We start from the raw sequence: 72,089 nt of genomic DNA on the forward strand, positions 1-72,089 counted from the left end.
TAACTTGGTTTCTGTACTTGCCATCTGTGATTTGAATGACTGTACTATCTGTTTATTCTGTTTGAGACAAGGGTGTACTTTATCACACTCGTTCTCTTGTCTGTCTGTATGCCTATTTACTGTGTGAATTTGAATCTGTTATCTGTATCTGTATCTTTTCTGACGTCGTTTGGAGGCTTGTATCCAACGACCTTTCTGTGACCTCGGAGCTCAAATCCTGTGGCTAAGTTACTCGAGTCGAGCCAACAAGGGACAGGTCGATTAGATAACGAACCACGGTAGTTTGTTTCTAGGAATCTTTGGGTATTGAGACCCTTGATTCCGGTATATTCGAGTATTACCACTTCTGTTTCTGTTGAGGTGTTCGGGCCCGGTAAGGGGTATGTCTAGTGGACGGAATTTGGTGTAAAGTGGGGTCTACGGACATGTTGGTTCTATATACGTTGACGGAGAGTCAACGGGTTTGGATCAAGTTCTGCCATGGAAATCTAGCTCCTGAGAGCCACCGGTATCCTTCCTATTTGAATCATTGTGTCTAACTGCTTTACTTTATATCTGGCATGTATACTTGATTGGTTAAACGTGAAATGCCAAGATTTGACTGCTATTATTTTGGTACCTCATTGAGCGTAAGCTCACCCCCTTCCCGTTATCTTTGTTTTCCTTTCAGGGGCAAACTTTGAATCCTTGATTTTTGGAAGAAAGTGGTCGAGCTAGTGTAAATATAATTTTGGTAAGCTCTTTTGTAACCGAAACCCGAATTGTATTTTTAATTGTATGAATACTTTGGTTTGTACTTTAGTTTAGTTAATTTGTTAAAGACTCTGATGTAAATATTTGTATAAGTGTTTCATCTTGTCTATTAAGTGTATTCTTTTGAGATATTATGATTGTATGGTTTGGTAAGCATGTTCTCATCTTAGTAGTCTCCCATTGTTCGTTTTCTTTGGGACCTATCGCTCGTACTATATTTGGCTTGTGTGATTCGACTCCGTAGTCCTGGCGAGAGCTGGGCAGGCGGTCCGCCGAACCCTTTTGTTCGCCTTAGGGGGAGGAGGGGCTGTCACAGGTTGTATCAGAGCCATTTCGCGTGGTCTCTGCGCGGAGTGAGATTGGGCCAAGTGGTGTTATGGTCCCGATTGTGTGAATAAGTGTAAAGGAATTAGTGCTTTTGTTTTTGGGCATAGGCTATGAATCGTGTCCGTTATAAGTGTAAATCCCTTATTGTGGTACTTGCAAAAGATAGATATGTATGGCGGGTAAGAATCGTTAATAGGGATGATTTATGCTTGGGACCGGCCGGCTCGAGTTGTGAATTATCTTCTTTGGGATTCTTGTACCCGGCAACAAAAAAGATGAGAGCCTAGGTTAGAAAGGACTTGGGCGAACTAGAAATGTGATTCAATGGAACTTTGTGTGATTTGTTCTGGTGACATTAAGTATGAGTAACCCTGTCTAAGATATGAATTGTGTTATTCTCATAGAGTATGGACGGAACCCTAGGGGGGGAAAGCTTTTCATTAGTTGCTTTTGTACCATTGGCTTAGTTGGTATATAGGACTTTAGATGACCTTGATACTTTCGTGAAATATCCTTTTGCTTGTATCTGACTGATTACTACCATATGATTTGGTTGACAGAGTTGTGTTAGATAGATCTATGCCTTTTGATTTGTGTGTATTTCCAGATACTTGTTCATGTATATATTTATCGTTAATATTATTTTCACGCTTCGACCCTAGATTGGTTAGACCAATGGAGGGTACTCGTAGTGGATGAGGTCGTGGGCGCGGACGTAAGCAACCCTAAAATGAAAGGGGTAACCGAGAACCAAGATCTGAACCAAACCCTGTGCCTAGAATTGACCCTAATGCCCAAGTAGCCACTGCTATCCAGTGTATGACCGATCTGCTAGCCCATGTAGTTGAACACCATGGCCAAAACCCTAATCCTCAACCTGGAAACCCTGGTAACAATGTAGAGGGCGAGGATAGAGCCCTTGAAAGATTTAAAAAGATCTCTCCACCAAAACTCCTTGGAGGACCCGATCCAGATGTGGTTGAAGGGTGGTTGGAGAAGATGATAGACATATTTGCGGCTTTACACTATACCGAGGAGAGACAGGTCACGTTTGCTGTTTTCCAACTGGAGGGAGCCGCCCGTTCTTGGTGGAATATAATTCGAACGAAATGGGAAAGAGAACAAACCCCAAGGACATGGGCGAACTTCATGAGGGAATTCAACACCAAGTTTTTCCCTCCTCTAATCCAAGAAAAGAAGGAAGACGAATTCATTCGGCTTCGTTAAGGAACTCAGACTGTAGCCGAGTATGAGAGTCAATTTACTCGGTTATCTAAGTTTGCGCCCGAATTGATTGTAACCGAGCAAAGGCGAATAAGGCGTTTTGTCCAGGGACCCAACGTTGAGATTCAGAATAACCTGGCGGTAGCCCAACTTAGTGCCTTTAGTGATGCTGTGGAGAAAGCCTAGCAGGTTGAAAATGCGAGGTTACAGGTAAGAAACTTCCAAGCCAAGAAAGGGGGCTTTCCTGGAAGTAACTCCGAGCAAGCGGGTACAAGTACACCCCCTAAGATTGGAAAGGGAAACGGGGGAGTACGACAACCGGGGATGTCAAGTGGTGTCTCACAGGGAGGATCGGTCTCTACTACTTGTGGCCCCTGTGGATATTGCGGCGGGCCAAATCATACGGAGGTTAATTGTTGGAAGAAAGAGGGAAAATGCCTGCGATGTGGAAGCACTGATCATCGGATTGCTAACTATCCAGCTCGACTGCGCGAAGGGAAAAGGACCCGGAACCAACTAAAACGAACCCTGGCCAATCGAAAGGGGAAGAGACTGGATCAAAGGTACCGGCTCAGGTGTACTCTTTAAAGCACCATCAGGTTCCTAACTCGCCTGATGACGTAGAAGGTACGATCTGTTGGTTACCTTAGATTTTGATAGATTCCATTGATAAGAAAATTTTGAGAACGAAATTTCTTTAAGGGGGAGAGAGTATGAGGACCCGTAAATTTTCTTTATTTCATAATATTTTATTTTATTTTTCTCGCGTGCATTTTCTTCATTAAACCCTATTATGTTGATTTTCCTGAGATTTTTATAAGTGAGTATAGGTTTTAAATCATTTTCATAAAATAAGTTAGTTCATGATAAGTTTGAAATGCGTTATAGATGTGGGACCCGCTAGTACGCTAAGTGCGATAAATTTTTGACGATTAATTGAAGTTTTATATTAGGAGATAATTGGAGGTTAGCTAGATTAATTTGTATTAGGAGACAAGAGGATGAGAATAACATTAAAAGGTGCTAGGTGTCGCGACCCGATTGGAGTTGGACTTCGACCTAACTTTCTTACCTTTACTAAATACCAAAAATTTGACCAAAAATATCCCATTTCTTCTTCCTTCTTGGCCGAACACTTGAGAGAAAGAAAGAGTGGAAAAGTTTCATCTTCAACTTCAAATCCAAGCCAAATCTGAAGTTCCAACCATTGGAAACTCAAATTACTCAATAGAAACGTCTTGCTAGGGAGGATTAAGGAGATTGGTGGAGTTGTTTGGGAAAGGGAAGACCTAAGTTGCTAGCTTTCTTGAGTTTTTGTGGTAAGTTGCTAAGAAAGTTCCTTCTTTGCTTTCATAATGGTTGATTAGTGGGTTGTAGTGGCTAAATAGATTATTTTGTGGAAGATTTTAGGGTTTAAAGTAGAGTTTGACAAATGTTAGAATTTTTAGTGATTTTCTGATTTTATATGATGATTGTTGTTGAGACATGGAATGATAGCATAAAATGGTGTGAAATGAAGCTTTGGTATGTTAGTTTTGATTGCCTAAAAGAAATTTCAGCTAGAGTGCATAAATTCCAGTTTAGGTTTCATCTTACCCTGTTCTGCCCGGTTCTGTTTGACCATGCTAGAGGCCGAATTAGGCTTAGCACAAAGCATGAAAGTTGTAAAAAATGATGCTATCTATCTGTTTACAAAATTTTTGCTCAATTGGAGCACTGTAACCCATGAAATGACCCCAATACCCTTGACTGCCCATAAGCCCTGTTTCGCGGACAGTTTTCTATCTTCGTGGAGATTTCAATTTTTTACTCTGAAAATGCATGATTTAGCTTTGGAGGCCTTCATAATAAATGTAGGTATATGTCTTGTCTTCGAAACACCATAAGATACACCTCAATCGGACTTCGGTAGCCTGAGTTATTGTCATTTAATCATAGTGCGGTTAACTAGTCTGATTGTGAGATGCTGGTTCTGTAATTTGAAATTTTGACCTAGATACACGGCGAACTGGACTGAGTGGTCTTCATCAAAGTTGTGACCATTATCTTAGCTTCGAATCAGTACAAATTGCATCCCAATCTGATAAGCGTAGCCTTGGTTGTGTCCGTTATGCAAAACAACGTCAAATCTGTCTTTTGTTTCTTGACTCAAACTTCATTTCCGCACATGTTCCTGGCTTGATTTTATACTTGTATGACTTTGAGCCTATTGAATGGCTATTGAAATGAGATTATTTTGTGTGTGACTTTGGGATTGATTGAGGAAAACAATGAAGCCATAAATGGGTGGAAAATTAGTAAATACAGAGGGCATGCTGCCCAAAATTTTAGGGCTACGTGATTCCTTCAAGTTGAGTTGATCTTGGTAAAAATGAAGGGTGTTGGGAGATATTTGTAACTCTAGGACCAACTGTTATGTTTTTTCTCAAGAGTCATATGTTATTCTTTTGTACTAGTACTTAACCTGGGACGGCATACGACTTGTAGTCGAGCCTCATTTATGCATTCCATTTACTGGGTTTGTGGATGTGCGAACTGTAATTATTTTATCTTGATTATTTTAGGGTTTCTTGGTGATTAAATCCACTTTGGGTAAAAACTTTTGAAGTATCTGTACTGGAACCGGTGAGTGTACCACTCCCTTCATTGTTGCTTAACTTGGTTTCTGTACTTGCCATCTGTGATTTGAATGACTGTACTATCTGTTTATTCTGTTTGAGACAAGGGTGTACTTTATCACACTCGTTCTCTTGTCTGTCTGTATGCCTATTTCCTGTGCGAATTTGAATCTGTTATCTGTATCTGTATCTGTTCTGACGTCGTTTGGAGGCTTGTATCCAACGACCTTTCTGTGACCTCGGAGCTCAAATCCTGTGGCTAAGTTACTCGAGTCGAGCCGACAAGGGCCAGGTCGATTAGATAACGAACCACGGTAGTTTGTTTCTTGGAATCTTTGGGTATTGAGACCCTTGATTCCGGTATACTCGAGTATTACCACTTCTGTTTCTGTTGAGGTGTTCGGGCCAGGTAAGGGGTATGTCTAGTGGACGGAATTTGGTGTAAAGTGGGGTCTATGGACATGTTGGTTCTATATACGTTGACGGAGAGTCAACGGGTTTGGATCAAGTTCTGCCATGGAAATCTAGCTCCTAAGAGCCACCTCTCCGTAGTCCTGGCGAGAGCTGGGCAGGCGGTCCGCCGAACCTATTTGGTTCGCCTTAGGGAGAGGTGGGGCTGTCACATTTTTCGAGGCAATATTCAATTTGAGAGTACAATAATCTTGGAGAATTAAGAATGATCAATAGTAGACTAAGAAAAGTTACTTGAGGGATTAGATGTGAGTGAGTTCAAATTTTTGCTTTATCACGCGCGCGTCAATAGTTTCTCAAAAGTCGCACAGCACGACTAATTGAAGATTTGAGGAATTAATTCTAGACTCGTAAGAGTGAGTTATTACAGTGCTAAAGGAATTACATTGGAGGATTAGTGCATTCGTGTATCAAACCCGAGAGAAAACGGTGGTACGAAACCCTCGTGCGACCACTAGTGAGAGTTGACTTTTTGCACACAACCTAAAGCTACTTTTTCTCATTCTTTATCCCCAAGTTTCATCACTCAAACCCTTCTCTTTCTCTCCCCATGGCCGACTAAAACTCAAAGGAAAAGGAAGAAGAAAGCCCTATTGTTTTAGCTTCAATTCACCTACAAAACTTCCACCAAATCGCAAACTAGTCGGAGTAACACTTTATCTTGGAGCAAGGAGCAATCGTGTGATTTTTCTTGGAGGATTTTAGTGGAAAAATTTTTGGTTTCTTCATGGGTTCAAGAGGTAACCCTTCACTTTCTTCAATCTTTCTAATTTCTTCAAGAATCATGGTTGGTTTGCATGGGTTTACAACCCTAAGCAAGGAATAGGCTAGTGGACTTGAGGTGTTTCATTTCTTGCTTTAATCACTATGATAGCAATCTTGAGGTGGATTATAGGTAGCTGCCTTGAGGATTAAAGTGCTTGATTGTTGTGTTTATGCGTTATATGAGAGAATTACGGTTAGAAAGTGGAGGGAAATTGAAGGAAAAATGGAAGTGCAAGTTGGCTGAAACTGTCCTGTTGTTATCTTGTATGTAACTCAAACTTTTGTTGGTTATTTGACTATAAAATTGATGGTTATATGTGGTATATTGTGTGTACAAAGTGCCTACCAAAAATCATTTCATTTGGTTGAATAAAACCTGAGTTTTGGCTAGAACCAAATCTGGAAAACATATAAAAGAGGTCAGATAGTGCTACTTTGTTTGGACATAACTTGTTGTACAAAAATCAAAATTGAGTGCTGTTAGCGGCATTCAAAACTAAACATTCATAGCTTTCCAACAGTATAAAAATATCCTACTGGTTCATTTTGAGTGAACCGCAGTGAGTCGGCAAAATTAGCTGTTATGTTTTGATTGTTCATACGAATGAAACTGGAAGCTGCGTTTTGTGGCTTGATTTTGTCCCATTTGTGAAAGAATTTTCAAAATGATGTCTTCTGATAAATTATAGACTTTGGAACTAGTTTCCAATGCAACCAAGCATTCTCAATTTGAACTTGTATTGAGTGAGACGTGGTCAGATTTCGAAAGTGCAACAAAGCTGGAAACTGGAAAGTTTTCCCCTTCTTGCTAACCGAATGGTCAGGTTTGTTTTGGGATGTTTTGTTTTGGGATGTTTTCCCCTTCATTCGTACTAGTGGGTCCCACGTCCGGTATACGTTCTTAATTTCTCAAAATCTATTCGATATTAGAAAAATCATCTAAAAACTATATCTGCTCCTTAAAATTATATAAAAAAATTTTCTAATCACGAAAATGCAGAAAACAAGCCATGAAAAATTCTAAAACCTAGAAAATGAAAATTACGGGTTCTCACATTATCTCATGGTTCACTAAGCTTCTCGACCAAGCCCATGCTGGCTCGAGTCGCAAGGTCGGCCAGTTGAGATTTGGGCGTCTCCCAGTTCAGTCATAGGTCGAGAAGATTCACTCCAAACGACATACAGTCAATCGATTACAATTCAGTCAATCAATTACAATTGAGTCATGAGATTCGCTCCAATCGACAAACACTGTTATAGGCCGATGAGATTCACTCCAATCGGCATATGCAACCATAGCATAATTCATTATTGTAGTACTTCACTTATTTCACTTAGCAAATTCATTTCATACAATTCAAATATAATTCGCTTAAAAGAGAATGAGTATGATAAAGTACACACTCGACTCGACAATTGTAAATCACTTAATCAATAAGAAGCAATTCACATAATTGGCAACTATTCGTGCACTTGACACTCACCAATTCAAAATAAGTGAGTAAGTACAAATAAGATCTTTAGTGGTCGGCTCTGAGATTCTCTTCAAGATATTCTTAAGCGCCTGAAGACATAACAATTAACCATCACCCATAAATACTTACAAACTTCTTGCCAAACAAGGAAGAATGTACGTTCGTTTTAAGCTAAGACAATGACTCAAAAAACCTCAATATATCGAAAATCATGATTTAAAAGTGAGGGTTTCATAACACAAGAGAAACTGATTTCCTCCATGAAATCGAGTTTAAAACGATCATTCAATATCAAAAGATAGGGAAAAGTTTCCAAAATCTCATTTCCCAACAAGTCATGAAATTTCAGCTTTATGTGACAAATTTGGAAAAAATCAAATCTTGAGTTTGGCATGTCCAAAAATGGAAAACTCTATACCGTCAGAAACTAGGTTCGAAGTACTAAAAGTTCCAGATACTTTTCCCAGATTCTAAACAGAAAGTATTCATAATTCAGCTCAAAGTTTCAATTCCAAGAAGACAGGTTTGAACCAGTCTTGGTTTTTCAGCAATATTTGAAAATTCAAAAAAATTCACAGAAAATGAATCAACCCTTGAAATTCATAACACAATAAGATTTCCAAACAAGGTTTCAAACATGACAAACGAAACTAAATTCGGAGTTTTGAGCGTCAAGATATAGTAGCTTAAGTTCGGATGACTTTTGTACACTGATAAAAAATTTCCAGATTTGAAGAGCCACCTTTGGGGCATTATTTGGGTATCGAAATAGTATTGAAATTACACCAAATTTGGCACACTTAAACTTCCATATGTGGACTACTTCTCTACCAAATTTTACACAAAACTCACGTGGGAAGGTAGCTAACAAAACTACCAAAGTTTGGAAAATTCTCAAGGCTAATCTGCCAACTTGGCCCTTTCTTTCCTTTTAAAAGTTTGGTACAATGAAATCAGCCCCAAATCGATCCATTTTTGAAACCAAGGTTCTAGAAATATTTAATAAGAAATTGATGGTTAGTTGACAACAAAATTTTTGAAACAAAACATCCCAAAATTAATATTAGAAGCTTATCATGAGAAGCAAAAGGATCAGGGTCATCTAAAGTCTTATATACCAAAAATGTGGCTGGCATCGGAGGGCTCTAAGATGCCCAGTAAAACCCCCACTCTCATCCTCACCTTTCAGGTGAGGGTTTGAGAGCAGGTTTCTGGTATAAATAGAACAAGAAACGCAGCTTTTAGGGGGGATTGGAACGGCTAAAAAAAAATCTAAAGGGGAGCAACTGAGGGAGAAGATAGAGGTGACGTTTGAAGAGATAAAGGGGCGGCTAGGTTTGGAGGGTAGAAAGAAATCAGATAGAGGCTATTGACGGCATGGATAGCTAGAGAGAAAAGAGCCGAGAGTGGGAGAGAGGAACGGCTAGGGTATGAACAAAGAAACCAGAAAGAGAGGAAGAAGAGTTTCGGTCTGAGAGGAAGAGAAACCCGTTGGAGGAAACCGGGAGGAAATAGGAAAAGGAAAAAAGATTTTTGTGGAGAGAAAGGAGACAGTCTTCAGAAATCAAACCTAAAGCTCGGAGCTTCAAAGCCCTCTGTCAAAGTTTGCAACCTGGTTTCGGCTAATCCAAGCATACCCACGGTGATTTAACTCCAAAGGCAGCAAAAGAGGTAGCTTCAAAACCCTGCTCCCGTCTATTTCTTCTAAAAAACTGGAACGTGGTTTTCTTGTTTAGTATTTGGGTCACTAGAATGCATTGTTTTTCGGTTGGTCAGAACTTATGAGATAGATCATAACTCCAGTAGCTGTATTCCGAATGTGTTTGATTGGAAATTCATGAGCTAAAAACGAAAAGCATCAGTTTTTGCGTTTTCTTTCCTTCATAAAAATGGAATGGGTGTCATCTGTGGTTGATTTCTGCTGGTTTCAAAGATTTGATTTTTTGATGGCTTGGGTAAAAGAGTTACAAAGATGGTTAGGTGTTGACGGGAGATGGACACAAAGATGGACAGATGAAAGGAGAAGGGACGGGATCAAAATCTATTTATATGGAACGATGCCTCTTTTATACTTTTAAAGCGTTTTGTTGAAAAAAAATTCACCTTTCATCTCCTTTCAAAGGCATCTGTCCATCTCCTTTCATCTTTCCTTCATATGATCTTGATGGTGTGGTTGTTTTTGATGGTTGGTAATAAGGGGCTTTGACTCTAGTGGGTGTGAATTGTTGATAAATGCAATCAATTTTGGGTTTGGAATGAAATGTGAAAAGTTAGGGTTCATGAACCCCTAATCTGTCCGAAATTTGAGGTCATAGATAGAGGCCGAATTGGACTTTACTCAAAACATGAAAGTTGTAGGTATTGATGAGTATGAAGTGCCTACAAAATTTCAGGGCATTTGGAGTAGTATAGAGTGAGTTATGCCGTTTTTACGGTTGCTGTTTTTGGTGAACAGAATGTCCGAACTGCGATAGTAATTGCCTGTTTTGACTGGAATTGGTTTGGATTTTGTTGTTGGTGTCTTCTGATAAAATGTAACTTGATGTCCTAGCTTTCATATGCCTTTGGAATCAATGCATTTGGACCTGTGTAGGCTGAGATAGACTGATTACAGTTTTGTATGATTTGGGAACCTGCAATTACGGTTCTGGGTTGGTTTTCTGCATTTTTGACCTAGTTGTGCTAGGATTTGGACAGAGAGGCCTTCTTAATTGTTGTATCCCTGTTTCATAGCTTCGAAACGGTGGGTCTTACACCCCCATCCGATAACCGTAGTGAATTTGACGCCATTACCGCATAATAAGGGCAAAACAGTTTTTCTATTCGGGGCCAAGGCTAGTGCTACTTCTAATTTCTGGTTTGCTTATGATGCTTGTTTATGTATATGAAACCCTATTGGGTTGTGATTAGTGTTGATTCATGACTCGTTATCGAGTCTTATGGTAATTGTTTACTTGTTCTAGGAGGAAACGGTGGTGCACGACGTTCGTTTAACGACGGTGCATGAAACATCATTTTATCGATTGGTGAGTATACTACTCACTTGGATTTATAATGTGGCTTTGCTCTATGTGATTGTGATGCCTTGAAGGCTTGTTTGACTATTGGAAATGATTAGGGTGAGGGTGTACTTAACCGCCCTCATTCCTTTTATTCTTGTGACCGATTGTTTACCGTTTTACTGTATTACTGTACTGCTATATGAATTCTTGGATTTCATTCATGGAAATTGTTTGGGTGTTGGTTGGACGAGTATCCAACGGCCCTACTGTACTGAGCTCGACCCCATTGGCATTCAATTGAATCGAGCCAGCGAGGGCTTGGTCGTGAAAATTGACTCGCCACGGGGACTGAAATGGGAATCTTGTGGTAATGAGACCCTTGGTTCCGGTGTACTCGAGTATCACCTAATGTTACTGCTTGGAGTGCGGGCCCGGTTGGGGAATGTTGGGTGGAAGGAATGGAAGTGAAGAGAGGTCGACGGTTTGGTACTTTTAATATTGACGGAGGGTCAATTGAGTTAGATCAAGCATGTAGCGTGGAAATGGGCTCTTGAGAGCCGACCGTATCCTTTTACTGAATTGTTTTACTTCTTATTTGAATATTTGCAATGAACGATTATGCTTAAGTGATCTGGGTTGATTGTGTGATAGTTGCTCACTGAGCTTTAGCTCACACCATTCCATTTGTTTTCCTTACAGGAAAATAAGCACTTTTGGAAGCTCATACTTGTTGGTTGCCAAATTGAGCCTTGTATATGTCTCTTTTGTAGCTCTTTGCATGAAACCCTAATGTGTATTGGGTTCATTGTTTGAATGGCAAACCGAATATGTGTATCCCTTATGTATCGCTTTTGACATGCCAATGTGGTTGTAAATGTTGAATTGCTATGTATTAAGGTTTGGTGGGATCTCGGATTCCACTATTCCAGGCATGATTCATCGTATTCATTTTCCTTCGTATTTTGTTATTTTGGTTCTTGTGGCTTGTTCGAGCGCGCTTTTATTTTCCCGAAACGTTCTGGATCACGTGTAACTACCCGTAGTCCTGGCGAGAGCTGGGCAGGCAGTCCGCTAACCCCTTTGGTTCGCCTTAGGAGAAGGTGGGGCTGTCACACATTTCGATTGACAATTTCTCGCACATAGTTGGAAACGTATTGACTGCTAAGCAAATCACTTTTTCTGAAGAAGAATTGCCTGCGGAAGGAATTGGTCATAACAAAGCCTTGTATGTCACCGTGAGGTGCAATGGGAAAATGTTGCCTAAAGTACTGATTGACAATGGATCTGCTCTCAATATTTGTCCTTGGAGCACGTTGGTGAAGTTAGGGCTACAAGATGTCAAATTGAAACTCTTAGAGACCGTAGTTAGAGGATTCGACGGAGCCCAAAGGGAGTCCATAGGAGAAGTAAATTTGGTGGTTGAAATAGGGCCCGCTCAATTTCAGATAGCCTGCCAAGTTATGCACTTTCCCAGTGTTTATAATGTTTTACTCGGACGGCCGTGGATTCATAGCTCTGGCGCTGTGCCCTCTTCCTTGCATCAAGTATTGAAATTCGTGGTGAACGACCAGCTGATAACCATTTTTGCTGAAGAAGATTGCATTGTAATTGCCGATTCTGAGCCTGAGAAGGATAGTGACCGAAATGCCTCTGTGTCTTCCTATCGTGCAGCTGATATTGTCTCCGTGAGTTGGGTGGTATAGACTAGCGTAGTCTAGTTGTTTTTGAATTTTGTAATTGTACTCGCACTAGTCGCTCGATTAGGGTTGAATGTATTGAGAAATTAAATCTTTTGATGTATTTGGGATTTTATGGGTGGTTGAGATAGAAATAAATGTAGTTGTATGTGCCAAATCTGGGAATTGTTATTTCGTTTATTATTGAGGTTGCGTCCTATTTTATTTGATGTGAGTGAGTGAGTCCTGGTGAGAGTTGGGCAGGCGGTCCGCTAAACCCTAGGGTACGCCCCAGGGGGAGGTGGGGCCGTCACATGCATGCTTCCAGTTCTCAGCCCAAAGATAAAGGAAAGGCTCCAATTACTGAAGAGGCAACTGAAGAAGATGATGAAGAAACTGATGAGGAAGATCAAGTGGATCCTGAGCAGTTTCGTCTGGCTAGGGGAAGGCCTGGATCATCCAAGATCACCATATAGGCACTACTAGGCTACTGCACTTCATGATTAGGATAATAGTTCATAGTAGGTTTTTGCATTTTTTGCACTTAAAGACAATTGGTGTGCTCTGTCTTATGGATTTAACTCCTCTACTGGTCTGTAAAACTGTTTAGTTATCCTTTATGTTGAATGTTGCTTCTGTGGAATTTTTCCCTTGTTCTGGATGGATGATGTTGCTGGTCTGCTGTGTTTTGTTTTACTGTTTTGCTAAATTCGGTTTGGATGGGTGTTGCTGTGTTTTATCTTGCTGATTATACCTGGTGATAATATAATTTTACTGGTTGATTCAATGATGTCAAAAAGGGGGAGATATGGATATGTAAATGGATATGTAATCTATATGTGAGGGGGAGCCATTTTAAGGGGTAGTAAACATTATTCTGAGGGGGAGTTGTGAATAATCATGAATGGACATTATTCTGAGGTGAAGTTGTGAATACTCCTTGGATGCATTAAGTAAGGGGGAGCTGTACCTAAAATTTTTTTTTACTCCATCCATTGTTTTGTCATCATCAAAAAGGGGGAGATTGTTTATCTCAGTCCGTGATTTTTGATGATTACAAAACAAATGAATGTTACTAATATTCTCTGATTAGACCATTTCAAAATTGAAACAAAACAGGTTCAAAGGCTAACATGTGCTGAAATAGCTGTCGGATGCACAAAAAGACTGTATCGGCCATCCGACAATCATTGAGTAACTTTGGACGCATGAAGAACCCACCCTCGGACGTCTGAAAATGATAAACCAAGTCCTCTAAGCTCACCGACCTCGATCGGATGCACAACACCTGTGTACCGGCCGTCCGGCAAATACTGCGACAATTCGGACGCAAAACATTGGAGGCACCGAACGTCCGAAAGAATTGAAGAAGAATTCACCAGTTTTACATCATACCTTCGGACGCACATTCTGGAGGTACCGGACGTCCTAAATATTTCAAGAAAACTTCTTGAACTCACTGCCTGCGTTCGGACGCAGAAAACTAGCCTACTGGACGTCCGACACCACCAACGGCTAGCTGACTCTTCAGCTGCCTTCTGTGACGCCCCGAAAAAAAATGAGTTTGAGAACCCGGAAATTTTCTACTTTTCTAGGGTTTATTTGTTTAACGCCCGCTTTTCTACATTTTCTTGATTAGAAAAATTCCCCAGATAAAGTTTATGAGCAAATATCGTTTTCAAATGATTTTTCTAGTATTGGAGAGTTTTTGAGAAATTAAGAGTTTATAACGGACGTGGGACCCACTAGTGCGAAAAGTTCGGAAAAATTCGGCCAATTAGGTTAAATTCCGGATACTGTGTAAAATTTATCGGGTGTTAATGGATAAGTAAAGGAGTGTGAGGTGATTGATGTGAGAGAGAAAAGAAAGGATTGAATTGCATTTAATGAGATGCCATGTGTCATTTTTCTATTGGGTGGACTTTATGATTTACTATTCATGGTTTTGACCTTTTGACTTATGGATTAAATATCTTCAAAATTCACAAAAAACTTACCATTTTTCACCCCTTGATGGCCGAACCTCTCTAGCAAGAAGAAAGACAAAACTCTTCAACATCTTGGCAAATTCCTAGCTCAAATCATCCAAACTACTTGCTTAAATTAGTTTTTACTCCATAAAATTCCTTCCTTGGGTGCTAGGAAGTAGTTTAGTGAAGTTTGTTTGAAGGCTTAAGGTGTCCAACATCTTCCTCTCTCTTGGTTACTTGGTAAGTGGTATATGAACACCCTCCTATATCTAATGATGTTGAATTTATGCCTAATGGTGGCTATGGTGTTAGAAATTGTGGTTTATTTCTTGGTTTGAAGTGATTTGGTTGAGTTTTTATTTTTTTTTGGGAATTTTCTGGTTTCATATGATCATGATGGTGTGGTTGTTTTTGATGGTTGGTAATAAGGGGTTATGACTCTAGTGGATGTAAATGATTGGCAATTGCAATCAATTTTGGATTTGGAAGGAATTCTGGAAAATTAGGGTTCTTGGTTCTTCATTCTGTCCGAAATTTTAGGTCATAGATAGAGGCCGAATTGGCCTTGGCTCAAAACATGAAAGTTGTAGGTATTGATGTTTTTGAGATGGCTGTAAAATTTCAGGGCATTTGGAGTAGTGTAGAGTGAGTTATGCCGTTTTTACTGTTGCTGTTCTGGGTGATCAGAATGTGCTAACTGCGATTGTAATTGTCTGTTTTGACTGGAATTGGTTTGGATTTTGTTGTTGGTGTCTTCTGATGAAATGTAGCTTGATGTCTTAGCTATCATATGCCTTTGGAATCAATGCATTTGGACCTGTATAGACTGAATTGGACGGATTACAGCATTGTGTGATTTGGGAACCTGCAATTACGGTTCTGGGTTGGTTTTCTGCATTTTTGACCTAGTTGTGCTAGGATTCGGACTGAGTGGCCTTCTACATTGTTGTAGCCCTGTCTTTTAGCTTCGAGATGGTGGGTCTTACACCCTAATCCGATAATCGTAGTGCAAGTTGTGCCATTACCGCAAAGTGATGTCCAAAACTATTTTTCTGGTTTGAGCTAAACCTTCATTTCCGGACCTTTTCCCTAGCTTGATTTGTACTAGTACTACTTGGAGCTTGCTGAATGGCTATTGGATGAACTCATTGTTGTGTGTGTACCTTTGGGACTGGCTGAGGATATAATGAAGCCGTGATGGCTGGGAAAAGTAAGGAAATTCAGGGGAAGTGCTGTCCGAACTTTTGAAGGAAGTTATTTGCATTGAGTTTGTGATTGAGGACTTGGATTTGAGCAAGGCAAAGGTATTTGATGGATAATTTCTGAGTCATGGAGGTGAGTGGCCTCAAACTGTTTCCAAATTTACTTTTGAACCGCTTTCCTGCATTATCTACTTTTGAACTGTTTTCAAAGTTACTTTTGGAACTGTTTTCTTACATATCATGCGTGCTTGCATATTAGTGTCTTGTTATTATTGATTTTGCTTTCAATGATTGTTAAAACGAGTTTTCTAGGCGAGTGTGTACTTTATCGCACTCGACCTAAATAAATATGAAATTTTCAATGAGTAATGATTAAATGCTACTTGCGCATGAATGTAAGCCTTTTGGGCTGAACTGGCCATTGCCCCTTGTTACCGGTCGTCTCGAGCCAGAAGCGGACTCGGTTGGGCGACTAGGAACTTGGGTGAACGTTTTGGTATACTCGAGTATTACCTTGTAGGTTGGTGGAGCCTGGCCAAAATCCAGGGACGGGGTGAATGAATGCACGAATGAAATGAAAAGAATGAAATGAAATGTCAGGAGAACGAACGTATCCTTTCATGAATGTTACTATCGCTTTCCATTGTAAATGTTTCTTGAATTATTGATACTCCATCATTGATCTATGACATCATTGAAATGAACGATTGTGAAATTGATTTGATAACTGATTTTACTGATTACTCGCTGAGCTTCTAGCTCACCCCAAAAATGTTTTTTCCCCTCCACAGGGCTCAAGGCGAAGGAAGGGCTTGTAGTGTTTAATCCTGGATTATTTCATGTATGGATTGAATTTGGTTTTCCTTTTGTGTAATCATTCATATTGGGATTGTATTGAACGTTTAGAATTGCTTGGATGTGTAATAGTCTAGTTTTGGACTTCCTCCTGTATAATCATTGTGACCAAGGATCAGAGTGGCGCAGTGGAAGCGTGGACGCTTCGCTTTTGATATGTAAAGTTTGGGAACCTTTGATGTATATTTGATATATTTTATCTTGTATTGGTTTGAGGACTGTAGTGATCGACTGAGTCCCGGCGAGAGTTGGGCAGGCAGCCCGCCGAACCCTCTGGTTCGCCTTAGGGGAAAATGGGGCCGTGACACCTTCTATCCGTTGGTAGCATTAATTGAGAAATTTTTTGGTCTCTTATAAATAGAACAAAGTTAACCACTTCAAAATAACTTTTGCACATTGAGACTACATCAGATCTTGAGTGATTCAAGTGTTAGAATACTCTTTAAAGAAAATTTGTACTCTTAGTTGTGTAATTTTCGATAAGCTTTTCAAGTGTGTTTCAATTTCTTCAATAGTGTAGCCTTGTGAGGGTTATCCAAGTGATAGTAAAACTTCTTTGCTTGACCAAGTGTGGCTTGGGACGAGGAGAAAGTGATCCTTTCTTTGTACACAAGAGATTGATTGTAAGTTGATTAACTTGCAGAAGCTTGCTATATACAGTGGTTTTCAAACTCAAGTGGAGTTTGAAACTTGGTTTGCTATTATATCCTTTTACTTACTGTCTCGCAATATAAACTATCTATCTCTTCTACTCCCAAGCACTTGTGTTTTCTCATCAAATTGCTCCACTGTGTGGTCCTTTAAAAAAAGAGGGCAAGTTCTCAAAAAGTGACTCTTATCTTGGCCAGTTTCTTTAAACCACCTAATTCACCCCCCTCTTAGGTTATTTTAGATCCTTACATCCACTCTTAGTAGTATAAAATAAATTTCTAAAGTCCATCCATTAGTCGCGTGCGTAAAAATGCGAACTTCCGACTTGTGCGCGATAAAACGTAATTTCAAATAAATTCTTGTGACGATGATATAACTAACTAATACTAGGGTAAATAATCATGAAAATAACTATTTTAGAAATAAAAACATAAGTCCTCACAGGAGTCTAGTATTAATTCCTCAAATCTCCAATTAATTTGTACCAGCGCGTCTTTCAGTAAACTTTCGACGCGCGCACGGCATAAGTTTAATTTTAACTTACTCACATCTAATTTCTCAATTAACTTTTTCTTAATCTACTATTGATCATTTTAATTCTCCAAGACTAATGTACTCTCGGATCAAACATAGCCTCGAAAAATGTGTAGTCCTTATTTCTCGCTAAACAATCCATAGAAAAATTAATTTTACTAATGAGACATGTTAAAAATATAATTGAGATATTATTCCATGTAAATAAGTTTAAAATATTTGAAATAAATTATTCAGAGAAAATGGGTGAGTAAATAATTAATTAAGCCAGAAAAATAAAATAAAAATAAGAAAATTCGGGTCCTCACAGCAGGTGCATTAGTCAATTCAAACGGCATTACTGCGAACTCGAAATGTCCGTACCTCGAGTTAAAGGCAGTTTTAGGTATATCTTTTTCCAAAATCTTCAATTGATAATAACCTTGCCTGAGATCCAACTTTGAGAATACTACCGCCCCTTGCAATTGGTCAAACAATTCATCAATGTGCGGCAAAGGGTACTTATTCTTAATAGTAACATCGTTCAAGTCTCGGTAATCTATACACAGTTTTAAACTCCCATCTTTCTTTTTAACAAACAAGATCGGGGCTCCCCACGGTGAATCACTTTCCTTTATAAAGCCTCGCTGTGGTAAATCCTGCAACTGCAATTTCAACTCTTTCAATTCAGCTGGAGCCATTCTATACGGCGTCTTAGAGATAGGTGCTACCCCCGAAGTCACGTCAATCTTAAAAGCTATTTCTTTTTCCGGGGGCAAAGATTCTAGTTCTTCAGGAAAAACATCCGGATACTCTTTTACTACAGGCATATCTTCCAATCTCACTTTATCACTAGGAGTATTTATAAGAAAAACCAAATATTCTTGTCCTCCCTTACTCAACATTTGTCTAGCTCGAATTCCTGAAATAAGAGCAGATGAGGTTAATCTACCCCTTACGTCCAATTTTAGAGTTGCCTCTCTTGGAATGCACAATTCTACCGTCTTTGTCTTACTATTCAACTGAGCATGGTAGCGAGCTAACCAATCCATTCCTAGGATGATATCATACGCCTTAATATCTAAGCCCATTAAATTTGCCAATAACTTCCGTTCTCCGACCCATATCTCGCAATCTCTATACACCAAGTTAGCAAGTAAACTTTGATCCCCAGTAGGTGTTCTAACCTCCAAGTCATAAGGTAGCTTAATTGGCTTCACATCTATTCCACTCATAAAGTTTGGGTTTACAAAAGAATGCGTCACACCCGGATCAATTAAAACGTTAGCTAAACGGTGAAAAATAGGGATCGTACCTTCGACCACCTCAATAGCATCGGGAATCTGCTGATAGTCCAATGCGTAAACCCTAACAGGTACCTTTGGTCGATTTCCTCTAGTACTAGTTTGCTTAGAGGCTGACTTTTCTGGCCTTTGAGTACTACCTCCTACCTTCGGCTTACTTGAACAACTCGCGAGTTGGTGCTCGAACAAGCACTTTCCCGACTTTCTCCAACAATCAGTATTCGAGTGATTTGACTTGCCATAGTAGCCACAACTAACTTGAGGAGTTACGACCGGACCACTAAAAGGTATTCCTCTCGATTGATCTTGCCCACTGCGACCTCCTCTTGATAAAGCCCCTTTTCGAGCTCCTGCGGTCCTTACTCCTCCCATTCCTCTTCCCATCTTGGAAGGTGGGACACTTTTACTTGCCTGTCTAGAAGTATAACTAGAAATGTTCCTTTTCTTAGTATGTAAGTCCCTAACTTGCAGCCTTGCGCTCTCAACTCTCTGTGCTTTCTCCAGAGCTTCAGTAAACGTATAGATTTGGGCTACTGCCAACCCTTCCTGGATCTCCACATTGAATCCTTGCACAAAGCGCCTTATTATTTTCCGCTCTTTAGTCACCAATTCTGGAGCGTACTTAGAAAGCTTAATGAACTTCCCCTCATACTCGGCCACGCTAAAGGTTCCTTGCCTCAACTTTATAAATTCGTCCTCCCGCTTCTCTTGAATCAGAGGCGGAAGAAACTTCTCATTGAACTCTCTCGTAAAGTTTTCCCAAGTCCAAGGAGTTAGCGCTCTTTCCCACTTTCCCCTTATCACGTCCCACCAAGTACGTGCAACGCCCTCAAACTGAAAGGTAGCAAAGTTCACTTTTCTCTCCTCGGTATAGTCTAGAGCAGCAAATATGTTGGTCATCCTCTCCAACCAGTTCTCCGCTAATTTAGGATCAGGTCCTCCAATAAACTTAGGCGGAGCAAATTTCAAATACCTCTCCAAAGTCCTATCATCACCTCTATCCTGGGCTCCGGGTTGGTTAATTGGCCCTGGACCCTAACACTCTGCTAATCGTTCTAGGATATTAGTCATCCGATTAATGGCAGTAGCCACTTGGTTACCCTCTACATTTTCTTGTCCCTGGGTCGGTCCAGTTGCCGATCCCTGATCATCCCCTTGAGGTTGGGTTTGTCTAGTCTCACGCACACAACCTCTACCACTCTTTCGTCCGTCCATAATCCTAGTTATGCCTAATGCAAGAAATAAAATAATTACGTGAGAAAATACTTAAAAAATAAGAGTCGACATGAAAACATTGAAAATAGCAATAATTAACATATATTAACACTTTAAGGTTCATACAATTAGCAAATCATGAGGCATTTACAAAATTATAGCACACAGGTGTCACAAAAGTACTTTTAGTCATGCATGACAAAAGTAGATTTAGGTGCCTCAAAAGTAGGCCACACAGTCAAGCAAAATACAATGGCCTTTGAACTAGCACCATCCCAGCTAATCCTAACTATACAAGTCAGAAGATTTATCACGCCTAGTCTAATCCTCAGTAGGACTCTCAGGCAGGACCTCCTTCGGATCCTCCTCGAAAGGCTCTTTGTGATGCCCACACTTCTCCCTAAGGCGAACCAAAGGGTATTGGCGGGACGCCTGCCCAACTCTCGCCAGGACTCGGTATAATTCTCGTTCAAGCTTAATACAATGATAACTAAAATGATAAGACAAAGTAAGAAAATGCAGATGCTTCTATATATAAATATTCAATCTTACATCACAACTTCAAAATACATTAATTTCCCAAAATATACCACTGCCAGAAGATGTCCACTCGATCACATTTGAAACCCTAACACTAAAGTACATCCCAATGGTTTCTTCGAGTTTCACTCCAAGTCCGTTCCTATTAAGGAAAACAAATCTACGGGGTGAGCGATTGCTCGTGAGGCCAAGAACACACATGCAAGCACGTTGTCCAAGTAGCAATCCCATCCAACAGGTAAAACAATAATATTCGAGTAATTAACAATTCAAGTGAAATTTAAACAGAAACAATTCTAAGATATGGTAACTCTCAGGAGCTAATTTCCACTTACTTTGCCAACCTCGATTGAATACCTTCCTGTTATTCTTGGTTTTGATGATCACAAAGGTCTTTGAAATATTTATCTAACTCTCTTCAAATATAAGTGTTTTTTGCCTATCAAAGAATCAGGTACGAATATGTCATGAAATGAAAATCAACCAAAAGGAGAAGCAAAAACAGGACACCCATGTCGGACGTCTAATGGAATCTGTCAGACGTCCGAAAGGATGAAGAACATCAGGAAGGAGTTTCTGTCGGACGCACATCGATCGTGTCGGACGTCCTAAAAATTCCACAAAGTTTTGATGACTCTCTGCCAAGACTCTGTCGGACGCTCGCTAGGAAGCATCGGACGTCCTGAAGGATCGGACGCATGCTTCGGACGCACATCAAACTCATCGGACGTCCTAAAAATTCCACGAAGATTTGATAGCTCTCTGGACGACGTTCGGACACTGAAGCTCGGACGATAAAATTCCATCGGACGTCCGAACAACAACTTGACTGTTTTTCGGACGATGGGTTCGGACGATGACTAAACCGTCCGACGTCCGACAGCCCCAACGGCTAGCTGACTCTTCATATGCCTTCTATCCGTTGGAAGCATTAATGAAGCCCACTTTTGGTTCCCTTCAAATACAAACGACTCTGAAGCAGATAGGGACTTTTGCACACTTTGTTTACAAGATCTCAAGAGATATTTTAGCTAGAAAATAGTCTCCAAAGCTAGATTTGTTCTCCAAGTGGTGTGAATTTCTCGTGAGCATTTCTCTTGTGGTTGAAAGTTTCATTAGTGTAGCTTTGTTGAGGGTTATCTGAGTGATTGTAAAACTTCTTAGCTTGACTAAGTGAGGCTTAGGGCAAGGAGGAAGTGCTCCCTCCATTGTACATCTAGTTGATCATCTTTCATCAAAGAGAAGTTGCTCAACCTTGTGATTGGTCTTCAAGTTTGAGGAAAGCTTGGTAGACAATCGGTTTGATTTCCTATTTTACTTTTTGTTTAATAAAATTCTCATTGCTTATATATACTTGTCTTTCTGATCAATATTGCTATTGTCTTCTAATCTACTTGGTTGATCTTTACTAGAAAAGAAGGTAAATTTTTATTAAAGAAAAAGTGCATAAATTTGGTTAAGATTTTAATCAACCCAATTCACCCCCCCTCTTGGTTGTCTTTGGGACTTACACTTCCCACGATGACACTCCGTCACCCGGGTCGGTATTTTTTAAGTCCGTAGAACTTCACTTTACTTCACAGGTCCTTCCACCTTACAACCCCCACCGGGCCCGAACTGCGTTAAAGGCGCTACTGCACGAGTAGGCCAAGCAAGATCTCTCCAATAGATCAAACTTATCATTTCATTCCCACGGCTAACCAAGGTTCCCGACCAAACCCATGTCAGCTCGAGTCCAAGGTCGGCCTATGAGTTTGGGCGTCCCCAGTTCAGTTCAGTTCAGTTATGAGTCGAGGAGATTCACTCCAACGATGAATGCAGCCATAGCATACCATTTCATTTCATTCAATCCATTCATTTCATTTCAATCAATTCAATCATTATTCATTCAAATGAGAACGAGTGTGGTAAAGTGCACACTCGACTCAACATTTTCAAAATCTCCAATTACTAATAGCAATTAAGTACGTGACAAGTTCACATACACTTGACACTTACCTATCAAAATAAGAGGGTGTGTTGCACAATTCAGGTAGTTAAGCGTTCGTTGCGAGGTCCTCTCGAAGCTCCCCTTGAATGCTTGAGCAAACAATAGTTATCTATTACACACTATCACTTAGAAACCCCAATTATCAAAGAAGATTGCACATTTGTACAATCTTAGAGAATATCATGAAAATGAGCCTTAATAGCTCAAAATTCAAGGTTCGAAAGTGGTGTTTAATAACACAAGGAAAAACTGATTTCCTTCATGAAGACAAGTCCAAAATGATCAATTAATATTGGAGGATAGGGAAGAGTCTCCAAAAACTCAATTCCCGTCAAGTTTGAAAATTTCAGATTTGAGGTGCATTTTTGGAAAAATCATATCTCACTCTTCGTAGGTCCAAAATTGAAAAACTTGGTACCGTTGGAAACTAGCTCCGAAGTACTAAAAGTTCCTAGAAGACACTTTTCCATGATTCTAAGTGGAAGACACTCAAATTTTGGCTTGAAGTTGCTGACTTGTACTCCCAAGACAGATTCGGGGTTGGTTTTTGGCAAATTTTGGAAATTCGGCAAAATTCACAGAATGAGAACTAGCTTCTTAAATTTGAAACTAAATTAGAGTTACAATCAAGGTTTAAAATACAACAAACAGAACATGAATCAGAGTTTTGACCGCAAGGATATAGCAGCTCAAAGTTGGTTCAAAATGAAGACCATTGGACAATTTTCCAGATTTGAAACATGAATTTTGGGACTTCAGTTGGGCATCGAAATAGACTTGGAATGGCACCAAATTTGGTGTGATTACACTATCATATAAGGGCTACTCCTCTGTCAAATTGTACTTGAAAATTCACAAGGGAAGGTAGTTAAATAACCTACCAAAGTTCAAGGGAATCCGAAGACAAATCTGTCTTCATGCTTCCGTTTTCCATTTTCAAACATTTGGCCAATGAAATCATCTCAAACATGGGTCATTTATGAATAAAAGGTCTAATAAACATCCAAGATACATTTTGTAGGTGATTAACATCAAAAGTTTCAAAATAACAAGTCCCAATTCGAGCTAAGCCATCAGCTAGCCCAAAATTAGGGTTTTCTATCTCTGGTGCAGGTCCGTAATTTGGCCATAAATCCGTCAATTCAAATTGGAATTGGGCATGGTTGGTGGCGTTGGAAACTACATTCATAGGGCTACAATTTCTCAGAAGAAATTGTTATGAAATTTAGACCATAGCTAGCTCGAATTCAAGCAACAAGTCCCAGCACCTCATTGACTCTCTAGCAGAGTAACAAAACAGGACAGGTAAATTTGAAGTACTGGTACGGCTCACTCAAGTCGAATCAGAGGATGCATTTTATACCGTTAGAAAACTGAAAGGTCTAGTTTCAAATTCCGTAAGAGGCACTCGATTTTGACATCGGAGCAAAGAGTTATGTTTGTTCAAAGTTTGCTGCCAGAGTACCTCTGTACACTTTTTTCAAGTTTGAAGGATTTTCGAAAATGCAACTTTTACCCAACCAAATCAAGTGATTTTTGGTGGAAACTTTCCACACAACCTATACAACATATCTACATCAAAACCAAGGCAATTTGACCACAAAAAATCGAACCAAGACCTCTGTAACAACAGGGCAGAATCGGCTCTTTCCTCCCTTTGGTTTTCCTTCTACTTTTTCAACTTATATCCACTAGTTTAACACTTAATCAACATAAATACATCCAAAATCATCATATCAGTCCAATATATTCATTGTGGGATTTCATAGAGCCCACTCACATGATTTTCAACCAATCAAAGTTACCCACATGAAGCTACAAGCTTCCAAGTGCAATCTAACTTACAAAAATCAAGTTTAGAAGGTTAGATCATTCACTACCTCTTGGGTGTTGAAACTCAGAAATTTTGGTCACCTTGAACCTCCAAGAAAACCATGAGAATGAAGCCCTCTTCCTAGTCCAGGATAGTCTCCAAGTTGTTTTGAGTTTGTATGGTAAATTTGAAGTGAAATGTTGCAAGAAATTGGAGTGAGATGATGAAGGTTTTTGGTTCTTCTTCTCCTTGGGGTGGCCGGCTGCTTTGAGAGAGTGAGAGGGAGTGAAAATCTGATATGGGAAGCTTCTTGGAGAAGCTTGGTGGTTGGTTGCTTTTGTGCACAAAAGTCAACTCTCTAATAGTGAGCGTACGCGCGCGTTTCGTTCCCGTTTCCTCTTGGGTTTGTTTCACTTGTGCACTCCCTTAAACATTATAATTATTCACTCTTAGTAGTTTGGATTAAGTTTCTTAAATCTCCACTTCGCCACTCCGGCTCGATCTACGCGAATTTCCGATTCGCGCGCGATAAAGTAAAACTTAAAAGAAATTCTTGTAGCGATAATAGAAGTAACTAATATTAGGGTAATTTATCATAAAAATAGTTATCTTAGAAATAAACCATTAGTACTCACACATTGATTCCTTAAGCCTCCAATTTGCCGTGCGGTGTGATTTTCGAAAACCTTCGACGCAAACACGGGGTAACTTAATTAGAATTCATTCACCTTTACTTCCTTAATTAATTTTTCTCAATCTACTAGTGATCATTCTTAATTCTCCAAGATAATTGTACTCTCGGCTAAAATATCGCCTCGAAACATGTATACTTGTTATTCTTCACTTAAACGAACTTTCGAAAAATTAAATTTGCTAACGGGACATTTTAAAAATATAAGAGAGACATTGTTCCATACGAATGGATTTAAAATGATTGGAATAAATTATTCGGAGAAAATGGGTGAATAAATATTTAAATAAACCAATAATATTCGATAAAAATAAGAAATTTTTTTTCGGGTCCTCATAACCTCCCCTCCTTAAAAGAATTTCGTCCTCGAAATTTACATCTAGGATAATATCATTCCCTTAATAGTTATGCTCTTCAAATCAATCACTAACTTACACTCTCTGATCCATATTTCACAATTTCTATTCGTCCAATTAACAATCAAACTTTGATTCCCCAGTAGGCGTCCTAACCTCTAAATCATATGGTAATTTAATTGGTCTCAAGTCTATTCCACCCATAAAATTAGAGTTTACAAAAGAATGTGTTGCACCCTAATTAATTAAGACCTTAGCTAAACGGTGAAAAATAGGGATCGTACCTTCAACCACCTCTGTCGTATCGGGTATCTGTTGATGGTCCAGTGCGTAAACCCTAGCAGGTACCTTAGGTCGACTTCCCCCAGCACTGGTCTGCTTAGAGGTTGACTTTTCTGGCCTTTGGGTGCTGCCTCCTACCTTCAGCTTATTTGGACAAGTCGCGAGCTGGTGCTCGGCACTACCACAGAACAAACACTTCCCAGACTTTCTCCAACAGTCATTCTCCGAGTGATTTGATTTACCACAGTAACCACAGTTAACTTGAGGTGTCACTGCCGAACCACTAGAAGGTGTTTCTCTTAGTTGACCCCATCCATTGTAACCTTCTCTATTTTGAGTCACCCTTTTTGTACTAGGTATCTCCCCTCCTCCCATTCCTTTTTCCCTTTTAGAAGGTGGGGTACTCTTACTAGCCTGTCCAGAAGTAGGACTGGAAAAGTTCCTTTTCGTATTGTGGAAGTCCCTAACTTGCATTCTTGCACTCTCGACTCTCGGCGCTTTCTCTAGTGCCTCAGAAAATGTAGAGATTTAGGCTGCGGCCAAGCCCTCCTGGATTTCTACATTAAGTCCTTGTATAAAACATCTTATCCTTTTTCGCTCGTTAATCACCAATTCGGGAGCGTACTTAGAAAGTTTAGTAAACTTCCCCTCATACTCCGCGACACTAAGAGTTCCTTGTCTCAATTTTATAAACTCATCCTCTCGCTTCTCTTTAATCAGAGGCGGAAGAAATTTCTCATTAAATTCCCTTGTGAAATTCTCCCAAGTCCAAGAGGTTTGGGCTCTCTCCCACTTTCCCTTTATCAAGTCCCACCAAGCACGTGCTACTCCCTCAAATTGGAAAGCAGCAAAATTCACTCTCCTATCTTTGGTATAGTCTAAGGCGGCGAATATGTTGGTCATCCTCTCTAGCCAATTCTCCGCTACCTCAGGATCAGGTTCACCAGTGAACTTAGGCGGGTTAAATCTCAGGAACATCTCCAAGGCTTTATCTTCCCCCCTATCCTATCCCCCAGGGTGGTTAAGTGGTCCTGGACCCTGTCTCTCAGCTAAGCGTTCAAGGATATCAGTCATCCTATTGATGGCAGTAGCCACTTGGTTACCCTCTACATTCTCTTGCCCTTGGGTCGGTCCAGTTGCCGATCCTTATTCATCCCCTTGAGGTTGGGCTTGTCTAGACCCTCGCCCACGACCCCGACCACCCCTTCGTCCGTCCACGATTCTAATGGTGTCTAGTGCAAGAAATAAAAGTGATCACGCGAGGAAATACCGAAAACAAGAGCCAATCAAGAAATATTGGAAATAACAACAATTTACATTCATTAACACTTCAAGATCCATACAATTAGCAAGTAATGGAGGAGTACAAAAATATAGCACACAAATGCCACAAAAGTACTTTTAGTCACATACGACTAAAGTAAAGTTAAGTGCCACAAAAGTAGGCCACACGGTCATACAAAAATACAGTGGCCTTGGCACTAGCATCACCCCAGTTAACTTTGACAAAACCATTAAAGTAGACTAAGTCACTAGCTTAGTGATTGGTGGAGCTAGAAGTCTCTGCTACTTCAGTAGGATCATTTTTATTTCCTACACTAGAAGTTTTAATCTCATGTCCCTTATTGAGTATCTTGTCATTCTCCACTTGTTCAACCGAGGTAACACACCCAACCATCGACTTATCCGTCTGATCTATAATTTCGTGTACTACCCTAGCATGTCGATTCTTAGCTTTTTGAAGCTGCTCACCAAGAGCTTTTGTCTTTTTTTCGCTCCTCAAGTACCTCCGTCTCCACTTCAGAAATTCTAGTAGTCTGGGCATCCACAATTGCCCTCAGTTCTCGATTATCTTCTCAAACTATTCTAGTTTCCTCGAATAATCTCCTCCGATTTTCGGTTATCGCTAATATCACATTATTTGAGTACGAGTAAGTCCTCTAGCAATCCCATGGAGTCCTAGTTCGGCGAGTTGGGTTATACCTCTAACGAGCTCCCCTAGGCCCTGCCCAACAATGGCCACCGGAATGCGTCCCCGAGACGGTTCAATACCACCGTTACCTTCCGTAACTTACAATTAAATTTAAAAGCTTAAATGAGTCCAAGTATACTAAATAAACTGGATTTGATCATCTCGTACTATCCCACATATCTCTTACAAGATCGAGACTCCCAATTGTCTATTAATTAAAACCTAGGTTCTAATTTTTCATCCACACAAGCAGTCACTTAACTTCCCAACCAGTTCCACAGTCCGGCATCCTAAACTTTTAAGCCTAGGATACACTACAAAGATCTGAAGCCTAAGATCTGATACCAACTGTGACGCCCCCACTTCTCCCTAAGGCGTACCAAAGGGTATCGGCGGGACGTCTGCCCAGCTCTTGCTAGGACTCGGTACAATTCCCGTTCAAGCTTAATACAATGATAACTAAAACGACATGACAAAGTAAGAAAATGCGGATGCTTCTATATATAAATATTCAATCTTACATCACAACTTCAAAATACATTAATTTCCCAAAATATACCGCTGCCAGAAGATGTCTACCATATTACATTTGAAACCCTAACACAAAAGTACATCCCAATGGTTTCTTCGAGTTTCACTCCAAGTCCGTTCCTGTTAAGGAAAACAAATCTACGGGGTGAGCTATTGCTCGTGAGGCCCAGAACACACAAGCAAGCACATTGTCCAAGTAGCAATCCCATCCAACAGGTAAAACAATAATATTCGAGTAATTAACAATTCAAGTGAAATTTAAACAGAAACAATTTGAGGATATGGTAGCTCTCAGGAGCTAATTTCTATTTGCTTTGCCAACCTCAATTGAATACCTTTCCACGATGACACTCCGTCACCCGGGTCGGTATTTTTTAAGTCCGTAGAACTCCACTTTACTTCACAGGTCCTTCCACCTTACAACCCCCCCGGGACCCGAACTGCATTAAAGGCGCTACTGCACGAGTAGGCCAAGCAAGATCTGTCCAATAGATCAAGCTTATCATTTCATTCCCACGGCTCACCAAGGTTCCCGACCAAGCCCATGCTGGCTCGAGTCCAAGGTCAGCCTATGAGTTTGGGCGTCCCAAGTTCAGTTCAGTTCAGTTCAGTTATGAGTCGAGGAGATTCACTCCAACGACGAATGCAGTCATAGCATACCATTTCATTTCATTCAATCCATTCAATACATTTCAATCCATTCATTTCATTTCAATCATTATTCATTCAAATGAGAATGAGTGCGATAAAGTACACACTCGACTCAACATTTTCAAATCTCCAATTACTAATAACAATTAAGCACGTAACAAGTTCACATACACTTGACACTCACCTATCAAAATAAGAGGGTGTGTTGCACAATTCAAGTACTTAAGCGTCCGTTGTGAGGTCCTCTCGAAGCTCCCCTTGAATGCCTGAGCAAACAATAGTTATCTATTACACACTATCACTTAGAAACCCCAATTATCAAAGAAGATTGCACACTTGTACTGTGACGCCCCCACTTCTCCCTAAGGTGAACCAAAGGGTATCCGCGGGATGCCTGCCCAGTTCTCGCCAGGACTCACTACAATCCATCATTCAAGAGCTCGAAATACTATAAGTAACTTCAATACATAATTAAAGTACTTCAAATATCTTACACTTACAACTATGTAGCTTTCAAGCTTAAATACAACCCAACGGAAAAGGGTACAATAGCCATCCGTTATAATATAACTTAAAATCTTCAAAAGAAAGCAATCTAGTACTACTCACGAGCACCCTTGGTCTCGAACCCTGTAAAAGAAAACCACAACGTGGGATGAGCTACACAGCCCAGTGAGGTTCCAAGACACTCTAACAGTTCAAATAAATCAAGTAGATTGGGCATATCATATGCATGGTTCAAGGTTACACAATGGCATGTTATCATGAGGTGATAATCATTGTACGGGTAATTTGAGACATTTATCATGGTATGAGACATTTATCATGAGACAGTTATCATGGTTCAAGACATTGGCATGTATAGTTCACGAGTGATTGGAGCTTATTACAGGCATAGCTCAGGATTTCATATTGGCATTTTAGCATGAAACAATTATCATGATACCAGGTAAACATATACTGTAGGATACGGTGTTCCAGTGGAACTCTGTCGGTCATCTGCACCTTATGACTTCCGATCCCCATGGTACGGTCTGGCCATCGCCTTATCCCTCCAGTGGTAATACTCGAGTATACCGAAACGGCGACTCAGGGTTCCAACCTACCCGACCGAGCCCAGTCCTGGATCGAGTATGCCAGTAACCAAGGGCAGGGCCCAAGTTCAGCTTAGAGCTTACAACATGCACAGGTAACCAAGTAATTCGACAAAAGGTAAAATTCATCATTTGAGTAGGTCGAGTGAGGTAAAGTACACACTCGCCTAACAATGATGGGCAGCTTCATATAACATGTGATTCATGATAATCAAGTAATTAAGTGGATACTTAGCACGTAAGAACGTAAGCAATACAAGTTGATTTCATGGGAACATGTAATTCACGGATATCGAATAGTCATGTAGATTGGGAATCATGTGAGCAAATAGTCAAGTAATTAGGTAGTCATGTGGGTTGGTAAACGGTTCACGGTTAACGGTTAACGGTTCACGTTGACGGTTAACGGTTCAGTAGTGACGGTTAATTGACAAGCATTTGTCATATGCATAGGCCATCATTGGCCGTTATCCCATTTTTACCATGTGAGAGTCGAGGAGATTCACTCCAATGACGCATGCAACCTTAGCATACCAAGTCATGTTATTCGAGCATTTTCAAGCATGAGTTATTCATCTCAAAAGAGAACGAGTGTGATAAAGTACACACTCGACTCCATTTTTCAAAACCGAGTAGGCTAAGTAAACAATCTAGCAAGTTAAGCATGTATCGAGTTCATATGGTCATTTGATATGGTTAATCATTTAACCAATTCATGTAGATATACAATGCAAGTATACATTCCTTAAATAGGCATGAGTATGGTAAATACTTAACACATAGCACTTAACACTTAATAATCATGAAATAAGCGTGTCCTAGACTTATTCAATTACGTATTCCTATATGGAACACTCACCTAGTCAAAACAAGCGAGTAGTTTTCAAACAAACGTTTTAGGTGTCCGCTCCGAGTTCCCCTTGGAGATTCCCTCGAGTGCCTGAGCAAACAATAATCAAGTACCACTCAATATCACTACGAATCTCTAATTATCGAGGAAGATTGTACGTTACTGCAATCTAAGAAAATCTTATGAAAATGAACCTCAATTACTCGAAATTCGAGGTTCAAGTGGAGTTTCTTAAAGTACATGAGCAATCGAGATGTCATTTTGGAAATCAAGTATAAAATGTTCGAGTAATATCGAAGGAATAAGGAGTATTTGAAAACTCCCTTCCTTGGAAATTCGGAAAATTTTCAGGTTTGATATGATACTTTGAAAGATCGTATCTCACATTCTACATGTCAAGAATTGGAAATCTTGGTACCATTGGAAACCTCTTTGAAAGTAATAAAAGTTCTTAGAAGGCACTTTTCCATGAATGTAAGTGAAAGGCACTCAAATTTTGGCTCAAAGTTGGTAACTTGAATTACCAAGACAGATTTAAGTTGGTTTTTGGCCAACTTTGAAAATTCGGCAAAATTCACTTGTTTTGAACTAACCTTTGAAATTTGGAAATCGATTAGTGTTGCAATCCAAGAGTATAACAAAACAAGCGGAACGAGAAACGGAGTTTCGAGCACCAAGATATAGTAGCTCCAAGTTGCTGAAAAAGTTAAGACTGTTGGGCTATTTTCCAGGTTTGAAGACTAGATTCGAAGTATCATTTGGTCATCGAATTGGCAGTGGAAATACATCAAACTTGGTACACTAAATCTTCCATGTGTGAACAACATTTCTACCAAGTTTCATACAAAAACTCTCACGGTAAGGCAGTCATTAAAACAACCAAAGTTTATGAAGAGTTTCAAGGCTAAACTACCTTCTCACTTTTCTTTTGTTTACAAACTTTTTGTACCATGAAATCAGTTCCAAATCTCTCCATTATTGAAACCAAGAGTTCATAAACATCCACTGAGCAATTTAAAGACCATTGACATCCAAATTTTCGAAATAAAACTCCCCAAATCAGATTTGACCGTTTGGCTAAGAGAAAACGAAAAGTTTTCCAGATTCGATGAGTGAATTTTGTGACATCATTTGCATATCAAAATGGTCATAGAATATTACCAAATTTTGCACAATTAAACCTCCATATGAGGATTACTCTTCTATCAAATTACATTTGAAAATTCACACGAGAAGGTAGTTAACTAAACCATCAAAGTTCAAGAAATTTCCCCCAAAGTTAAAACTGTCTTCTAGCTCTTCTTTCCTTTTTAAACATTTTATCCAAAGCAACCAACCCAAATCTGGTTTATTTGTGAAACAAAGTCCAAGGAACATCTGATATAAAGTTTGGTAGATGTTGGACATCAAAGTTTCCAAAACAACAAGTCCCAAATCATTGTTAGTTACAAATCTGTCCAAGTGGAAAATTCTATCACTGTAGCAGTTTCAAACTTTGGCCACAACTCACTCAATTCAACTTGGAATTGGGCGTGGTTGATGGCGTTGGAAAGCTCTCTTATAAAGATGAATTTTATCAGAAGAAACCATTTTCAAATTCTATCCACATACAGCTCGTTTTTGAGCATCAAGATACAAGTCCTGTCCGGTCTCCTGGAGAGAAACGAAACAGGACAGTGATTTTCAATCGAATGGTGTGGCTCACTCAAGTGGACCCAGAACATGAAATTGGTACCAATAGAAAGCTGGGAATGTCTAGTTTCCAATGCCACAAACGGCACTTGATTTCGACATCGGAGCAAAGAGTTATAGCCGATACAAAATGACTGCCTGGGCAATACGGGATTCATTTTCCAGTTTTGCTAACTTTGAAAATCAACTCATTTGACCAACCAAATCATGTTATTTTTCAACAAAATTTTGTACACACTCACACTAACATGTAAAAAATATAATCAAGTCATTAGAACCTCAAAATTTTGCACAAACATGGTCGGACAAGACAGGGGTAAAATCGGAAACTTTTGCTTCTTGCACCCAATGAAGTTTCTATCAATTACACACCATTAATCCATCATTTTAACCACTAAACCAACAATATATCCACTATCAATCATCAAATCAGCAACAACCCAAGAGTGGGAGTTCATAGAGCCCACTTTCACATTTTTCCAACAATATCAAGTCATCTACTTACATGCAAGTACTTAGAGATGCATATCTACTACTATAAATCAAGTTTAAAGTGATGGATCATGTTATACCTTCTTAGTGTACTAGATCAGAATTTTTGGCCCTCAAAATGCTCCAAGAAACCGTGATTTCCAGCACCCTTTTGCAGCTCAAAATGATCTCCTAGTGTTAAGCTAAGTATGGTGCAAGTTTGGTTGAATTTGGAGATGTTTTGGTGGTGGTTTGAGTAAGAAATTTTTGGAACAATGGAGTTAGAGAGGGAGGGAGAGCTGGTCGGCAGTCTTGGGTAGAGGAGAGAGAGTGTGATCAGATTTCTAAGCTTCCAAGAGAAGACATTAACTTGTGGCCTCAAATCACCCATTAGTCAACTCACATTAGGGTGCGTTTGGCGCGATTAGGGCTCGATTTTCTCGCGCGTTTGGTTCACTAGTGCACTAAACCTCCAATGTATTTATATTCATGTAAATATTATTCACTCTTAATTGTCTCAAAATAAGAGTCTAAAGTTCCTAAATTTAAATCGCGCGTATAAAAACGCGTATCTCCAATTTAAGCGCGATAACGCGAAACTTCCGAGAAATTCTTATAATGATAGTACTAATAACTATCACCTGAGTATTTAAACATTAAAATGTCTAATTTAGGTCCATTGTACATGTCTCCAATATTTCAAACCTATTGTACTCTCAATCGATCAAGATTTCCAAAGACGTGTTCACTATTTTCACTAAACGAGCTTCCGAAAATTAATTTTTGAAACAAGTCATTTTAAAAATATAATGAAACTATATTTCCATGTAATTAGGTCTCAAGAGCTTAGAAAATAATATTCGGAGCAAAAGGCCAAATAAATAATTAAATAAGCTAGAAATAGGAGATTAAATAAGTAAATTTTGCGAGTCCTCACATGTACAATCTTAGAGAATATCATGATAATGAGCCTTAATTGATCAAAATTCAAGGTTCAAAAGTGGCGTTTAATAACATAAGGAAAAACTGATTTCCTTCATGAAGACAAGTCCAAAATGATCAATTAGTAATAGAGGATAGGAAAGAGTCTCCAAAAACTCAATTCGCGTCAAGTTTGAAAATTTCAGATTTGAGGTGCATTCTTTGAAAAATCATATCTCACTCTTCGTAGGTCCAAAATCGGAAAACTTGATACCGTTGGAAACTAGCTCCGAAGTACTAAAATTTCCTAGAAGACAACTTTCTATGATTCTAAGTGGAAGACACTCAAATTTTGGCTTGAAATTGCTGACTTGTATTCCCAAGACAGATTCGGGGTTGATTTTTGGCAAACTTTGGAAATTCGGCAAAATTCACAGAATGTGAACTAGCCTCTCAAATTCGAAACTCAATTAGAGTTACAATCAAGGTTTAAAATACAGCAAACGGGACATGAATCGGATTTTGAGCACCAAGATATAGCTGCTCAAAGTTGGTTCAAAATGAAGACCATTGGGCAATTTTCCAGATTTGAAACATAAAATTTGGGACTTCAGTTGGGCATCGAAATAGACTTGGAATGGCACCAAATTTGGTATGATTACACTACCATATAAGGGTTACTCTTCTGTCAAAGTTCACTTGAAAATTCACAAGGGAACGTAGCTAACTAAACTACCAAAATTCAAGGGAATCCGAACACAAATCTGTCTTCAATCTTCCGTTTTCCGTTTTCTAAAATTTGGCCAATGAAATCATCTCAAACATGGTTCATTTATGAATAAAAGGTCTAAGAAACATCCAGGATACATTCGGTAGGTGATTAACACCAAAAGTTTCAAAATAACAAGTCCCAATTCGAGCTAAGCCATCGGCTAGCCCAAAATTAGGGTTTTCTATCTCTGGTGCAGGTCTGTAATTTGGCCATAACTCAGTCAATTCAAATTGGAATTGGGCATGGTTGGTGGCGTTGGGAACTACGTTCACAGGGCTACAATTTCTCAGAAGAAATCATTCTGAAATTTAGACCATAGCTAGCTGGAATTCAAGCAACAAGTCCCAGCACCTCATTGACTCTCTAGCAGAGTAACAAAACAGGACAGGTAAATTTGAAGAACTGGTACGGCTCAATCAAGTCGAATCAGAGGATGCATTTTATACCGTTAGAAAAATGAAAGTGTCTAGTTTCAAATGTGGCAAGAGGCACTTGATTTCAACTCGGAGCAAAGAGTTATGTTTGTTCAAAGTTCACTGCCAGAGTACCTCTGTACACGTTTTCCAGGTTTGAAGGATTTTCGAAAATGCAACTTTTACCCAACGAAATCAAGTGATTTTTGGTGGAAACTTTCCACACAACCTACAGAACATATCTACATCAAAATCAAGGCAATTTAACCACAAAAAATTGAACCAAGACCTCTGCAACAACAAGACAGAATCGGCTCTTTCCTCCCTTTGGTTTCCTTTTGTTTTCCTTCTACTTTTTCAACTTATATCCACTAGTTTAACACTTAATCAACATAAATAACATCCAAAATCATCATATCAGTCCAATATATTCATTGTGGGATTTCATAGAGTCCACTCATATGATTTTCAACCAACCAAAGTTACTCACGTGAAGCTACAAGCTTCCAAGTGCAATCTAACTTACAAAAATCAAGTTTAGAAGGTTAGATCATTCACTACCTCTTGGGTGTTGAAACTCAGAAATTTTTGTCACCTTGAAGCTCCAAGAAAACCATGAGAATGAAGCCCTCTTCCTAGTCCAGGATAGTCTCCAAGTTGTTTTGAGTTTGTATGGTAAATTTGAAGTGAAATGGTGCAAGAAATTGAAGTGAGATGATGAAGGTTTTTGGTTTCTTCTCCTTGGGGTGGCCGGCTGCTTTGAGAGAGTGCGAGGGAGTGAAAATCTGATATGGGAAGCTTCTTGGAGAAGCTTGGTGGTTGGTGGCATTTGTGCAAAAAAGTCAACTCTCCAATAGTGCGTGTACGCGCGCGTTTCATGCCCGTTTCCTCTCGAGTTTGTTTCACTTGTGTACTAAACCTCTAATGCACTCTCTTAAACATTATAATTATTCACTCTTAGTAGTCTAGATTAAGTTTCTTAAATCTCCACTTCGCTGCTCCGGCTCGATTTACGCGAATTTTCGATTCGCGCGCGATAAAGTGAAACTTAAAAGAAATTCTTGTAATGATAATAGAAGTAACTAATATTAGGGTAATTTATCATAAAAATAGTTATCTTAGAAATAAACCATGAGTACTCACACATTGATTCCTTAAGTCTCCAATTTGCCGCGCGGTGTGATTTTCGAAAACTTTCGACGCGAACACGGGGTAACTTAATTAGAACTCATTTTCCTCTACTTCCTCAATTAGCTTTTCTCAATCTACTAGTGATCATTCTTAATTCTCCAAGGTAATTGTACTCTCGGCTAAAATATTGCCTCGAAACACGTATACTCGTTATTCTTCACTTAAACGAACTTTCGAAAAATTAAATTTGCAAACCGGGACATTTTAAAAATATAAGAGAGACATTGTTCCATACGAATGGACTTAAAATGATTGGAATAAATTATTCAGAGAAAACGGGTGAATAAATATTTAAATAAACCAATAATATTTGATAAAAATAAGAAAATTTTTTTCGGGTCCTCACACTCCTCCTCAGTGCCTTTCTGAACCGGACTCTGCATAACATCCATCACCTCATCGATCAACATAGTGGTGTCTGCCAAGATCCCAGAAGCTCGATCCCGGACCTCCTCGCATATCCTAGTCAATCGAGCTCTAGCCCTCTGAAGCTTATCACGAGCGGTCTCAGCCCAAGCCATCTCGTCCACTACCGTCCCCTCTAGCTCTGCAATCCTATCACCTTGAGTGTTCACCATAAGGCTCAGCTCCTCGATCTCCTGGAGTAAAGCTCTGTTGGTATTACCAACTGATGACGCTCATCATCAATGGACAGTACGAGGTCATTAGGGTAAGCGTGTGTCGCCCTACAGGGACATCGGGGAAACCTAGAAGAAGGCGAGTAACGCACACGATGTGAGGACTCGAAAATTTTCTTATTTTTATAGAATATTACCGGGTTATTTAAATAATTATTCACTCATTTTCTTCGAATTATTTATTTCGACCATTTTAAATCCATTTAGATGGAACAACGAGTGCACGCCTTTCGAGGCTATACTTGAATTAGGAGTGTATTAATATTGGAGAATTAAGAATGATTAATAGTAGATTAAGAAAAGTTAATTGAGAAATTAATACTCGACTCATGTAAGAACTCACAAATTTACCTATTTTAAACTCCAGTTACGAGCTTATTTAATTATTTATTTGGCCAATGGCCCCGAATATTATTTTCTATCCTTATTAGACCTAAATACATGGAATTATAGCTTCATTATATTTTTAAAGTGTCTCGTTTCAAAAATTATTTTCTTGGAAGCTTGTTTAGCGAAAAAAAAATGAAAACGCGTTAGGAAATTTTATCCGATTGAGAGTACAATAGGCTTGGAATATTCAAGACTTGTACAATGGTCCTAAAATAGGTAATTTTATGTTTAAGTACTCAAGTGATAGTTAGTAGTACAATCGTTATAAGAATTTCTCGGAGGTTTCGTGTTATAGCGTTAAAATTGACGGTATGCGTTCTCACACGCGCGACTTTATTTGAGGGACTTTAGACCCTTATTTCGGGAGAATTAAGAGTGAATAATATTCACATGAAAATAAATGCATTAGAGATTTAGTGCACTAGTGAACCAAACGCACGAGAAATCGAGCCCTAATCGCGCCAAACGCCCCCTAATGTGAGTTGACTAATGGGTGATTTGTGGCCACAAGTTAGTATCTTCTCTTGGAAGCTTAAAAATCTGATCACTCTCTCTCTCTTCCTTCTCAAGACTGCCGACCAGCCCTCTCTCTCTCTTAAGCTCCATTGTTCTTCATTTTACTTCACAAATCTTACTCAAACCACCACCAAAACATCTCCAAATTCAACCAAACTTGCACCACACTTAGCTTAACACTAGGAGATCATTTTGAGCTGCAAAAAGGGTGCTGGAAATCACGGTTTCTTGGAGCATTTCAAGGGCCAAAAATTCTGATCTAGTACATTAAGAAGGTATAACATGATCCATCACCTTAAACTTGATTTATAGTAGTAGATATGCATCTCTAAGTACTTGCATGTAAGTAGATGACTAGATATTGTTGGAAAAATGTGAAAGTGGGCTCTATGAACTCCCACTCTTGGGTTGTTGCTGATTTGATGATTGATGGTGGATATATTGTTGGTTTAGTGGTTAAAATGATGGATTAATGGTGTGTAATTGATAGAAACTTCATTGGGTGCAAGAAACAAAAGTTTCCGATTTTACCCCTGCCTTGTTCGGACATTTTAAGGCCAATTTTTAATGATCTAATGGTTTAAATTTGATTTTTATATGACGTATTAGATGTGTGAAAAATTTCATTGAAAAATAATGAGGTTTGGTTGGGCAAACGAATTTTTTTTGTGAAACTAGCAAATCTGGAAACTGTTCACGTATGGCTCTGACCAGCGGTGGTGTTTCGGCCATAACTCCGTCCTCGGATGTCGAAATCACGTTCCGTTGGTGGCGTTCAAAACTATACATTCCAGGCTTTAATTTGAGATAAAATTCACGTTCTGATTCTTTGTGAGTGAGCCGAACCAAATGTTTTAAGATCGCTGTCCTGTTGCTCTGTTCAACTGGAATGAAGTGATAAGGCAGCAAATTGATGCCCGATTTTGGACTAGTTGGGTGCCAAATTTTGAAATGATTTCTTCTGTGATATTATACCCCTATGAATGTATTTTTCAATGACATAAACCATGCCCTTTTCTGAGTTAAATTGACTGAGTTGTGACCAAAACAAGAGGACTGCCCTGTTTTGGAAAAACCGTAATATTTGGACTGGTTCGGGACAAAACCCGGGAGTGATCTTATTAATTGAAGTTTTTGATGCTAAACACTTACCAAAGGTATCATGGATGTATCTTAGACCTTTATTTCACAAATAAACCATGGTTGGATAGCTTTCTTGGTTAAACGATTTGAATTGGGAAATGAAAGTCAAAAGACAGATTGCCTTAGAAATTTTCCGGAACTTTGGATGATTAATTAACTACCTTTCCGAGGGTATTTTTTTCCCTGAAATTTGATAGAGAGATACCTTTCATATAGGAGTAACATACTGCAAAATTTTATACCAATCCAAGTTCGTTTTGATTCTTAGCGAAGGTTCCAATTTTGAAAACTCAAATCTGGAAATTGTTCACCAGACTTGAATTTTCCTAACTTTGAGCTACCGTATTTCGGTGCTCGAAACTCCAATTCTCAATCCGCTTGTTCTGCCCTAAACCTTACTTAGACCTCTAATTGAGTTATAAATTTCAAGGGCTAGTTTGCAACAAATGAATTCTGCCAAATTTCCAAAGTTAGCGAAAAAACCAACCTTAGCTCAATCCTGAACATTCTGGAACAGTGATTTCAAGCTCATTTTTGAGTACTTTCCACTTAGATTCATGGAAAAGTGTCTTCTAAGAACTTTTAACACTTTCTAAAAGGTTTCCAACGGTATAAGGTTTTCCAATTTTGGACTTATATCGGGAGAGATACGAATTTTCAAAGATTTATAATAAAACTGAAAATTTTCAAATTTCAAGGCAAAGGAGTTTTTCCAAAACTCTTAATTCTCTTAGTATCATTCAAACGTTTTGCCCTCTATTTTCATGATAAAAACTCAAATAATATTGTACTCAATGAAATGCAAGTTGAACCTCGATTTACGAGTAATTGAGGTTCATTTTTGTGAAATATTCTTTAGATTGTACTAGTGTACAATCTTCCTTGATAATTAGGATATTTGAGTATTTATCCACTATTAATTGCCAGGCGCACAAGGAGACCTTCAAGAGGATCTTACAGTGGACACTTGAACTTCCAGAAAATAATTCTTATTGAATTGCTCGGTGAGTGTCAAGTGTGTGAATCCTTGATACTTGCTTATTTGTGGTAATTGTTGGAGATTTTAAAAATAAGGGCGGGTGTGTACTTTATCACACTCGTTCCAATTTCAAATGAATGAATGAAATGTATTGAATGAATGAATGAATGACTACATACGTTGTTGGAGTGAATCTCCTCGACTTTCAAATGAATGGGGGACGCCCAAACTCATAGGCCAACCTTGGACTCGAGCCGGCAATGGGCTTGGTCGGGAACCTGGGCGAGCCATGAGATATATAAGCTCGACCTAATGAGAGGTCTTGCTTGGCATACTCGTGGAGTATCGCCTTATAAATGACTTGTGGGCCCTTGAGGTGTACGGTGGACGGAGGGAAGTAAGTGGTGATCTACGGAAATGGAAATACCGACCCGGTTGACGGAGGGTCATCGCGGGAAGGTATACGAATGACATCGGCAGAGCGAGTGGAACTTAGCTCCTGAGAGCTACTATATCCTTGAATTGTTTCTGATTACTTTTCCTGCTCGAATGGTTGATTATTGAAATATCACGGTTTTATGTAATAAATTTGGGATTGCTATTTGAACAATGTGCTTGCATGTGTGTTCTTGGCCTCACGAGCGTTTAGCTCACCCTGTAGATTTGTTTTCCTTAACAGGACTGGATTCGGAGACGTATTGAAGAAACCCTCCTGATGTACTTTTGTTTAGGGTTTTTATCATCATTTTGACTATGCCTCTTGGTTTTTGGGTTGTACTTTTGTAATTGGAATGTAGTACTTGGGCATAAGGTCTTTTGGGTTTAAAGTTGTATTTTGAACACCCGATGTACGGGTTGGATAATGGATGACCATGGTTAAACTTGAACGCTTCCGCATCTTTGTATTTATGTTATTGTACTTGTGACGTTAGATTGGTAATAAGGTTGAATGTTTTGCGTGAGTCCTGGCGAGAGTTGGGCAGGCGTCCCGCAGATACCCTTTGGTTCGCCTTAGGGAGAAGTGGGGGCGTCACACACGAGCTCCTCCACCTAGTGCTCGATAGTAAATAAGTCTAAGAGGCTCCACGTGGTCATTAGCATGACCATTACCATTAGCAGCGTGTCCTCCATTACCATTTTCCATCCCTGCAAAACAACCACTATTTTCGGGTTAGAAACTTAAAGTCACTAACTCGCTCAAACATTACTTAGGGTATAACTAAGTATCTCATTCCTAGTCTCGAGGGCAAAGTCTCTAATATATCTCCCAAATAGATTTCTAAATCTAGTGCTCTAATACCAATTGTGACGCCCCCACTTCTCCCAAGGGCGAACCCAAGGGTATCGGCGGGACGCTTGCCCAACTTTTGCCAGGACTCGATACAATTTCAATTCAAACTTAAGGATAATATAACCAAATAATAAAAGTCAAAGGTTTAAAGAAAAGTCACTTCCTTAAAATATTTAATCTTACATCACAAGTTACCAAAAGTACATCAACATTCCCCAAAATATACAACCTCCAAAAGTTGTCTAAACAATTACATTCAAAACCCTAATCAAAAGTCCATCAAGTTGGCTTCTCCAATTCTTTCTATTTCGACTCCTGTTAAGGAAAACAAAACTAATGGGATGAGCTAACGCTCAGTGAGGCCAAGAAAAATATGCAAACGCATAGTTCAAGTAGCAATAACACTTAAGCGAGAAATAAAGCTGTAACATTCAATCAATTCACAATTGAAAATAGACACACTCAATGTGTGAGACCCCGAAATTTTACTTTTCTTTATATATCTTATTTAAACTTACTTGCCTTAGATTCTTGGTTGTTTTAATGGTTGAATTTGAGCCAAGGGAGTGAATTTTGTTAAGAAAAGTTTCATAATCTCAAGTTGTTAGAAAATCTAGAAATTTTCGCAGGAGGCTCTGCGCAGATTTGGAAAATTGGCTATAACTTCGTATAGGAAAGTCGGAATTGAGTTCTGTTTGTTGCGTTTGAAACTAGACTCAGAGGGCTTCCTACGATGCAAAATTAGAGTTTGATTCAATGTCTATAAATTCTAGGAAATTGGCAAATTTGACTGAAAATTCTGCCCTGTACTAGTAAACATAGGAATGTTGTAGTAGCTTATGGCTCAATTTGGACCAACTTATGAACTAAATCTCTTTGAGGTGTTTTCTAAAGATTATTAATACTTGAAGTCTAGTTTTTAACAAGCCAAGTTGTGTGAATTTTTGATATTTATAACTCAAGTTATGATTTTTCTAAAGGAAGGGCATAAGTTAGGGTTTTTGTGCATACTAGGGTTTTGGTGTGCATTTTGGTAGTGTGATTGTGAGGACTTATTGTGACAGCCCCACATTCCCCTAAGGCGAACCAAAGGGTTCGGCGGACCGCCTGCCTAGCTCTCGCCGGGACTACGGGGTCAAATCACTCCCAACTCTATAGTACGCGTGATAGAAACCAAAGAAAACGAACGATTGGGAAACCTCCAAGTTAAATGTAACTTACCAACCCATAGTATTGTCGAAATTCCTGCCAGACTCTTTTTTTTTTCTTTTCACACTTGGATACTATACTCGTCCGAAATCTCAGTAATTTCATTAAACTCCATGTAGCCATAAAGAATGAACACGTTCGAGCGGGGTAACCCATGTACATGATTAAACACTCTTATATATATATATAAATACATGATTGCCAATTTACAAATCAAAAGGGAGTTGTTTGATCGAAATATATTCAAGGTTTCTATCTATTGAGGAGCTATACAAAAGAATATATATCTAGCTCAACTCATGCTTCCAAACATCATTGTTCCCAAAAGATTTTCCTGTAAGGAAAACAAGGATAACAAAACGGGGTGAGCTATAAGCTCAATGAGGTACCAAAAATAATAACAGTCAAGGACCAAGGAACTTCTTGCTCAATTAATCACATAGGTGTACCAAATAAGGAGATATGTAAACAACTTTAGATAGAAAGGATACAGATGGCCCTCAGGAGCCAATTTCCCGTTGCAGTACTTGATCCGACTACGTTGACCCTCCGTCAACTTCCAACTAAAGAAAACCAGTCCAGTAGAACACCGCTTTAACGCCGAATCCCGTTCACCATTCATACCCCTTACCGGGCCCGAACGCCAAATAGAAACAGGAATGGTACCGGAATCAAGAGTTTCAATACTCAAAGATTCCATAAAAAAAAACAGGCACCCACGGATTGTCAATTTTCTCGACCAAGCCCTTGCATGGCTCGATTTAATTAACTCCCCATGAGGTTGAGCTCAGGGTTAACAAGACGATCAAGTTTAACAGAACGATCGCATAACAAGTGCAAGTAACAAGTTCAAGTACATAACAAGTACAAGTAATAGATTCCAGTTTGTTCAGTAAAGGCAAGAGAACGAGTGTGATAAAGTACACCCTCGTCTCATACAAGGTAAACAGTTGGAAAAGATATTCAAGTAGCAAGTTGCAAGTACAGAAAACCAGTTTAACAATAACTCAGGGAAGTACACTCACCGGATCAAACAAGGATAATTTCGAAAGTTTCCTTCCCAAGTGTGGCTTTACTCGTCGTTACCTCCTAGAACAATCAAGGCAAACACTTAAGACTCGACTCCAAGACCGAGGATGGAATTCGCAAGTGAGACTCGGTTACGAGCCATATGCCTAATCAAAAGAACCATTAATGCAAAGCAAAGAGGTGACCTCGGAGTGAAAAGGTAACAATTAGTCTTAAAAGCATGAACAACCTCAAAGTCCTTCCTACAATGACTGACCAAATCCAAATTTGAAGTAGATAATGAAAGCAAGATCAATACTAGGAAAACAGAATTTTTCCAGTTCCGCACCACCTTATATGAAAAATCATATCTCAAGTTTTGTAAGTCCAAAATTAATAAAAGTTATACCGTTGAAAAATACATTCAAAGGGCTATAACTTTCCAGAAAACACTATGGTAAGATTCAGAACGTAAGTCAGTCAAATTCAAGTCGCAAGTTGCTGCTTTGTCCAATGGAGGATAGAACAGGTACAAGATTTCAGTCATTTTTGAAAAATCACCATAAATTGGACAAATAGAAACAGGATCTGAAATTCATACGGTTTATAGCCCTATGAATCTAGTTTAAAATGCAACAAACGGAACTCAATTCCGACATTTCTACATCAAGATATAGCAAATCTTCCAAGACTGCACCGAAGCTCCTACAAACATTTGGACAGCACTTCCCCTTGTCTTTCTTTACTTTTCCAGCCATCAAGGCTTCTTTTGTGTTCCTCAATCACTCCCAAAGGCATACACAAAATCAGTTCATTCAATAGCCATTCAATAAGCCCCAAGTAGTACGAGTACAATTCACGCTAGGGAAAAGTCCGGAAATGCAAGTTAATCTCAAAACCAGAAAAACAGTTTTTGACATCATTTTACGGTAATGGCACCAAAGGCACTACAATTATCGGATGAAGGTCCAAGACCCACCGTATCGAAGCTAAGAGATAGGGGTACAATATTGAAGAAGGTCACTCAACCCAGTTTCGAGTGTAACCAGGTGAAAAATGCAAGATACTACACCAGAATCACAAAAACAGATTCACAGAACGCATTCTAGCGGAAACATCATAAATCAGGCTATCCAAGTCCAAATCCAGAAATTCCAAAGCCACCTGAAATATAAGAAATAGGGCTACATTTCATCAGAAGGCCTCAAAAACCAATTCGGAAGCATTCCTAACTAAAATAACCAATTACAGAAGCAATTCTCCAATTCGGGTAAAACCAGAACAGCAGGGGTAATTTCGACTTTTCTCAAGCTACGATACTCCGATTGACCTGAAATTTTTCAGGCCCCTCTAAAATATCATTCCCTACAAATTTTATGTTTTAATCCAAGGCCAATTCGGCCTCTAACTAGGAGCTACAAAACCGGGCAGAATGTTATCATCATAAACCCTAACTTTCCAAGATTTATTCCAAAACAGAAATTGTTTGCAATTAACCACTTTTTCCACCTCATAGAGTCCTTAAACATCATTTCCAATCATCATATATAGCCACACAATCATGTTCATAGTAAAACAGAAAAATCCCCAAAAATTATAAAACTTCATCAATTCAATCACAAATCAAGAAATAATCCATAATATTGCATCTCATACTACCACTAAGCATGATTTAAGCATCAATAGAGGGAGGAGAGTGGTTCTTCATAACTCACCTTAGAAACAAGAGAGAGAGAGGAACAAGTCCTCTTAGCTTTCCAAATAACTCCACACAACACTTCACTATCACTCCCTTAAGTGGTTTTATGGAGCAAAATCAAGGTTGGATGGTTGAGTAAGTTGATTGAAGCAAGATTGAAGCCAAAATCTTGAAGAGTTTTCTTTCTTTTGTTGCTCAAGGAGCTCGGCCAAGATGAAAAGAAAATGGTGAATTTTTGGTTATTTTTTTGATTTATTTGGTCAATGGTAAGACAATGAATAGTGGTCTTATAAGTCCCCCCAATCAAATGGTAACACTTGTCACTTATTTAATGCAAGCCTATCACTTTGTTTCCTCTCACACCAATCCAAATTGCAACCTCTACTTATCTCTTAACACCCGGTAAATTAATTCCAGTATCCAAAACTTAACCTAGTTGGCCGAATTTTTCTGAACTTTTCGCACTAGTGGGTCCCACGTCCGGTATACGCTCTTAATTTCTCAAAACCTATTCGATACTAGAAAAATCATCTAAAAACTATATTTACTCAATAAAATTATCTAGGAAATTTTCTAATAAAGAAAATGTCGAAAAGGCGGGCGAACAATAAAATAACCCGAGAAACTTAGAAAATTTCGGGCTCTCACACTTATAAAATCCCTCATATTTTCTTCAAAATTCCCTTTTATTTGGAATCCATTATTTTACAATACTACTCATTCACATCCTCAATAGTTACAATTAATCATAGAACCAAGGGTATTCCCTTTACTTTCATCGTTAAGGTAAACTAGGGTTTTTTACGTCTTTTGGTAGTGTGATTACTCGGTACGGAGTGTGTACTAAATTTGGCAGTTAAGAGTGAGTTTTAGATAATAGAAAGTGTGTGATTAGAAGTGAGAATAATAAGTTAATGAATCATAAGATAAAACCCTAGTACACGCGATTTAAGGAAAATCGGTTTGAACCAACGGGTACCGTTCGCTACCAATGGAATACACCACTTGCCACCACTTTATTACCCTAATCTCCTTGTTTTAGTTGAGCTAATTAGCTCTTAATTAACCCTTAAGTCAGCCACCATTATTGACTAAGGAAAAGAGAGATATTTTGATGGAAATATTTGTGATTAAGCCATTTGTCAAAAATCCAACCAAGGTCCTGACCAAGACATTTTCCTTTCTTCTTATCTTTCTTCTTGGCTCACACTACAAGAAATTTGGTCTTCAGTGACAAGCCATTTTTGTCACAAAAAAATAAAAAGTCGTCACTGATAACTTTTATTGACAACTTTCTAGTTGTCACAGAGTCGTCACTGAAGGCCCGTCGGTAAAAGTATATAGTGACGACAATAAAAGTCGTCAGTGAATGGAACTATTTTGTGACAACTGATGTCGTCAATAATTATTGTAATTTTAGTGATGACATAGTATCTTGTCAATGATGTACAAATAAATGTCGTCACTAAAAGTGATATGTAATTGTCATTGGTATAGACTAATTACTGACGACTTTTATTGTCACTAAACACTTTTTAATTCTATGACCACAGATTGTTATTAATGGAAAATTCCGATTCAATGATAACTCTTTATCACCATGAAAATTGAAAATTTTCCTACAACAATTATATCTATAAATGGAAAAAAATGAGAATGATTTATAATTAGCAAATGAATGCATCCATTGCATTACGAAATGTCAAAATATCATATAAGCATTCAAATATCATAATGAAGTTCAACAACACCCTATAGATAGTTTGATAAGTGGTATTTGGCCTAAATTTCACATATAACTCGAGGTAGCTTTACAAAACAAATCCAAGTCCCAAATTTCAACACAGAGCTGCTTCAGTAACACTCAGCTCCTCCCCTCAACACTCGGCTCCTCCCCTCAGGTAAAAGATTTGTAAGGCAGTTTCCAGCAATGGCTCCTAAAGCTGACACCACAAAAAAGCTTGATACAAAGGCTCAGGCAGCCAAGGTTGCCAAATTTGTCAAATCTGGGACAACTTTTAAGAAGAAAGCCAAGAAGATCCGGACCAAAGTTACCTTCCATCGTCCTAAGACATTGAAAAAGGACGGGAACCCGAAGTACCCACGCATCAGTGCTCCTTCTAGGAATAAGTTGGACCATTATCAGATTCTCAAATATCCTTTGACTACTGAATCTGCCATGAAAAAGATTGAAGATAACAATACCATGGTATTCATAGTTGACATCCGTGCTGATAAGAAGAAAATCAAAGATGCAGTGAAGAAGATGTACGACATACAGACCAAGAAAGTGAACACTTTGATCAGGCCTGATGGAACAAAGAAAGCATATGTTCGGTTGACTCCAGACTACGATGCTTTGGATGTGGCAAACAAGATTGGAATAATATAAACGAATTTAGTCATTGTTTTGTTCCGATCAAAGATACTGTCTTTTAAGTGTGACAATTTGCTAGGCTGTTTTGTCGTGAAAAAAAAATACCAAATTTCAACACAAGGGGGAATTTTTAACATCAGACAAAATTTCACTAAACCTTGCCATTTCCCAATTTCACTATATCTCTTGTAGTTCGGTTTCTTAGCTAAAATTTGCAATCCAATAAGAACCTCAATAATTAAAGCTGGACATTCAAAATCAGCCCCAAAGAAAATCAAAATCAGCCCCAAACTAATGCACCAAATTAGCTCAAGAAATAAGTACTGCTATTAAACTTCAGCCTCAAAGGAATAATATAACAAGTTGATAAGGCAACAAGCACTACTATAACAAGTACTAATATAAGTACTGCTATGAACAATAGAACCAGTTGATAAGACGATAAGCACAACACTAAAGGAAAAGCAACTTCAGTTCACTTGCTTAGCTAAAACATTCAAATAAACTAAACTAAACTAAACCAAAACAATCCAAACAAATGCACCACAGAGGATACAAGGTGTCAAGTATGATAACCAAAGTAATGTCAATCATGATATAAGGTGTCAAGCAGGAGCAATGTGTACCAACATAACTAGAATGTTTCTTTGCCATTTAAAAGCAAATAACAACTTTCTTGTTCTAGATCTCTGAAATTACTTTTGCTGTTTGTCATGGTGTATTAATTCCATAGAAAACCAGCACCCCTTAATATTGTATTCCAATCAAAGTAGTGAGTTAGGCAAGTGGCGGGACATTGCAAAACATTCACAATGAAATTTACTTCAAGAATGGCACCAAAAATGGGAACCATTCATGTGAAAAGAAAAGGTATTACCTCAAGGAATGCCTTCAAAACCCACATAAAAGTTAGTATTATTACTCTGTTAACAGAAAATCCAACCTACATCCAGCAAAAAGGTTGTGATTATACAGTATAAAATAATGCTATATGGAGAACAAACTACCATGTAAGACATGAAACTATCAATAATTAGCAATTAACTGTGGCAAGATGTACACTTCTCAATTTAGCATTATTCCAAGTAGAAGAGGCAAAGCCATATTAATTTGAAAAGGGACATATAGATAGCCGGGGGAGATGGAAAGCAGGTTTTATAGTGAATATTGGGCTAATAGATAATATGATAGCACTTAGCAGAGCTGTGGGGAGTACTCAAAAGGATAAAAATGGCTTGGAACTCTGGAGAAAGAAGAGTGATTCTGGACACGAATTGCAAGGCAGCTTTGGAACTAATACAAGGAGCAGGACAAGACTCACCACTATACAATCTAATATGTCAGATCAGGAATGTTTTAAGCAGGGATCGGGAATCCTGGCTACAACATGTTTGGAGAAAGAAGTAAGTGTGCAGACTAGCTAGCTAAAAGTAGTGTCAACAAAGAATCTGGGATGCAAATTATAACAGAACCGCCACAGGAACTTAGTGAATTGCGTGGTGCAAATATTTTAGGGGCTGTGACCCTATGTTTTGTTTCTGTTTAAGAGGTTTGACCTCTCCCTCGTAAACTTAACAAAAGGAACATACTAGGCAGAGAAGTAAATGCGGTCAACACATTTGCAAGCAAAACATTTTGGCCAAAGCACCTTTGCCCTTAAAAAATAGTGAAACATGTGAAATTCAGCACAAGTAAGGCTAACAAGTATATTCTAGAGAATCATGGACTCTCAAAACATACCATAAGAAGCTGTCCATGCTGTTCTAATAACATTCCTAGTTCATGAATTTTTACGGAGGAAGATCTTTTTTCACATCAAAACTAATTGATGAGTTTTGGTCCTCTTACCAAGCTCTTCCAAAGTGATACTAGTACAAGTCCTTAAGTAGACTTGAGATGCCGCCTTAGAACTCTATCACCAGATTTCTCAGTCACCAGATGCAACACCTTAGACTTGAGATGCAACCTTAGAGGTTTGTGTTCTAGAATGAATTTATAATGTCGCGCCCCATTTTTTATAAGAAAAATAAATAAATGGTTTAAAAAGTGAATTTTTGATTTGAAAAATGAATTTCGATTTACAAAGAAAGTGGGTCTAAATGGGACTTGAAAATCCGACGATTTGACCCAAAATATAGTTTAAAAAGGGTTTTTGAAATAAAAATCGGAGTCGCCACTTGGTATAGAGTTAAGGTGTACCAAGTCACCTAAAATGAATTTTTTAAAGGAAAAGGTAGAAAGAAACCCCTTTTAAACGACTCCTAGTCTACGTAAACCAACGAAAAAGGTTCGGGAGTCACATTTGACGAAGGGGAAGGCAAGGATAAAAATCCAAGGCACCCCTTCGACCTAGCCAAAGCTAGTTGCGCGATTTAGTCAAAGATTTTCTTGTTTTAACCAAAGCATTTATCACATTTGGATATACTATATGAATGCAAACCCTAGACCTAGGAGGGTATCGGGGCAAAATTTCTCTTCAAAGCTTGAGTGATGCCAATCACATTAGTTGTGATGCCCAATAATGACTCTTTGGAGAGGTCACGAATAATACAAAATATGAGACTCTAAGAAGAGGAAAAGGATAAAATAATTATAGAAATATACATGTCTTAAAGGAATGCATCATGTCGGGTACGGGGGACTACTGTTCGTGACTCAATTTTCCCTTTAATAGAGGGAATACGAGCGTGCTAAGGCTAGAAAGCCAAACTCGTCCATATCCCATATCCAAGGGGCTCCCTAATCTAATCAAGCTAATGATTTAACCTAATTCTAATGCTTATATGAAATGCAAGTCTAATGTCATGTTTCATACAAAAGGGACGAGTAATATACATATAAGGGGAGAATATGGGGGAAGGGGTATATGTATATAAGAAAATATGGTGAAAGAGGCCCTAAAAAATGAAGATATGCGTGAGATGAAGTGATCACACAATCATGCAATCATGATCTAACGCGCGAAGGGCTCCTAAGGGTCTAGCGTTGGACTATCCCATATCTACGCTCTCTCACAAGCATTGGACTTCCAAGAGCTCGAGGGGACAACCATGACTAGCATTGGACTAGCCACGGTTACGTGCATTTGCATCCATCATACACATATATAAGTAATGTGCATAATTAAAGCAAGTAGACATGTGAGCACGTAATTCACATAACACATAGCACACAAGCATGCATATCTAGATGCCAAAACCTAAGAAAGCGGTAACACATAGCACGTAAGCATGCAAATCACATGAGGCAAATAAAGCTAATAAAGCCCTAACTATTACACTCGGGGGAGGCCTACTACAATCTAAGAGGGGAAATGAAAATAAATAAAATAAAATAAACCTAACTATTACAACTTGGCATTTAAATGCCTTTTAAATAACCAAAATGAAGCTAAAATAAATATACGAAATTAAGAAGACTAAAGCGAGTAAATAAATAAAATGAAAACATTCAAAAGGCATGCAATTAAACACATAAATCACATAGGGCACGTAGAGTCAAATAAGGTAAGAAATGAGGGAAAGGGTGTACCTCCCTTGAGTTTGTCGCCCTAATGAAGCGAGATTACTTATTTTCCTTCCAAAATAATAAAAGGGTCAAGGCACCACTTTAATTACCAATTAATTACATGGAATGAAAATAACACGAAATTGAATCACCTAAAACACCCAAATAGACTAAACAACCTATACTCAAAGGTTTAAAGCAGACAAGGACCCAATTGAAAGAATTATAAAAATTTGAGGGGTCAATTTGATTAATTTTCTGAAATATTTGGGCCATAGCAAGATAAAGGAAAGCTTAGGGGGTTAAAAAATAGAATTTAATAACGTTTCCATGCATGCATCAGACATTCGGCCAGATGAAAGTTTTCTTTGCTTATGTGAGTTTCTGCTACAAATTACAGCTCGTGGACAAATTGAAAAGTGGCAATCACCATTGGCTCAAGTTTAAATGTGCAAACAAAGCGACGAAACTCAATTTGGGAGCTGTTACGGGAAGCAAGAATATGAAAAACTAATGCAGCTTCATGCAAAAGTAATGTGAGAGGAACTTCTGCAACTTTCTATTGCAGCATCTCCCTTATTCAGCCTAGATGGATTCAGGTAGAGCAACAGAAATGCAAGATCCCAAAGGCACGCACTTGGGACAGGGAGAAGGGAAAGATAAAAAACACAGCGGAATGCTACGATCATTTGCTAAAGAATTCGATTCAGACTTCCCAGAAAAACAAGAAAAACTCGACTCAAAACAAGATAATGAACACTGACGGGCTCCCCAACATGCACATGACATCTCAGTCAAATAGCAAACAAATCAAGCATTTTAAGCAAACCAAAACTTCAGCAATCCAAGGAAAAAGAAAGGATCTGTCCACGCTGCTGCAACAAGCTGAGAGCTTCGAGCTTGTTGCAGCAGATTTTTATGCGCACCTCTAAGCACAAAAGTACTCTAAGACCAGGTAAACAGGCTCCTGAAACATTCTTCCTAGTTTTCAACATAAAAATCTTAGGCTGAAACAAAAAATTCAGAAAGAAAGAACGTGCAAAAATGGAAATAAAATTTCTGCAACTTTCGGATAGCTAAAATCCATTTTCCAGTAACTATTTTTTTTTCCAACTTCCAACAATGGGATTCAGGACATATGCAGCCAACAAAATTCAAACGAATAGCAATCTCTCGAACCAAAACAACACCTTATGCATCCTATCATCAAGACCCAGCCTTAAACTATGCATTCCCTAGAATTCTCCAACCCAGACTGCGCGCAAAGACAAGCAAAGCAACAGCCGTGAACTCTCACAAACCCATCAGCTAAAACCTATAGAAAAAACCCCAAACTTCCGTCCCCAAAACCAAACCAAACCTGAGGATTTCTCAGTCCCAACAGAAGTAAAACTTAGCCTTCTTCGAATAACAAAACCCAGACATGAAACCAGAGTATGTCGAATGAAATGCAACAACTAAGAATAAATTTTTGCCTGTGAAATACAAGTGCACGCAGGAAAACATCAGACTGTCTCTCATCTTTCGACCACATTCACAGATTCTGAGTTTCATAGTTTTCATGTCAAGAGACTCAAACAAACACCAAACTTTACTCCAGCAATCAAGACGCAATAATCAAGCATGAATAAGAACCCAGAATCTCTGGTTACACAGACTAGATGTCATACGGAATAGAAAGAGTTGAAGACTACCTGTTCACCGCCTTTGGGCTTGAAACTTCAGCCTGGGTTCGATGGAGGTATCAACGGCCAAGCCTGAACCTGGGTTTTCAGCCTTGGATCTCCTTTTCCACTTGCTCTTTCTCAGATCTCTCGGTTCTTCCTTCTGATTCTTCTTCCTTGCTGTTTTTCCTTTGGTTCCCTCCTAGCTCAGTTTTCTTTCTTCCAGCCGCTACTCCAATCACTCTACTCTCTTCTGGTTCCTCACTTTCTCCTAGACCCCCGATAGTTTCTTTCTCCAGCCTCCCGTCACTCTTGCCCAAAACCCTAAGCTTCTTAGGTTTCCTTCTTTTCTCCTCGTCAAGCCTCTCTCTCGGTTTCTCCCTTGTCGTTCCTCCTCTTGCTTTTTCCAGCCGCCTTTCTTTCTTTTTATCAGCCGTCCATTTCTATTCCTTGTTTCTGTTCTCGGTTTCCTTGTTCTTTCTGCCCGAAAAACCCAGTCTTTTAGCCAGTCTCTCGGGTTCTCTCATGCCCAGATTTTTCCCCGTGAGCTTTTCTTTTTTTTCTCCCAAGCTGCTTCTTTCTTTTCTTTTCTGTTTCAGCCCTCCATTCCTCTCAGAAACCTAGCCTTTTTTCACTCAGCCGCCAACAGGTTTTTTACCTCTCAGCCCCAAGACATTCAGCCGTCACCCATCTACTCTCTCAGCTCCCCCCTTTTTCCATCCGCCGTCCCTTTCTTTTATAGCCCAAAGATTTTTTTAGCCCTAGCATCCGATGGTTCCCCCCTACTTGATATCTTTCTCCTGCTTTATAAACCCTTGGATGGTTTGTTGTCCTATGATGCTCTTAGGGCAGGGATGAAAGCCAAGTGGACTGATCAAATGGAGCATAAAAAAATGAAACCCCGTGGACAATGAGCTGGAAATTTCTTGTACCTGCGTTTTACAAATAAAAATGAAGAGGAAAGGTTTGGATCGTGTGCTTCTCAGGGTCCATGAGCTTGCCTTTTCCTCTTTTTTCTTTTTAACACGTAAGATAAATGAAACGCTAAAAAAATTGAATTTAAAAGAAAATAAACATATTTTTTGTGAACAACTTTCTCTCTTCTTTTCTCGGTAAATCCTAATACTAGAAAGTCTTAAAATACAACTAAACGACTAAATGAGCAAAAAATAGAAAATAAATAAAATAATAATAAATAATAATGATAATAATCTAGAATGCTACAAAATACTAAAAAAAATACCTAAAACAAAAATCATGGGATAAAATAAATAAGTTAAAAATTTGGTGTCTACATATAAGTTAGCAGAAAAAAAAAGTCTACAGTATCTCAACTTGCAGGACTACATCCATATCTAATATACAGCTTTTAAGGCAAAGTACAAATGCAATGATTTGGAGCAACTTGTCCAGGTTTCTAAAAAAATAAATAAATGGAAACAAAGAAAATGAGAGTCGATTTGTGAGTGTGCACATTTACACAAAGATAGAGCACTTCCAATAGGAAAACATTAGGAAAGAGCTTGAAGTCTTGACAGACATATTTCAATCACCTCAATTCAAGAAACATTCAAGGCTGCTTTTGAACCAGACAAAGTGCGTGGATCTAAACGAGTTGAATTTTGAAGTGAAAAAAATGCTGCTTTTGAAAAGCATTCAAATCTGTAGAATATACTCTTACTACCTTAATTGTAATGCATTTAGCTCTACAAACAACACCACAATACTACCTTAATTGTAATGCATTTAGCTCTACAAACAACACCACAATGATGATTTGTAGACGCTTTAAGTAAAACTGAAAAGGGGATGCTTTGAACACATACCAGGAATTGCTGAAAAAGGGACGCTTTGCAGTTTAATGTGAAATTAAAACCAAAAAATAAAATAAACCAAGCGCTTGAAAATAGAATAACCAAGAATTTGATAAAATCTTAAAGAAACATACAATCTAAATTTTTTTAGAAAGCAAAATCCAACGGTTTCAGAGAATAATATATCAAACCCAATAAAGAACAAAATCTTCAAAATAAGAACATGCTGCTAATGTTCAATTAGACTAGTAACAATAAAGTTTATAAAAAAGGGGGGAGAATTTCCCTCAGTCACCGCCGGCTTGGTGCAGGTGTTCTTCTTGCGCTTCTTGGCGCCACCGTCGAGGTGGAGGGCTGACTCCTTCTGGATGTTGTAGTCGACTAGGGTGCGGCTGTCCTCGAGCTGTTTGCTAGTGAAGATGAGGTGCTGCTGTAGGGCAATAAAATTTGGGGAGAAATTGAAACAATTGATCATCTAAGTAGGGTAGAAAAGGTGATTGCAAATGATGGCGATTGCTAATTAGGGTAAGAAACTTTGGGGAAACTAGACAAATGATAGAGAAGAAGAGAATTTACCCAAAAATTGAATGTTGGGAACACAAAATCGGGTCAATAAAAATTGGGGGAAATTGATTACTAAGCAAGAAGAGAGAAACTTGCCTTTTTACAGCACATGCTCTGAGGAAACATATCAAAATTAGTAGCCCAATAAGGAGGAATGCTCGAGCATTAGTGAGAAAGAAATTGAGAGGGGTCGAAGTGAGAGAGAGACCGAGAGAGACAGCGAGAAGGCCAGCGAGAAGGCCAGCGAGTGAAAATGTGAGAATTAGAAGTGTATCAGACTTAGCCCAAAAGTTGTAGACTTGTACTCTTTCATTTTGAAATTTGCTTTTTAAAGAATGCCTCCACCAATTTTCAATTCCCGCTATTTCTTTTTCATTTTGAAAGAAAAATTTGATCCAATTTTTAGTTTTATCTTTTTATTTAGATTCTCAAAGAAAGGTTATTTTCTTTGTATTAAATTAAACATTTTAATTAAGTATACTAGATCGGGAATCTACTTTCATATTATTTTAAGAAATAATTCATTATTTTTAAACATGAAAAAAGAAAAATCTTAATTATGTGTTAAGAACTTTCTATCAGTTTCTAGAAAAAAAATTTAGTTTTGTCTAATAGTACTATATTTTTTTAGATGTTTTATATTGAAGAATCATGAATGTAAACTTGCACGAAACTATAGTATACGTATTGATTTGTAAGAAAAATATGTATTCGTTTTGACTTTTAGCAAATCAACATTAAATTTGAAGGAATTGCAGTAATTAGTAGTCCTGATTTCATTAATTAACTTATATAACACAACTAATTCCGCTTTTCATCAAAATGAATTTGTACTTAATGAGTTTCAACATTCGACCAATTAGATGTCAAGGAGGCATTGACAGTACCCAAAATTAAGGTATTTGAATTTAGAGGCCTTGAGTTCTAATTGTAATAGTTTATATAGTTGTTCAAACTAAAAACTTTCATTAATTTTTTTCAGTTAAAAACTTATTGAGTAACTATGACTAGTTTAATAAATTATCAAATTTTAAAAAAATTAAATTAATATTTAAGTAACTATGACTAGTTTTTTTTTTTTTTTTTTTTTTAATAAAAGGGGAGAACCCCCCAAATTTTATTCAACAGCAACAAAATCATACGACGAAGGAAGCAAACCCTCCCTTCAATACATGCCAGAAAAAATAAGAAAATACCTAACAACTAACGTTTCGAATATATGGATAGCCCATTGCATCCAAGTTAATCAACGACCGAGCCCTACTTGGAAGCAGATGATGAGATTGGAAAGTAACAAATGGACTCTCCAAAGATAAAGCCGCTAGGCTGTCTGCCACAGCATTTGCCTCACGATAGATATGCGTAATGGTCCCCTGCACCTTACCTAACAACAACCGAATCTGGCTTAAAATGCTACACAACGGCCACTTACCAATCGATTGACTAGTAACCAGCCGGGCCAACACTAGAGAATCTACTTCTACTAAAATATCTGACAACCCTGTCCCAACACACCACTGTAGACCAGTTAACAACGCTAACCCTTCCGCATGTACCACCTCACATTCCCCAAACTCCTTATAAAAAGCACCAAGCATCTTCCCTTCAAAATCCCGTACCACTCCTCCGCCTTTCGCCAACCCATTTGACACACTTGCGTCGGTGTTCAGCTTGACTGCCCCTCGAGGAGGCTTCCTCCAAGATATAGCTTGCGGACAGAAAGATTTATGTGGTTTGAGCTGAAAATACCGTGCAAAGTAGGTATCCGTATCCCCCTCCAACTGAGACCTTTTCAACATACACGCAGCCCCCAGAGCAACCAACCACCCATTGATGTCTGAAATAACTTTAAAGCAAGCCGAGGGAACATTACCAAACCGAGCGTCATTTCTACTACGCCACAGAAACCATAACACTACAACAGGTATAACACACCGAACATGATCCAAACGCCCACTCCCAGAAGATTGAAACCACACCACTAGCAACGAAGAAACGCATGAGAATGAAGTCCACGGGATACCGCAAGCGCGGAAGAAATGCTTCCAGACAGCACTTGCCAAGTTGCCCTGCACAAAAATATGATGCAAAGACTCCTGTGAATCACCACAACAATCACACTTGGAAGCCAAAGAAAACCCTCTAGAACGGAGCTTGTCATCCAACGGCAGAAAACCAGCCAAAATCCTCCAAACAAGGTAAGACATCTTTAACGGCAGCAATGGACACCAAATTTCGCGCCACACCAAAGACAGGTTACGCCGCTGTCTAATTAAATCCCATGCAGACGACACAGTGAACCTACCATCCGTTGAAGGAGCCCAAACCAATTCATCCTTAAGAGCTGGATCAACACTTGTCTGCAAAATACTATTCACGACCGATCGAGGAAGAACCTGGAGCAAACGTTCAATATTCCACCCTGTAGAGCTATAGAACTCAGCTACCAAACAATGAGGAGGCTCCCCATCACACTGGCTACTAAGCGGTTCGTCAAAAAGCCAACGATCGTACCAGAAATTGACAAACCCCTCACCAACACGCCAACGAAAATTGGCTTCAGCAACAGCCCGAACTGAGCAGACCCGCTTCCATATTGCCGACCCAACACCAACCTCTGCCGAGGACGGATGTTGGTCACCAATGTATTTTCGATGCATGAACCTTGCCCACGTAGAATTCTTTTGACGTATTCGCCACCATAATTTCATTGCAAACGCCTTCTCTACATCCAGCAGTGATCTGAAACCCAAACCCCCTTCTGCGACTGGAAAACATAATTTCTCCCAGGAAGACCAATGAATCCGTCTCCCATCCTTGCCATCCCACAAAAATGCATTAAACAGCCTACCTAGCCTTAGAAAAATCCCCTTCGGTGGTTTAGAAACCTGCAATAAATAAATAGGCATTGAGTTCAACACATGCCGAAGCAATATGATCTTCCCCCCAGCAGACAAGAAGCGGGAACTCCAATGAAGAAGCTTTGCTCTAACAGAAGCAAAAACTCCATCAAATAAAATACTCCTACTACGGCCACGAAACAGTGGCACTCCCAAATATCTCACAGGCCAAGATTGCCCTTGAAACCCCGTAGCTTGTTGAATTAAAGTGATGGTATCCGAAGGAATCTTCGACGAACACAGAAACCTACTCTTGGCAAGATTTATTTTTTGGCCAGAAAGAATTTCATACTCTCGCAACAAGGACGACACAGCTTGCAGACAGTCAACCGATGCCCGTGTGAAGATAACCATGTCATCAGCAAACGCAAGAAACGGGACCAGCCCCCCCTTACTCAAAAATCGAAACCTCGGAGTGTTAGCAACCAGCTGCTGAAGTCTCCGTCCAAGGAATTCCGATACAAAAAGGAAAAGAGTAGAAGATAGAGGATCCCCCTGACGTACCCCTCTAGTCGATTTGAAAAAACTCGTGAGCTCCCCATTAACCAATACAGAAAACCACACGTTGGATATTAACCGAAAAACCAGATCTACCACACCTTCCTTAAAGCCAAATTCACGAAGCATGTACAAAAGAAACCCCCATTCCACCCTGTCATAGGCCTTCTCCATATCCAATTTCAAAATTACATTAGGATGACGCAATTTGTTGTCCAAATCCAGAATTAATTCCTGAGCGAGGAGGACATTATCCTGTATCCCCCTGCCCGGTATAAATCCAGTCTGAAACTCCAAAATCAACTTAGGAAGGAGTGTATTAATGCGGGTAGACAAAATTTTCGAGATGCTCTTCGAACTAACGTTAGATAAGCTTATTAGTCGAAAATCTTTCCACTCACATGCACCCTCCTTCTTAGGCAGTAATGTGATCGTGGTACTTGAAAATCCGCGGGGCATCGAGGCACCAGCGAAGAAATCCTGCACCGCATCCATGAAGTCGTCCTTGATACACTTCCAGCAACTTTGATAAAAACCCCCTCCAAACCCATCGGGTCCCGCAGCACTCTGAGAGTCCAACGAGCATATAACCGTGTGAACTTCTTCTACCGATGGAGACTTCAGCAGCATATCGTTCTCTTCTGGCGTAAGTTTAGGCAGCTCAAGTGACGGCCTGATGCCAGAACCTGCAGCGCGGTTTGCTGTGAACAACGTGGCGAAAAAATCACTTGCTGACAGCTTAATATCCTCTATACTATCAAACCAACTGTCGCCACTTCCCCTGATGCGTGCAATAAAATTACAACTGCGTTTTTGCTTAACTGCTGCATGGAAAAAAGAGGTATTAGCGTCACCCTCTTTGATCCATTTAATCGCAGCCTTTTGTCTCCAAAATTCACATTCCAATGCTAGCTCCCGAGAATGAAGTGCCCTAGCCTCGTGAACTGCCGTCCTAGACACCGTATCCCGATTCTGATCATACAAAATTTCCTTGGCCAATAAATTGTCCGCTGCCTGTTTGACCCTTTGAGAGACATTCCCGAAAACCTCCACATTCCATCGAGATAAAGCTCTTTTAACCACCTGTAACTTATTAAAGAATTTCTGCATTCCCACTCCAGAAACAGACTGAGACCACGCCAACTTGACTGTTTGTTGAAAACTGGAGTGACCGCGCCAGACATTGAGGAACCGGAATGATGATCGCCTTGTCGATGTACTACCCCCCTTGACTAGCAACGGACAATGATCAGACCGCCCCCGTTGAAGATGAGCTACTCTAGTCATCTCAACATCTGCGAGCCAGGCGGCATTAACGACCGCTCGATCCAGCCGCTGCCACATGCGACCATTGGTCCATGTGTAAGCAAACCCATCGAATTGAACTGGAAATAAGCCACTGCGGTGTAAAGCTGAGTTGAATTCTTCCAAATCACGCATATTCGGAGAAGATCCTCCAATCCTTTCCTCCGCGCAAGTAATAACGTTGTAGTCTCCTACAGCAATCCACGGAAGAGTAACGGACATGGAAAAATGCTCCAAAGCCTCCCATAGCCTTCTCCTACCAATTCTGTTACACTTCGCGTAGACAGCTGAAATAATTAAAGAAGAGCCAGAAGGGAAAGACAAATAGACATGGACCAATTGATCCGCAGCTTCTACAAAAGAATATCGAACATCCGAACACCAGAATATCCAAATTTTGTTATTCACGAAAGACCTAGCAAAGTCAAACCCCAAAAACAACTGCACACTCCCCAGATGAGAGACATTGGCTAATGGTTCCAAAAGAATCAGTAACCTAATATTATTTGATCTACAAGTACAACGAATATACCGCAATGACTCCTTGTTCGTTGCACCCCGAATGTTCCACACTATAAACTTAATCGGATTTAACATTATTAGACCGAAGATTATAATGCGCAGATGAATTCATACCTTCTCATTTCCTGGACTGCCTAGGACGACCCTTGTGTCCTTGAATCAACTTTTGCAGTAATTGAGAATCCGTATCATCCAGACACCCTCCAACCGGATCATAACAAAGCTTAGATGCTTTGATTCTGCTGGGTAAGCGATCCTGAAAACTTTTCAACTCCACCAAAGAAATCCCTCGCCCCCCTGACCGCCCTTCAGAACTAGACCGCACCAGACGAACACGATCGTGATTCCGCATAGGAGAGAGCGAAGAGGAATGCCGTTCATGGTTCGGCCCTTCAGACGCAGTTGCAATTAGCAGCCCACGATTATCCCCGTCAGAAATGAGGATATCATCTGATAACTCCTGAAACGGGGAAGAAGAAACTTGGCGACCTAAGGCAAGCAAATTCTGCGTATCTTCATCAGCCCCCAGAGAGGTATTTGAAAGAACAGGAACATGAACAAGTACAGTAGCTTGAGGAAAATTTCCCTGACTAGGATTAGCAGACTGAGGTGGCAAGTCAGCAGCAGCCTCCGGTGCCACCGGTGCATCTGGCGCTTGTATCCCCGGAACTTCCACTACCCCAGAACCCGCAACAGGCAGAAAGGCATCAACAGCAGATACCCCCTTTGGTTGAAAAACTTGTCTGACGTGCGTTTTAGATGATGGACCAGTACGAACCGGCCTCAATTCCGGATGTTTGCGATGACAGATGGCTTCTGTATGGCCAATCAACGAGCAAAACCCATAATAAGAAGGATAAGCTTCGTATTCAATTTTTTGCCAAAAACCCCACTGATCATCTCCGATCCAAATCCTAGATTTGGGAGGTTGCAATACATCAACCTCCAACAAAATACGGGCAACAGAAGGGCGTTTCAATGAAGCCGTAGCCTCATCCACTTTCAAAGGTCGGCCAAGTAGGGTACCGAGTTTAAGCAGAAATTGCTTTTCGAAAAACGGCAGTGGAAGACCCGGAAAATTGACCCAAACTGGTGCAATGGATGACTCGGCTCCTGGTTTGAAATCAATTGTCCATTTCGACAGAGACATATGAAACTTGCCAACATACCAAAACCGACGACACCAAAGCCTGGTGTAATCTTCCTCCTCTGATGGACGTAAAAGAATGTGCTTGGAACCTAACAAACCTATTGGGCACTCGCCCCTCAACCCCAACGAAACAATAAACTTGCGAATAAGTTCCATGGAAGGGCGGCCTACGGCAAATCTGCCGACCAACGCATTTGAGTAGGGCGCTGCTATCTGCAGCATATCCTGACGAGAAATCACCAACGAAGGCTATCTGCAGCATAATGAAGCCATGATGGCTGGAAAAGTTAGCAAATTCAGGGGAAGTGCTGTCCGAACTTTGAAGGGATTTGTTTGCATTGAGTTTGTGATCTAAGACTTGGATTTGAGCAAGGCAATGTTATATGATGGATGATTCCTGAGCCGTGGAGGTGAGTGACCTCAAACTATTTCTAAAGTTATTTATGAACCTTTTCCTGCATTATTTACTTTTGAACTGTTTTCTTGCATATCATGCGTGCTTACATGTGAGTGTTCCTTGTTTGCTATATTCCTTGACTTATTGGCTTGTTATTATTGATGGATAATGTGTTAAGTGCTTTTAATGATTGTTAAAACAAGTTTTCTAGGCGAGTGTGTACTTTATCGCACTCGACCTAAATAAATGCGGAATTTTCCATGATTAATGATTAAATGCTACTTGCGCATGAATGTAAGCCTTTTGGGCTGAACTGACCATTGCCCCTTGTTACCGGTCGTCTCAAGCCAGAAGCGGACTCGATCGGGCGATTAGGGACTTCGGTGAACGTTTGGTATACTCGAGTATTACCTTGAAGTCTGGTGGAGCCCGGCCAATGGCTGGGAAGGGGGTGAATGAAATGAATGAATGAACGAACAAAGGCACGAGGGTTTCATTTCTCAAAAAGGAAATTTTCAAATAATTGGAGGAATAAGGGGAATGACAGGAGAACGAACGTATCCTTTTCATGAATGTTACTATCGCTTTCCATTGTAAATGTTTCTTGAATTATTGATACTCCATATTTAATGTATTGTAAATGTTGTAATTGTTTATGGACTTATCATTTGATTTATGACATCATTGATTTATGACATCATTGAAAGGAACTATTGTGAAACCGATTTGATTACTGATTTTACTGATTACTCGCTGAGCTTTTAGCTCACCCCAAAACTATTTTATTCCCCTCCACAGGGCTCGTGGCGAAGGAAGGCTTGTTGTACTTATTCACGTGACTGGATGGCATATATTTTGTACAATTTCGATTTGGAATCATTTTATGTATAGTTGGGATTTATTTCCGCTTCGTTTGTGATATGTAATTATTGGAGAATTTGATGTAATATTTGAGATTTATATTGTAATTCATTTGAGGATTGTAGTGAACGACTGAGTCCCGGCGAGAGTTGGGCAGGCGGCCCGCCGAACCCTCTGGTTCGCCTTAGGGGGAGGTGGGGCCGTCACAAAATTAATATTGAGGCTCACAATTAAATAAAGTCATAGTTAATAAATCATCAAATTTTTAAAAAAATTAAATTAATATTGAGGCTCACAATTAAATAAATGCATTAGAGATGTTCAAGTTAGTGATGATACTTATGTTGTCACTAACTACACTATAGTTTTACTGACAAAAATTGGTCGTCAATAAACATAAACAGTTACAACAATGAAAAGTTGTCAAAGAAAGTGGTAGAATCACTGACAACTTTTATCAAGTCGTCACTATCGCAAAACTCGCGCCTTCTAAGTCCCATGGCGCGAAGTAGTTTTGTGACGACAATTAAAGGTTGTCACTGAAAACTCAGTTGCTTTGAGTCAATTGTGACAACCTTCAAAGTCGTGACTAAACAACCTCATTTTGTGACGACTTTTTGTCGTCACAAAGAAATGTTGTCACCAATGACCTTTTTTATTGTAGTGTCATTTTTCTTCATCTTGGCCGTGACTTATGAGAGGAAAAAGAAAAGAGTGAAAACCATTTCATTCCATCTTGATTTCTAGTTTAGGTGAGTGAAAACCGAAAATCTAAATCGATTAACCTCTAAATTGGGAGCTTAGGAAGCTTGGTGTGCTAAAGTTTTTGAAAGGAAAGGTGAAGGATTTCTCTTACAAGCATCTTAGAGAGGTATTATGGCTGTCTTCCTTTATCTCTTCCTTACTCTTGCTTACGTTTGTATAACAACTCATACTTGTGGCAAATGATAGTTCTTTTGGTAGTTTTGATGGATATGATGGATTTTGAGTTAGGGTTTGAGTTGTTCAGTTGTATTCCTTGTTGTTTAGAGAGCATATGATGTCTATAATCTTGGACAGGGAGTTGGGATAGTGGTGTAAGACATGAATGAGCATTTTCTACTTTGGTTTCATCAAATTCCAGTTTTAAGGATTGAAACTGCCCTGTTCTGACTAGCATCATTCGTCTATGTTAGAGGCCGAATTAAGCTTAGATTAAAACATGAAAGTTGTAGGAAATGATGTTATATAGCTGCCTGTAAAATTTCATCTCGATCAGAGCACTATAGTATGTGAAATGACGGAAATACCCCTGACTGCCAAAAGCCTCATTTCGTGGACAGGTTTGAGATTTCACAAGTTTGGCTTCATTTTTCACCTTGATCCGTATCAAATCTGATAGCATCATAGTATGTGGGTATGCCAACAATGGCTCAGGTGATCGAGGGGCTGAGGATCACGTGCAAGTTCCAAGCGGATCCATTACTAGGGCTCGCGCAAAAAGACTGCGTGAGCAACTCAATGTACTTGTTCAGGCCATACACAAGTCCTTTGAGGGATTCATACAACCTAGTGAAGGTGATCGAGGTCCGGTATTGAGCATTGAAGCTATACACGAGTTTTAGGGTTTTGCCAAACCTTAGTTTCCATTTTAGTAGTTCGTTTATTTCCTCAATAGTTTGATTAGCTTGAATAATTGGCTAAAGTGCATGTTGCACATAGAATCACCAAGGGTAGGATTGCTATTTTTTTCATCATTATTTGTTAGTCCGGTATTGAGCATTGAAGCTATACACGAGTTTTAGGGTTTTGCCAAACCCTAGTTTCCATTTTAGTAGTTCGTTTATTTCCTCAATAGTTTGATTAGCTTGAATAATTGGCTATAGTGCATGTTGCACATAGAATGACCAACGGTAGGATTGCTATTTTGTTCATCATTATTTGTTAAGGTGGGCTGCCTAGGAAGGAAAGCGTGCATGAGGCCCTATCCATCGAGGGTTGAGCCCGTAGCTTCCGTTTCCGTTTCCGTCACTTAATAGGGCCCATATCAGCCGCACTTTTAGTTCCTTTTCCTTACTAGATTAGGTTTTTACTTGTAGCCTATATAAGGCACCACATTACGTCAATAAAAGGGCAGACACTTTTATCATAAAAGAAGTGAGATAATTTTCCCTATAGCTTTCGAGCATCCTTTGAACAACTTAGAGTTATACTCTAGTGTTCTTATTGGCTTATCAATTCAAGAATCACACTTGAGTTGTGGTGCCTTCGACACTTGCCTGAGGTTCGCTAATTCGTTTGATTACGGGTTGAGATAATATCAACAAGTTCGTAGTCACGGGGATTAGAGGGGTCGTAGGGTTTCCGCTGCTACCTTCCTTGGACGTCAATCACAAATCCAATAAGCGATCTTGGATCGCGAATCTCCTTCTCCAATGAGATTCGTATCAGCTGGCATCAGAGCTAGCTTGCTGGTAACATCGTTTTTATCCCTCTTCTCATGTCTTTAGTATTTATCTCGTTAGGAAAAAAAATTTCCAATCGCTAGCTTTTCTTTTACCTTGGCTGTCCGCAATTTTCCCATTCCTGTCCACGTTGTTTTCTTGTGTTGTTGCCGTGATTCTTGTTCTGACAGCCCCATCTTCCCCTAAGGTAGGCCTGTCAACGGGTCGGGTCTAGACCCGGATCCGGACCGGATCCGTGAAATTATTACGGGTATGGGTAGGGATTTAATTCCGTTTTCCGGATCCGGATCCGGATCCGTTTTGTCAAACAAAAAATGGGTCGGATACGGAATATAGTATTCCGGCCCGTATTAGACCCGGATCCGGATATAAATGAATTAATAATTTAAAAAATATATATTTATCAATATAATTTGATTAGGGTGATGTATTTGAATAAAGTCAATTTGATTTCTTTTCTTATTTGGTTTTTTTCTTTGCATTAGTTAGAAATTAGTTTACAAATATATTTTTTTCTCATTTTTATTAGAAATTATAAATTTTGCTAAATTTGTTCGGGTAGACCCGACCCGGATCCGGGACCCGCCGGATCCGGATCCGGAACATAGAATAAAAGACCCGTCGGGTAAACGGGTCGGATCCGGATCCGGTATAGTAATTCGGGTCCGGGTCCGGAATAATGAATTCCGGCCCGGACCCGGCCCGTTGACAGCCCTACCCTAAGGCATACCAAAGGGGTTAGCGGACTGCCTGCCCAACTCTCGCCAGGACTACTAGCTCGATTATGTACAATCTAAAATGTTCCGGAAGGTAATAGCGCTCTCAAGCGAAACAAAACCATGAAATGAAAACGGAATATCAAAGCCTCACATGAACAGTGCCAAACACATTTATACATGTAAGGTTCCAAACTTACAACTCAAAAGATAGTGTTACAATAAAATACATTTAGGTTTTCCAACTATCAAGGAGCTATACAAAAGTATATGAAACTAGCTCAACTCGGCTTCCAATTCACAGTTTCCAAAAGGTATTCACATCCCTGTAAGGAAAACAAAGGCAATGGAGTGAGCTTTCACCCAATGAGGTACACTCATGCAGATCAGTAAAGTTCACATAAGCACAAAGTTGCTCAGTCCAACGTTCAACAAGTAACCCGAGCTAACATTACATTAAATTCAGTAAAAGGATACGGGCGGCTCTCAAGAGCCCTTTTCCTCGCTTGCCGTACTTTATCTCGCCCCGTTGACCCTCCGTCAACGCTTAAAGAAGTAACAAATACCGTAGACCCCACTTTCACCAATTTCCATCCACCTCACATACCCCTACTGGGCCCAAACTCCATTCAGTTTACAATGGTAATACTCGAGTATACCAGAATCAAGGGTCTCATACCCAATGATTCCATAAAACAGTCCCTACGGCTTATCAATCTCCTCGATCATGCCCTTGCTGGCTCGAGTCAATCGGCCGCCATTAGGGTTGAGCTCAGAGTAAACAGTAAGAGTCATTGGATACATGTCCAAACGACACCAATTCAAGTATATTCAAAGACATTCACTTGATACAGTAACAGTCACATAAGCCAGTCACATAAGTCATTGAGTGTAAGAGTGATAAAGTACACCCTTAACTCAACCAAGCTCATCAATACACACAAGCATTCAAGCCATAGATTTCAAGTATAGCGAAGCAATGAAGTAACAAGTATGTGAGTAATACACTCACCAATCAAGCAAGGAAAAGATTTCACAGATTGAGGTCCAACGAGCGCCTAGCGTCACCGGCACGCCCTAAACCATACAATTAAACACAATGAGACCCGAATAAGAGTCATAAACAGATTCTACATACTACTATAATAAGACCAAATAGAACGTATAAGTGCAAAATCAACTAGGGCATGTGCGGAAATGAAGTTTAGGTTGGAAAACAAAAAGGCAGATTTGCTGTTGCTTAGCGGAATTAACACAAATGAAGCTACACTTGTCGGATTGAGGTGAAAAATACACTGTTTCGAAGCTAAGAGAAAGGGCTACAATGTTGAAGAAGGCCACTCAGTCCAGTTTGTAGTGTAACTAGGTCAAAATTTCAATGTACCAAACCAGAATCGCACAAACAGGTTAGCTAACCGCATTCTGGTTAAATGACCGTAACTCAGGCTACCCATGTCCAAACGAGGTGATTCCAAGGGCGTTGGAAAACTAAGACACCAGGCTATATTTATTAAGAAGACATAGACCACCAAATCAGTAGTATTCCCGGTCAAACTCACCAATTACAGAAGCTCATTATCAGTTTCGGACAGAAACAGGGCAGCAGGGGTATTTCGGTCTTTTCACAGGCTAGGTTGCTCTGATTGAGGTGAAATTTTGTAGGTAACTCTAAAACATCATTCTATACAACTTTCATGTTTTGTACTAAGGCCAATTCGGTCTCTAACTAGGGGTAAAAGTACCGGGAAGAATAGGGGAAATTGAAAACCCTAAGCTGTCATTTTCTTGTGCTAACCAGAAATTTCTGCAACCAATCGTATCCAACATTTAATCACTCCATATTACACTATAATAAACCATTAATCCATGGCCACACACTATCAAACACATATAAAACAGAAAATTCAAGATTAAATATAAACTTCACCAAACTCAACTAAAAGTCATGAAATATTTCACAAAATCACACTTATAACCACCACAAGTCATTAATTTGACATTATCAAGACCAAAGAAAGAATTCTCTAGCTACTCACCTTGAAATGCAAGAAAGGAAGCAACTACACACCACTTTCTTCCAAACCACTTCACCAACAACCTTACTACTACTAAGAGAAAGATTTTTATGGAGAACTTTCAAGTTTAATCGGTTGGATTGCAAGCTTGAGCAAGATTTGAGATGAAGAAAGTTAAAGATTTTTTTTCTTTTCTCCCTAGAGTAGTTCGGCCAAGAGGGAAAGAAATGAAGATGATTTTTTGGCCAATTTTGATTAAATGGTAAATTTATGAATAGTGGTCAAACTTAAGATTCCATCACAAGGTGACACTTGTCACCCTTATTAATCCATAATTATCCTTTTGTCTCTCCATCTCTCATCCATTTGGTAACCTCTACTTATCTCTTAACACCTAGTAAATTAAACCCTGTATACAAAACTTAACCTAATTGGCCGAATTTTATCGAACTTACCGCACTAGTGGGTCCCACGTCCGGTATATACTCTTAAAACCTCTTGAACCAACTTATACTAGAAAAATAATTTAAAAAACCCTATTTACTCATAAAAATTATTTAGAAAATTTCCTACTAAAGAAAATGCATAAAAGGCGTGCAAATAAATAAAATAAAGCCTAGAAAGTAAGAAATTTACGGGTTCTCACACTTGTCCTTTAGTTGTGTCATAGTTCCGTGTGTTTGGATCTTGATGTAATCGAATAAAAAAAAAAGTCACTAGCTAATCATTTTTCCTTGTTTTTTCCGTTGCTGTCCGCAATTTCCAGATTGTGTGCATCGTGTCTTGCATTAGTTTTCATATTTGTGTCACCACATTTTGTGCCTAGTTGTTGTTTATTGTTGTCTAGACTCGTTGTTCATTGCCATTATTATGTCCTGCCCAAAAAACAAAAGAAAAAAAATATATATATATACCGAACCAGCCACTAGGGTTTTTGCTTCTCGTCGTACTCTTTGTGTCTTTGTATTTCGCATGCAATCTGTCTAGCCATTACTTGCTTCTGTTTTGTGTCCAGGTTAATAGTATATTTCTTGTGTTGGTGTGTCGCTTTGGTTGTGCAAACAACCCAGCAAAAAAAGTCAGAAAAAAAAATAGAAAGAGTCGCACCAAGTAGCCTTTGAGTCAAGTTGCTGGAATTTCTTCTTCTTGGGTTGCTGAACCTGTTTCACCTTTACCCTTGGTTATTTCCGTTGTTGGTTGCAAATCTTGGATACCAAAACCTGATTTGGGAAGTTCTTAGACCACTTGATCAAGAACCTTGAAGTTCTTGAACCAACTACAAACTATTTTGGGGGAATTCTTGATTAGACTTCACGGGTTTCTGGAAACTTGGAAGAAAACTTCAAAATTCTTGGCAAAATTTGCATCTGATCAGAATCTAATTTGCTTGGGACGAAATCTGAGTCTTTGGAAAACAAATCAGAGAGCTGCAAAAGAAAGGAAAAGCAACGAAAAGAAAAAAAAACAAGCGGCTCTAGTGTTCTACATGAATACCAAGTCCCCAATTCTTGAACTACCTCAAATCCCAAGGCCTTTGGGATTGAAGTCAGCCGACAAGACCAAGAACCCAAGCCCCAATCCTTCCTAAAATACCCTCAACCTCACCACATTCGACCATAAACAGCCACACCACACCTTTGTTTCCTAGACAGCCACACTACAAACCAATTTCCTAAACAAAACCAACCGCCCACTAGCACTTGTCTCCCACTTTGGCCACAACACCTTGTGAATTGATATCAGTTACTATTAGGGGCTAACACGACCCATCCTTGAGCATTCCATAGGGAACCAATTCTCCATAAAATCACCAGGCGAACCCAAGGCAGTAGTAAAACGAAATTCCAGCAAGCAAGTTTCAATAGCGTCTTGTCTAGCCTTCATAAAATTCAGCCTTGAGTCGTTTGTTGAGTTGTGGTCAGTCCCTTCGTTTTCTCCCGTCAATTGCTACGCATTTTGTGATCTTGGTTGGTTAACTGACCAAGAAATCCAGCAAAGCAAAGGACTCACTTCCTTCTTAATTTTTTGTAGCTTCTGTGTCAATTCCTTTTCCAGTCCTTATTCTTGAATATATTCTACCACTCCATCGTTAGTGTCCTAATTTTGTTTTCCAAGAAAATCCCCACTCTTACGAACCTCAAATTCTAGCGTGAACTTGATTTTTTGAGCTAAATTTGAGCACTTGAGGAATTCTAATTTCTTCAAGGTTTGTAAGGGGCTGTGAGAAAATCTTTGGTGAGCTCATTAGAGTGATCTGAGTGACCATACACGAGTGTGAGAGTATACACTTAGGGAGTGAAGTGAAAAAAAAAGGAGACAAACGTTTCTTTTCCCTTTCCCCTTTCTTTGCTACTAACCCTTCCAGGTACACTCGAGACTCCATGTCTAGTGGAAACGAAGGAGTATCCCGCCCCATGGACTTTGAAAAGATGATGGAGCAAATGGAAAGGCATTTCCAACGCATGCTAGAACCAATTCAAGATGAATTGCTGCAACTCCGGGTGTCTGGAACACCAAAAACTTCTAAGTCCATGCGAAGGCAAAGGGACGTGGAGGAGTCCGATGGTTCCAATCATGATGATGACAACGAGGAACCTCGTTTTCGACCAAGGCAAAGGAACCGAACTGGACCTACCGATGTGTTCAAGGGGATCAAAATGAAAATCCCTGAATTCAAAGGACGGTCCGATCCTGAGGCCTTTCTCGAATGGTTATCCAAGATCGAAATGGTCTTTTCTTGCCAAAACTACACCGAGGTACAAAAGGTGCAGTTGGCAACCATGGAATTCAATGAGTACGCTGTGGTTTGGTGGGACCAAATCAAGAAGTCTAGAAGGAGAAATGGGCAACCCGAGCTCATTCCATGGCCCGAGCTTCGAGCCATGATGCGCACCCGATTTGTTCCTGGACACTATACCAGGGATTTGTACCACCGATTACAAACCCTAGTCCAAGGCTACCAGAGTGTGGATGAGTACCCTAAGGAGATGGAGATCCTGATGCTCAGAGTGGATGTACAAGAGGATCCCGAGGCCACCATGGCTAGATTCTTGAGCGGGTTAAGACTCGATATTGCTTAACGAGTGGAACTTCAACACTATATGGAGTTGCATGAGCTTGTAGACAAGGCCATTAAAGTCGAGCAAAGGCTCAAGAGGAGGGGTACTACTCGATCGAATTTCGGCAATACCACTTAAGGAGGGGAGATTGTGATACCCCGACTTCTTTAAACCCTAAATTCTAATCAAAAGAAAAAAAAACCTAGTTTACTTGTGACTAACCGATTTTCTTAAATTTCTCATTTTTAATCGGAACCCTAATTGTAATCAATGGAATTGTAAAATCCCGCACATTTTTCTTAAAATTCCTTTTATTTGGAAATTATTACTTTCTAATGGCCCTACTACTCAATCACCCCACAATAAGTGCAAATGAACCTAGAAAGTAGGGTTTCACTTTTCGTTTTCAAGTTAGAGCGAATTAGGGTTTTCACGTTTTTCCGTAGTGTGACTATTCGGTACGGAGTGAGGATCAAATTTGGTAGGTAAGAGTGACTTTTGGATGAGAAAATATTATATGATTTGAAGTGATAATAATAAGTTAGTGATTAGAAGGTAAAAACCATAGTATACGTGATTTAAGAAAAAACGGCTCGAACCGACGGGTATCGATCACTACCGATTGAACCCACCACTTGACCACCACTTCCCTACCACCACATACCCTTGATATTTTTGCAAAATATCTCCCTCATCCTCAGCCATATAGCCGAGATATGTGGGCCAAAATGCAAGGAAAAGAAAGTAAAATTTGGATGGTTTTGGTGGTGACAAGTGTTGGTCATCTATGGTCCCTTGACCAACCCTTTTGTCTTGCCTTCTTATCTCTCATTTCAGCTCACTTCCCTCATTTTCTTTCTGTTTTGGCTGAGAGCAAGGAGAGGCAAAAGAGTGAGGAGAGTTTTCAATCTTCTACCTTGAATCCAACCTTTTGAGTGCAACCAAGAAAAACTAAACCGATTAATCACTAGTTTGGAAGCTTGGGAAGCTTAAGGAACCAAAAATTTCAAGGAGAGGTGGAGGATCATTCTTGCAAGCTCTTGTCTTGAGGTATAATGGCTGATCAACCTTTCTTTCTCCATTAATCATGATTAAGTTGGGTATTAATGTTAGTATTGTGCTTGTGATGCTTGTTCCAAGTGATTTTGATGATTAGATGGATGACTTTTGAG

General features: G+C 39.4%; 3 protein-coding genes across 3 annotated transcripts; 2 read left to right on the plus strand and 1 right to left on the minus strand.

Annotated features, from left to right (window-relative positions):
- The first annotated feature begins 11,888 nt into the window (after window positions 1–11,888).
- Window positions 11,889–12,338, plus strand: LOC140016239 (uncharacterized). Its single transcript, XM_072069715.1, has one exon. The coding sequence runs from the start codon at window positions 11,889–11,891 to the stop codon at window positions 12,336–12,338; it is 450 nt and encodes a 149-aa protein (XP_071925816.1).
- Window positions 12,339–17,073: 4,735 nt separating this feature from the next.
- On the minus strand, window positions 17,074–36,829 carry LOC113692084 (uncharacterized). Its single transcript, XM_072069717.1, has 4 exons — window positions 36,598–36,829; window positions 18,818–19,834; window positions 18,131–18,556; window positions 17,074–17,126 (listed from the first exon to the last, which is right to left on the minus strand). The coding sequence occupies exons 1-4, from the start codon at window positions 36,827–36,829 to the stop codon at window positions 17,074–17,076; spliced, it is 1,728 nt and encodes a 575-aa protein (XP_071925818.1).
- A 10,160-nt stretch (window positions 36,830–46,989) lies between these two features.
- Window positions 46,990–47,547, plus strand: LOC113688940 (large ribosomal subunit protein uL23-like). The gene has a single exon (XM_027206770.2). The coding sequence runs from the start codon at window positions 47,055–47,057 to the stop codon at window positions 47,514–47,516; it is 462 nt and encodes a 153-aa protein (XP_027062571.1). The 5' UTR covers window positions 46,990–47,054; the 3' UTR covers window positions 47,517–47,547.
- Window positions 47,548–72,089: the final 24,542 nt, after the last annotated feature.

This window comes from Coffea arabica, chromosome 1e (genome assembly GCF_036785885.1).
Source record: "Coffea arabica cultivar ET-39 chromosome 1e, Coffea Arabica ET-39 HiFi, whole genome shotgun sequence".
Classification (NCBI taxonomy): Eukaryota; Viridiplantae; Streptophyta; class Magnoliopsida; order Gentianales; family Rubiaceae; genus Coffea; species Coffea arabica.

Coding starts and splice junctions, on each gene's coding strand:
- LOC113688940 (XM_027206770.2), top strand. CDS start 47,055: ATGGCTCCTAAAGCTGACACCACAAAAAAGCTTGATACAAAGGCTCAG.
- LOC140016239 (XM_072069715.1), top strand. CDS start 11,889: ATGTTGCCTAAAGTACTGATTGACAATGGATCTGCTCTCAATATTTGT.
- LOC113692084 (XM_072069717.1), bottom strand. CDS start 36,829: ATGGTGAACACTCAAGGTGATAGGATTGCAGAGCTAGAGGGGACGGTA. Junction 18,557..18,817: donor TGCTATTGAGGTGGTCGAAG/GTACGATCCCTA, acceptor ATATCATCCTAG/GAATGGATTGGTTAGCTCGC. Junction 17,127..18,130: donor GCGAGGCTTTATAAAGGAAA/GTGATTCACCGT, acceptor AGGACCACACAG/TGGAGCAATTTGATGAGAAA.